This window comes from Tenebrio molitor, chromosome 6 (genome assembly GCF_963966145.1).
Source record: "Tenebrio molitor chromosome 6, icTenMoli1.1, whole genome shotgun sequence".
NCBI lineage: Eukaryota > Metazoa > Arthropoda > Insecta > Coleoptera > Tenebrionidae > Tenebrio > Tenebrio molitor.
In genome coordinates this window covers 20,662,720-20,734,808 of record NC_091051.1, presented here as the reverse complement: position 1 = coordinate 20,734,808, position 72,089 = coordinate 20,662,720, and the positions used below count along the sequence as shown (strand labels likewise).

Here is a 72,089-nt window from a genome sequence, read left to right as displayed (position 1 = left end):
ATACTGTGGTAAGACTGTCTAGATCATAGGTCTAGATCTATTCAAATTTCAGCGACGCGTGATACTAGAGACGTGCTAACGTAAGTTGCATATTCTTCAACTACTGCAATTAAATGTACAGTGAGGATTTTATTTCGCTGAACATCAACACTATTAACCCTATGTTCAGTTAAAAAAAAAAACATGTCAATACATACAAGCAATTACAACATATCCAAGCAACCTCTCATAAAACAATTGCCATTAAATGTCATTAAAAATCTTAAAGATTTTACAATCGTTTGGCATATTGCTGGGAAGAATAGGTGGTCACTTTGAATATTTGTTGAAATAATTTAATTAAAAGTTTCTCTTTAAACTTGTTATTTGAATGTAATAATACTTTACTTCCGTCTTAATAATAAAAAAAAGTTGCAAGTTTGGTTGCCTACCTAGCTACAATGTTTGGGCCGTCTAATGCACTGAGGCGCGTGGTCGCAAATGAGTTCCTCCACGCGGTCAAATTTTTGCAAGTCTACCTTTTTGATCCTTACCGGCAAACGAATTCCTCCAAGTACCTGTAATCGGATTAGAGACTGGCGGCGGCGGTCCATCCGGACTGGCCATTAACCACCAGTTAAAACTCAGTAGAATGTTTAATTTTTTCCAAGATTTTCAATAAGGTAGGTACCCCTACCCACCCCACTTAAAATTAAGGATAAATATACAACACTTAGTATCAATTTTTCTGGTGACAAGTTAACATTCTGTCTCTGCGTACAATAAATGATCAAAAAGTTATTTACAGTGAAAAAGGAAAACCCCTTTAGTGGTTATTAATTTTGCATTTTTTTTAAAGCTAGTGTGATGAAAGATGGAAAAACACGCTAGGTATGTGAAAGCAGTTTCGTATTATAATAAAATTTAATTTGTATATTCAATAAACATATTTGAACATTTTGTGTTTAATTTTGAGAAAGAATAAAAATACTTTGAAGAGTACTTGCTTTGCCGTGTCATTTTCGTGTAATTAGCCCATCCCTGATAATCCTCTACATTTCGCTACCTGACTTGACATCCACCTTGGTACCTGCATTTGGAGGAACTCATTTGCGCCGACGCGCGTATTGAAAAAATGAACATAGGGAAACCCATGTTCAGCGAAATAAAATCGTCACTGTATAATTAGTTGCAAACAGAGATATTTTTTATTTTTATTTATCTATTTTTAATATTATGGTTTTATTTGTAAAAAAAAAAACAAAGAAACAATTATCCAAACATTATTTTATTCCATTATTTCTAGAATTTTTTATCATTTAATTTTGAAATTCTGGAAGAGCTTATATTAATAACATAATTACATTTTTGTTTTATAATACAAAAATTTCCGATAATATTGCGGAATCTGGAAAAGTGCCCCGAATACTTCCACGTTGAATGGCTTATCAAGATCCATGTAAGTAAAATATTTACGTTGACAGCGGGAAATTTTATTTATTCAAAAAATCAATTTTTTTTTGTTTGAAAAATCTATTGTCAATAAATTGCTAATAAATTTCGTTATAATCATTGACAATTCCACTCAGAAAATTTCAACCAATCAGCTTGTAGTATTTTGAATCATTGGACCAATTAGGAACGAATTACACCGATAATTTAGCATGGTCCTAAAATTATCGAAAAATTATCGCTGTAATCATCTCCACCTTCCTAAAATTATCATTAGTAATAATACAACGAGAGGGTACGAAATTGCCGGAAATTTTCGATCTCATTATACGAGTATTTGTTTCGACGACAATTGACAATTAAAAAAATTGTGTAAAATTTGAAAATGAAATTTTCCTTCGTGGAATTGTCATGACGAATACAACTCGATGGTACGAAATTGCGGGAAATTTTTCTCCTCATTTTACTCGTATTTGTTTCTTAGACAATTTCCACTCGTTCGCTACGCTCACTTGTGGAAATTGTCGTCGAAACAAATACTCGTATAATGAGATCGAAAATTTCCGGCAATTTCGTACCCTCTCGTTGTATTACTAATGATAATACCACAAGTAGTTCAAATTATGTCGATTATTTTTCAAACTAGTCACGAATTATCAATTGTGCTTGGGAATGAATCAACACAAAAAAGACACGTGAGTCCATTTGGAAGCAATTCTCAAGGCTGCATTTATTTGTTAAAAATTATCGCTGGGATCACTAGTCGTATTACCGATACAATTTCCACGAGTGGGAATATTCGGTCCAATTTTTTGAAACCATGGTAACAAATGTGTAAAATTGTGTTTTTATTGGTCCATTTTTAACAAATGACAGGTGAATGGAATAGTCACATATTATACAACTAGAGGATTGAAAATTCTCGATTATACGAGACGTGTTGTCCGGAAACACCACGAGATCGTAGATCGAGTGGTGTTTTCGGCAACACGTCGAGTAATCGAGAATTTTCCATCCTCGAGTTGTATACGGGTAAACTATATCATGAATAAAATAAATAAATAAATAAACAGGTTCCCGAAACCGACTGGGCGCATTCAGTAGCAGAGCGATTTATTGTGACGTTAATGTAAGTTAAGGCGGCGAGCGAAAATACAAAGGTTGGTATATTCGAATATACAAAGGTTCGTATATTCGAAATCACCCTGGTTACTACAATAACCGCTGTAATACATGGTAACTAAAGAAAATCAAAGATTCTTATTGGTTTATAAAGTAACGAATGAGGAATGATATAGTCAAAATTATAAAATAATCCAAAATTAGGTACTTTCGTATTTATCCCGAGCCTCTTCTACCTGCGATGTCGAAGCCTGACTAATTTGTTTGAATAGTTTTTGGCCAAAAAGTTTCGTATTCGGTAAGTGATAGATACTTTCGAGAAAAAAAGCAATTACAAAAAAAATTATTTTCAGAATTGATCATCTATTTGAAAATGAGAAAAATTAAATACAAATTCGTTGTAAAATACTTATGGATCAATGTATAAGATTGGTGCCCAAAACAAACAATTTTTTCATTTTCCAAAATCGGCTGAAAAAAGGTGGATAGAGGTTTTAGATACTTCTGGAATACTTCCTTCAAAATTACAAAATGCACTCATTTGTCAAGACAACTTTTCATAAAATTATTTTACAAGTTCTCAAAAAATTAAATTTCATAGATGTGCCGTCCCCATCAGTTGTTCGTTCCAAATTCGCAGTGTCATAAACAAATCGAAGATTTAATGACTATGGAAACTACAGAACTAGTTGTGATTCCTGCTCGTGAAGTTGTCCCAGAACGTGCACATGTATCTTGATAAGCGAAAAACAATTTCAAAGTTGAAAACTTGATAAAAAATTATAGAAATAATGGAATAAAATGTTTGGATAATTGTTTGTTTCTTTGTTTTTTTTACAAATAAAACCATAATATTAATCATTAAAAATTTAAATAAAGGAGAATTTTATAAATATTTAGGTATTAATCAATCAAATCATATTCAACATTCAATTATAAAAGAAAATTTAGAGAAACAATATTATTTAAGAATTAAATCTATTTTAAAATCAAAATTAAACGGTAATAATTTAATTAAAGCAGTTAATACATATGCTGTTCCATTGTTGACCTATTCTCTTTCGTCTCCGGCAAATTCCTCGAATGCAGTTGCTCGAAATCAAATGCTCGAAATCAATTGCTCGAAAATGAAATTGCTCGATTGTAACTTTTCTCGAAATACAAGTTCCTCGAACTGCAATTTCTCGAAAATGTTTTGCTCGAATTTATATGGTCGAAAATGTGTAATTGGAGTGTAATTAGTAATTATTAGTAATTACGGACTAGTCGTAACAATGACATTAATGCCTTCAAAATATTCCTGTAAAAAAATTTCTCGATTCTGTTATAATGCACTTACTAACCTTATATCCCAATTGTATATTGCATAAACTTATTGTTTTATAAAAAAAAAACTGTTGCGGCCTTGGAGAAAATAATGGAATCTCAAATGCCTGCACCCGAAGATCTGTAACGGCCTTACCGCCTTACCGCAATTACAAATCCCACATCATAAATGAAACCAGTCTTCACATTTTTAATATCGTTTGATTTAAAATCTAATTCATATTTTTCTTCGGTGATTTCGTTTATAAATTTTAGAAATGAATTCTCTTATCAGTGTAAAAATCAGAAGTTAAAAATTTTGTGTAAAACAGTTTTTTTTTTAAATTTATTAAATGCAATACGGATGTGGCCTTCGTAATAACAATCACCGCATTATCCTGTGTATGATAATTACTTTCGAGCAAAACATTTTCGAGAAACTGCCGTTCGAGGAACTTGCAATTCGAGCAAAGTCATATTCGAGCAATTGACTTTCGAGCAATTCGTCTTCGAGCAATTGCATTCGAGCAATTTACCTAGATTCTATTCTTTTGGTGTTATAAAATGGTCCAAAACTAATTTACAGAATATAAACATTCAAACTAGAGTTCTCTTTACAAAATTTTGTAAACATCACCCCAAATCTGCCATTGAAAGATTTAATTTACCACGCGAAAATGGTGATATGGGTTTTACAAATCTAGAAATTCTACAACACAATCAAATTGCTTCACTAAAAAATTATTTTCTCAATAGAGCTCGTGATAACACTTTTTTTAATGCTTTGGTTTCAGCGGATAAAGGTTACACACCTTTAAATTTAAGTGATAATATAATTTCAGATATTGTTGAGCCAAATATATCTGAGACTATAGCAAATATAAAACAGAAGTCTTTACATGGGAGATATTTTAAAGAACTGGAACAACCAGAAATTAATATTCAGGCTTCTCATGCATGGCTTAAGAAATCAAATATTCACCCTGAGACTGAGGGTTTTATATTTGCAATACAACATCGTGTTATCAATACAAGAAATTATAAAAAACACATATGCGGTTTACAATCGATCATCGATAAATGTAGGATTTGCGGAACTGAAGGGGAAACCATTGAACACATCATTTCTTCTTGCACCGTTTTGGCTCAAAGCGAATATAAGAAACGTCATGATATATTCGCTAAAATTATACACATGAATTTAGCAGTTAAATTCAACTTATTAAAGGATACACAACCACATTATATTTATAAACCAGAAAGTTGTTTGGAAAATGACAATTACAAATTATATTTTGATCGTACAGTTTTAACTGACATTCACATTCAGCATAACAGACCAGACATTATTATTTTAAATAAACAACAAAAGCAAGCATATCTTTTAGATATAGCTGTTCCAAATTCACACAATATAACACAGATATATAATACAAAAATTTACAAATATTTAGAACTCTCCGTTGCTATCAGAAATCTTTGGTGTTTAGAAAAAATTTCGATTTTACCATTTATAATTTCAGCAACAGGAATAGTACCTCAATCTCTTTTTAAAAATTTAAAAATTTTGGACTTAGAGAACACATTGGTGGTTGATATTCAAAAAGGTATATTATTATACTCATGTCATATCGTGAGGAAATTCCTTAACATTGACACAGAACATAAAACACAAAAAAGTCAAAATGTGGAAGCGAGACGCCGGTAGTTATGTTGATAAGCACTGCACTATTACTTGATAGTATTATCCGTAATAGTGTATGTACTCCGGCAAAATTGCCGTGCCGCCGGGTGGAGGTGGGATACGAAAAATAGATAAATCAAAATAAAAAATATCACCGTATGCAACTAATTATACATTTAACTGCAGTAGTTGAAGAATACGCACCTTATTATACATCTAGTTCGGCCTCACGTTAGCGCGTCGCTAGTATCGCGTGTCGCTGAAATTTGAACAGATCTACGATAGACAGTCTTACTCAAGGAAGTCTTACTATGTTTAATAGACTTTTACAAATAAGAATGTTCTTTGTCGCACAGTGACGTCATTGCGCGCCTTCTATGAGACAACAAAGATGGTGATAGCAACTGGATATTGAAATTCAGTATCCAGTCGCTATCACCATCTTTGTTGTCTCACAGTGACGTCACTGTGCGACAAAGAAGATCCTTACTTGTAAAGGTCTATTGTATGTGCATTGAGGTCGTCGGTTTCGAGAATTCTTTATTTGTGACGCCATGAGGAATTTTCCTTGCAAATTAAACACTTCCAGCCTCCATGTCTTTTCAGTCCAAGAAGGTCCTCACCTTTATTAGCTAACATTGTAGCTGAACTTCGAGGAAACAAACGAGTGACTCCTAGTCCTAGCGTTGTCTGGATTTCTCAGAAATTAGAGCTGAACGCACCCCACATTCAAGTTTCTTCTGCATCTACTTCGTTTTTGGAATCACTATTATCACTCATTTTATTGCTTCTTTTTCAACACGACTGGCGATATTTGCCACAAATCACATATCCTTAGATAGGAAACTTAAATGGAAATATCACATATAAAAATTGTGTGATACTTGACTAGAAGTTGCCCCCGCAGTCGTGGGAGGGCGGTGTACAGCAAGAGTTAGTAACACTTGTCGTTGATTATACCGACTGAAAATCATTTGTTTTGTGATTCCCAGAATCAAGAATCGTGCGCAGCAAAACGTCACAGCGCATCATGAACAAGAACATTTTCTAAGTTCGATGTTGTTCAAATCTTCAGTTATTTTCGTTTTGTTCCGTTTAGGGCAAGGTAGAACGTGTGGTTCTGTGATTCAGTGTTTGTTGGTTTCATTTTCGAGTCATTAATAGTAGGTATTGTGCAAGTTGAATCTTGAGATGGAAGTGAAAGAGATAAAATACAAAAATAAGTGTTGCATTCCAAGCAAAAGACATCGTTTTCCCAAAAAACCCGATTTATGTCAACGATGAATTGAGAACATTAAGTCAGCTCCTCTTCAATGTTTGACAGCAGCCATGGGGGTGTTACTAGTATAGCAAAACGGCAAATACATTTAAACTATCATTAGTAGTTTACCACCCGACCACTGTCGCTGTAGTCGATAGGTTTAGCTAACCTTAACACTACTTCAATACACAACTTTAGTCACTCGGTATTTATCTTGTATACACCTACAATTCAATTTATACGCAAAAAGAACTTTACTTCATTGTAACTTACTCAAAATATGTTCTGCACATAAACACCATCAATACGTTTTAAAGTCGCTTAATTATGATTACCTACCGGAAATTCGGCAACATGTTCATTTTGATAGGTCCGCATGTCAGGCACTTTAGTGACAGCAGAGATGACAGACATCAAACATGTATCCAACGTTAAAAAATGAAATCATAGCCTCCCCTTATGCCAAAACATCGTGAATGGTGTATTTTTTTATATGCATGGGTGTTCAGAAGCTTAAACTTCGATGTAGGGTTGAATTATGTGGAGAAAACGGCGGAGAGTTAATATAATAATTTTACATTCAATTATCGTTTGATTTTTTCAAAAAAAAAAAATATTTTTTCTGCATTTTCTTTCATTTATTGTTATGTCTTTCTCTGTGTTGAAGAAGACTTTTTAATAACAGAAACGGGGGTTTCAAATGAAACAAAAAATGTTATTCCTCTGAAGTTTTCGCGTAAAATCAAAAATAAAAATATGTTTCCTCTTTTGAACTCAATCCGGGGACATACGGTAGAACAAAAAGTACATCTTTAGAGTCCTAAAACAAAATCATCATTTTACTATCTATTTATTTTCTTATTTTGCTAAAGTACAAGAAACAAGTGATGTTGAATCGCTGAAAGTTAAGGACATCACGTTACAACCAAAGAAACTAGAGACAATCTCATCAAAAATTAGAGAATATCAACAGGTTAGCCAAGAGCCTTGTGCAAGCACATCAAAAGCTAAATGTCTATATGAAGAAGCATTGTTGCCAGCATCAGTATGTGCAGTGATGGAAACGGCAGTGAAACAAAAAGAAGTCAAAATTGATGCAGTAATAGGTTTTGTTTTTAAATACTAATTACATTTACCCGACACCGCCAGGTGGGTACCAGAACCTTTTTAGTACCTCTTGCATCATCTTTATTTCTGTTTTAGCTAAATCAAAAAGACGAGGTATCCTGCAAAAGGCGAATCTAAGTCGTCAGCAGGATCTTACTCCACGTTGTAAGAAATTTTACAAGTTGATTGGCGAATGGGGTCGAAGGACTGCTACCCTTCAACATTCAATTCGAAGTCTTAGATGTAGGTTGCGAAATGCAGAAAAGGTAGCAACATGCAGTAGTTTCAACACACTCATGGACTCTGCGAATGAAACTACCTACAATTTTATTTTGCAACAAGTCAGGATGCAGAAGCAAAATCCATATGCTCGTCGTTTTACTCTGAACGATAAACTCTCAAGGAGGACACTATCTATTTTGTTAAATAGAATTCCATACGGTCCTGGAATAAACATAAAAATTTTGGAGAGTTTAAATGCCACCGTTAACAACATCAAGGTTGCAAATGACCGTCTTTGTGCGGTGGTTTTTGATGAGGTGTCAATTAGGCCCTTGTTATCCTATAATAAAAGAACTCATTATATTGAGGGTGTGGAGGACTATGGGCATAACAATCGAACAACTGCAATTGTTGAGTATGCGAATGTTTTTATGCTGAAAGGAATTCATCGGCAGTCGAAACAAGCAATCAGTTTTATGTTTAGTGATGGCCCAATAAAGACTCTCAAACTAAAATCGTTATTAGTGGAAGTTATAAAAAAAAAAAACAGAATGTGTCGTAAAGACGCACGATAGAAGTGAAACTTGTGTATTACAGGGAAACATTGTAATTATTCATCAATCAACGATAACATTAAACAATATCGAAATGCCTAACTCATTGTTCATTTTTAAGCCTCCAAATTAAAGAGAGGACATTATCGATAAATGCCGTGAGTGTGACAAAGACAGAAGTATCCACAATTTTAAGGGATGTTTGTATCGTGTCAAACAGATTAACTTACATTTAAGTGAGATGGAAATATTGGCGCAACCGTTGTGTGAGACACTGCTCCTACTCGACCCGATAGTGTTTACCCCCACCACTTTTCGTCACACAAAAAGGTTGCCGATCAGAATTTCAAGACCCTCCCATAAAAAGTTTCACTTCAAAAAGGCTCAAGAAATAGGCTTAGAAGTGGTAGCGACGATTTATGATCAGGGAGGGTCAAATCCATAAAGGTACCGATGAAAAATGCAGAAGAAATTTGACAGAAACCATTTACAGGGGGTTTGAAATAAATGGGATGTGCCACATCTATTTAAAGGCACACGCAATAATCTTTTGACCAAAAATCTACACTTCAAACAAAATGGGCAAAAGAAAGTTGCCCATCGAAAAACTGTAACTTTGAGATTCGATGGAAGTCATCAGACTATGCCCAAAGTTAACAGATGCTCATATATATTTGAACAAAATGAATAAAATGAAAGTGAAACTGATGACCCAACCGTTGGTTGTTTGATGAAGCGTCTTTGCAAATGGGGTTAGCATTTTTCTTGTTATACTAATGTTTATGTTATAATTTGTGTATAATTTTAGATACAAAAACTGAATACAACCTGTCAGAAGAGGCTGAACATACGGCTGACTTCATTATATCGTGTGTTCCAATAAAAACTCACTCGCAGTAAGCCATGACTATAGAGATAGATAGACTGGTCATGTCGATTTTAGGATCATTGGATGTAGTTCATTTGTTACTTACAAATTTTCATCATATTGTGAGTTGTGACAGATAACCTATAAATTTACTTTAGTAGTTCATTTCACATCTGGTATAGTTTGTCCAGCGAGAGATTGGTTGACATAAAAATCACTAAATTCTACGCAGAGAAAGTAGTACCCAGCGCGCGTAAAATTTGAAATATATCCTTCAAGCAGTAACATTTTGTGCTCTGAAATTATGCTCTAATTAATGAAGTACCTTAACGAATAAGAGATAAAATGAATGAAAATATTACAGTTGCAGTATTTTACACGAAGACGTGTACACCTCAACCAACAAGATCGTTTATAATTAATTTTGCTGGTCGTGAAATGTCTACAAAATTGTTGTGTTCAAAATAGCGGAAGATCAGTTCGTGAAGCAAAATATGGGGAACTTCTCAGGGGGCTAGGAGTTAAAATAAAACAATTCCTTGGGTTGAAGGACGCCTGTATTTAATTTTTCAAATAAAATCAAATACGTTCTTGTTTTCACCTGCAGTAACTGGTTAATTTCTAATTAAATTTCTGACTTACACAAAATTATGGACAGTGCTGCTCGAGTGTCCTTAAGACATAATACGTAGGTAATATAAACATAAAACAAAAATGAACAAAAAAAACGAGATCGTCAAGGTTAAATTAAATCCTGAGACTTCCTGCAGACGTTTGTCTGAATGACCGACTATCGTGCGCCAGTGCGAATTCAATTTGTCTTATTAAAATATATTTTAGAATATTAACTTTACTTATTGAATAAACATCAGAAGAGCCTGTGGCGGTAGAAGACTGAAAATTTAAAAAAGAAATATTTCATTAAAAAAAAAAAAAATAGATTTACAGTACACAACCCTTGTCTTACTGCTCTGCACCATATCATTGAGTTGAGTACAAGATGAACTTCTTGCTTAATATTGCAATGCAAGTCTGCTGTAACTCTTCTGGGACGCTGCCTAATCAACTTTCTTGATGATGTTTTAGTTGGACCACCTTCACACTTTGACACTGTGTTTTTGCTAACTGGTTAGCATCTCGCAGTGACCTTTAAGAAAAATACTTTTAACCCTTGACTAATCTGACCTAATCAATGATGATGTCAATAAAATTATGATATACTCGTAATACTATTTTGTGTTAAGTATAAGGTATGAAAAGCAACCTCCAGTGGACTTTCAGTTGTAAGTTTTTTTCATTTATGAAAAATGAATAAGCACTTACATCATCCTATGGGCTGCTGGGTTGCCAGCTACAGTCAAATAGCTTCAGGTTGCCTACAAAATAGTTTTAAAGCAATATAATTAAATTAAAAATATTATCTTCATACCTTTACATCAGTCTAGACTCTAGATATTGTTCGTGATATCACTAAAGGGATTCATGTTTATAAATAGAAATGTCACTTAAAAAAGGCACTCGAAGGTAAACAATAGAGAACTTATAGAACAGAAACAAACTAAAACAACAAACTAACTAATCTTAAAAACTTAGACAGTTTAAACACCACAAAAAAAATAGTTAAGCAAGAAATAACGAACACAACACACATTACTCGGAGGTTAACAATACAGAACTTAGTCAATGCAAACCAACAAACTAACTTATTCCAGATAATTAAGAAGTTTTAAATTCAACAAAATACCTCACTTGAAGACGAAAGAGCAAATAAACTACACACGGTGTTGACGATTCAAAATGACAGCGGCAACGTCAACAGCTGAAATTTGACAATTTGCTGTGACAGCATAAATTGGCGTAGGATTACAATGCCCGCGAAATTATTTCAAAGGTACCACCACAATAATTTATTTTATTAAATTTTTTTGTATTGTATTCTAGTGCATTTTGTGGTGTTGGGTTACAAGCCTACAATTTAAACTCTCCCAATCTCTCGCTGGACGGAGTTTACTAAGACATACTTCACTTTTGTCATGGCTTGCTGCGAGTGAGTTTTTTGTGGAACACACGATATTTATGGATGAATTATTTGAGTCTGAATGGGAATACAAAATTACCACAAGGCAAACCCCTGAAAGGCGGGATGTCGCAAAATTCAGAACATGAAACTTTTTGGAGGTCAGCTATAATAGTTTTAAATACCGTGTGTTATTACAACAGTAACAAGAAGAAATTTATCAAAATTCCATGCATCGTCAATTTAATTAAAACCTTGCAAGCAGTGGCGGCTCCTGGCATCTGGTGTTGGGTAGGCGACTGGGTACTCAGCAAAGTAAAAACAAAATAGGTTAGAATGGCGAGTCGCTGACAGCGGGGGAGGGGGGTTCGGGGGGCGGCAGCCCTCCGAGTAACGCGCCGCAAGCAAAATTTTTGTAGAATTATTTATTAAAATGATCGCCCCAATGTTACTGTTAGCTCTTTATTTAAAACCTTTATTTTTTAGGGGGTCATTACGCAAATGACCTCATGGACCAGCCGTCCCTGTTAGGTTTTATATATCAAAATGATTCGCCTGTCTTTTTCATCATGCCCTCGAAAAGCAAGCTCCTGTTTCGCCAAAGTAACTGTGACGTCAATTAAATACGATAATAAAATTCGGTTTTTCCGAACTTCTTCATTGTATAATTTAATCGACAGAGCACTATGTTCAGTGAGAGCATCTTTAATTGTTGTTGTATTATTTTCCAAACGTTTGAGACTTAAAATATTCGTCAAATGTTCTTTCGATGATTCATGGTTTTTTACGCTCGTTGACAGATTTTTTAAATCAGAATACCCCTTACAAACCCAAACATTTTGTTTTACGGTAGATAAAAGTAAACACGGCCAGCAAAATAAAGCTTTTTTAAATAAACTCCACACAACCAATTATGATTTTCATACCAACTTACTTTAAATGACCGAGAAAATACCTGACCTTGTTTTTTATCCGAAGACAGAATATTAATATTCGGTGTGGGGCGATTCATGCTAAGAATTTCCCTCGTTCTTGTTCATTTCGCCGTGAAAACGGCGTTTCTATCAAACTGCATATAATGTCGTTATACACATCCATTTTATTAAATAAGAATGGGAGAAAGTATTAATTAGCTCTCCAAATAATCAAAAATACTGTAAGGTAATATTAAAAGATCGACCTGATTTAGTTTAGGCGCCAACGCCGAAAAGCCAACGGTCAACCTGTTATTGTCTTTTATTATAAACTTAGGGACAGTACCTACTTATTATACCAACCTGACCTGACCTGAACAAAACCTGCCAAAGCAATTCAACACCTGAAAAACACCTGAGGACCTCTGAGGAATCACCTAAATCTCCTGTTTTAACTACTACCGCTAAACACTGAAACAACCTTGACTAAAGCAAACTTGCCATAAAATTGAAATTAGCCGAGCACGATACATTTTTCACGTGTGCTCACGAAAAGCGGCGGAGGCGAACGAAGAAATCGCCTGAAATCCTCTATTTTGTTGTGAATTTTAACACGTCAACCATTGCTTTCGCGCAAGATCGCTTAGCTTTTCGCTTTGTAATTATTGTCGTAGTCGAAAATAAATCAGTCAAATCTTAAAACTTCCAGATTGTCGCCGACCCGCTAAAGCCTGAGCAGAGCAGTGAGATGGATAGCTATGGCGCACGACTTATTTCGCACTTCATTATAAAAGTTACAAAAAGATCCGATGAAAATGAGAATTAAAATTAATAGAATATACGTAACAGTATGTATTAAAATAAAAAATTTATTTTTCTAAATTTCGAAGGTTAGGCGGTGCCTACCTTGCCTACCCTGACCAGCCGCCACTGCTTGCAAGGCTTTATTCATCTAAAGCAGAAGCTCATAGGAAGAGTACAGTACATATTGCCTTGCGCTGTTAACCAGGATTGCCTGGAGAATTTTTTCTCTAGCATTAGAAGGCATGGACGGCATAACAGATCTCCAGATGTCGCAACTTTCACATAGTCATTCAAGAAGCTATTGGTTAACAATTTTTTTGCACGTCACTTGCCTGGTGCCAATTGTAAACCAGATGAAGATGAGTCATTAGGAGTGTTGGATGCACTCAGATGTGACGGGTGAAGAAATTGCGGGAATATTTGCCATTGAGTCTGAAGCCAGCACCCCCACCATTGACTTTTCAACGTTGCAACTGCATCACCTAAAATCGCGTGTTGCAAAAGCCACCTTGGTCTATATTGCTGGCTTCATTGGCAGATCGCTTTTGAATAAGTAGAGAGGTTGCAACATGTGCAGAGAAGTGCTACTCAAGGTTGATGGGACTGTGCTGCTGGAAGTCATTAAAGCCAGAAGATACAGACATTCCAGTCTTGTAAAACCAAACACCTTTTTATTTTGGGCCACATCTGAGGCAACTTCACGGCTCATGTATGCAATACCCCGACTTTGTTGGAAAAGCAATTTACCTCTATTATTAGAGAATGTTTTATCAACTTATATAAATTTTTCTGTTTTCAACTGCAAAGACCATCCATCTTTAGGCAGTAAAGTGTTATCTTTAATCGTAAAAACATTGCTCTATGCGTTGATCACACAAGTTAATTAAGGCCCGGTTTCTTCACCTTCAACTAACTAATTTGAAAGGTAATTACCATGGATCTACCAATAGCAGATTCCAAATCATAGCAACCACTGGCCAGATAAATTTACTTGAAGGTAAATAAACCGGGCCTTAGTGTTGAATGGTAAAGACATGGCCAACTTCATCTAGCTTCCGCTGCGCTCCATACGGCCGTCCCAATACGGGTCTAAAGTTGATTCAGCTAACCTAAAAAAATCGTTTGGTAACTAACCCCATCTGTTGTAAAAATTTTAAAATAAATATTTTTGGGTTGATGTGGAAACCGTGGTTTTTTGTCAGTTTGGCAGCAAAATATTTAAAACATAATAGTTATTTATTATACAAGACGATAAAATTTTATTTTATCTTCGAGAGCGGTTTAAGCCTCGAGGCGTAAGCCGAGAGGCTAATACGCTCGAGAAGATAATGGTGAATTTTATCGTCGTGTACAATACAAAATTTTATTCCATCCTCCATTACTTCGATTGAATTACTGAATTATTTTGATTATGACAATTATAAACGTCAAAAAAATTCAACAATCAAAAAAACGTCAAAAACAGAAAAACAACAATGGATGTTAAACATTAGAAACTCAAAGCGGGGGCTGTTGGCATGGGAGTCGGTTACCGAGATAATTTGTTTATCAACAAAGTTAAAAGCAGTTTCGTGAAAGCGTCGTGAAAGTGTTTCATTTTTGAGGAAATAATGGCCCAATCTTTCCTTAATGAAGATGAATTGTATGTTCCTGAAGATATTATTAAAGAAGCCAGATCTGTTATTGAAAATTTATTGCCGCGAAAATCTGTATCGTTGTATGAAAAAGAATACAATATTTTCTGTGCCTGGAGGAAAAGCAGAAACATAAAAGGTGTATCAGAAGAAGTCCTGCTATCGTACTTCGCAGAAAAGGTAAAAAAGTATAAGGCTTCAACATTGTGGAGTTGTTATTCAAAGTTGAAGAGTACCTTACTGATCAAGGAACAAGTAGACATATCAAAGTAAGAAGAATGATTATTTTGAATATTATAATTAAAACGTTTATTTTTTTAGATTTTTGAGTCTGAAGACTTTCCTTAAGCGAGAATACTCAACCTACACACCGATTAAATCAAATGTGTTAGAGAGGGAACATTTTAACAAATTTTTGGAGGATGCACCTGATAAGATTTACTTGTTGATAAAGGTAAGTGTTTTTATTATGGTAGTTTCACTCAATATTAAGTAAATTATCTAAAGGTTGCCTTGGTCATGGGAATCGGCGGAGGATGCAGAATGGATGAATTACACAAAATGAAAATTGACGATATCGAAGATCGAGATAATATTCTGATAATACAAGTTCCCGAAACAAATACGAATAAGAAGCGTATGTTTACTATTGTGGATAATACGAAAATAGGAGTTAGCAAGTTGGCTTTATACAAAAAATATAGTGATTTAAGACCTGCAAATACACCAACCAAGAGTTTCTTTTTGGGTTATCGCAATGAAAAATGTACAAAGCAAGTGGTGGGAATTAACACATTTTACAAGATGCCCCGAATGATAGGGGAATTTTTAAAGCTGCCATTACCTGAATCTTACACTGGTCATTGCTTTAGGAGATCAAGTGCTACTCTTTTGGCGAATACTGGAGCTAACACGCTTATGATGAAGAGACATGGTGGCTGGAAATCGAATTCGGTTGTAGAAGGCTACATTGATGAATCAGTTGAAAATAAGAAGGAAATTTGTAACAGAATTTTGATGGGAACAAGCAGCACAAAGAATTGTCAAGGATTTTCAAACGAATTACCTGGTTGCAGTGGCGCTAACCTCATCAAAAGTGAGGATGTCGTTAACTTCATCAAAAGCAAAGATGTCGCTAACGAGAATACTGTCAAATGTGGTGGAAAAGTGTTTAAAAAGTGCACATTTAATTTTTATTAACAATGTTATTTCCGGTTATTTCAATTCAGACGTTTGTAATTTTGATTAAAAAAGAATAAAGAAACTTGTGAAAATGTAATTATTTTATTTTTCTAGACGATAAAACTTCATTTTACCATGAACAAACCGTAGATAAAATACCATTTTATCGTTTAGGATGGAATAAATACATATAATCTGTTTCAAAATAAAAAATCTACCACCTGTTGAATTATGTTGGCAGAAACAAAGAAATCTCTAGAATAAATTTCATTTTTTTGGGTTGGCTCAACATCCCGTCAAAATTTGACATGGAACTGTTGAGTTTATTATGTAACAGAAAATAATTATTATGTACAAAAAGGTGGTAGCTATCATATCATACCTTTTGAGTGAAATAATAAAATTGAGAATAAAAAAACACAATAAACTACGACCAAAACGACTGTCAACAGTTTTCTTTCATAACCCCACTTTTTCCGACACTTGCAAACACACTAAAAACAAAAGTTGGCGCCGTTGTCGGTTGTCTTTTCGAGGTAGAATGCAATGTTGGTGGATTTTTGATTTTGAAACAAATTTTACAGTGCCTTTTTTTAACGCTGGCCATAGGGATTTACATGCTAAAAAGTTTAGTCGGAATTTTTAAGTGAAATTTGGCAGAATTTTAGATTAGTATTTTATAAATCAATTTCAGTTTGGCCCATCCTACAAAATAAAATAATCACGGAATTAGAGCAAAAATAGGTTTATTAAATTTATCACGTGGCTTGCCAAGTAGGCTGATATAATGTAAACTCAACAAACGTCAAAGAGTAATCATTTTCAATAGACACCTTCTCAGATAAAAAAATGATTGAATGGGATAAACTTTGAAAAATGTGCAGTTTTATTTCATAAACATAAAACATGGAAATCATAATTATGTACATCAAAATAAATAAAATGCTACAACAATATTAAACTACTAATTATTTTTCAATTTTCATTACATAAATTGTTCAAACTGTCTTCCATAGGTTGCAAGACAGTAACCAAGACGATCATAAAAATTTCGTCGAACATTTTGTAACTGCCTAACGGTTATAAAACGGCAGGCTTCAGTTATTCTGTTTTTCAGTTCCTCCAGGGTTTCAGGCTTATTTCTAACATTATCAAAAATTTTTTGTGCTATGTATGCCCACAAATAAAAATCCAATGGCGTTAAATCGGGGCTTCTAGGTGGCCACTTGAAAGTCCCGTACCTGCCTATCCAACCGCGCGGGAAATTTTGGTTTAAAAAATGTGCTATTTTTCTCGTTGAATGGGGAGGAGCTCCATCTTGTTGGAAGATTATTTGATGTAACGGTCTAATATCCTCCAACGCTGGTAAAACATGCTCTCTTAGCAAATCCAAATATTTTTGCCCATTTAAAGGTCCATCGATGAAAAATGGACCAATTAAATGATTGCTTATTACCCCCAACCACACATTTAATTTTTGGGGCCATTGGGTGTGTACCTCATCTATCACATATGGATTTTCTCTTGCCCATATTCTGCAATTCTGTCTGTTCTGGAAAAGTATGAACTTTTCCGTCTAATGTAAACATTTTTTCGTCGGTAAAAAACAAATAATTTTTAATATTTGGATTTTCATTAATTTTGTCTATCCACAGTTCGCAAAACTCCATTCGAGGTAAGTAGTCGCGTTCGAGTAATTTTTTCTAATTTTGTAGCTTCTAAATTATATTAAGGTGCGCCGGCACACGGTAAAGATCGCAAGCGGCATGCCTGAGTGCAAAAAGTGTAAAAGAGTGACCAACAATGGTCTAAAGTGCATAATTTGTAATTCAGTTTATCACATAGGTTGTGCTAAACTCATTAAACGAATTAAAACTATAAATGAAAACCAAATCAATTGTTGTGAAGATGGTGAAGTTATGGATGCAGCATCCGAAGTTAATGATACAGAACCTCTCGGTTCTGAAGATGATATCAACCTATTACGTGGTGAGATCAGGTATTTAAAATCTCTCATGGAACATAAAGATGTCATAATCCAGCAAAAGGACATTATTATTCACACACAACAAGAAGAAATTGAGTTGCTAAAAGATAACTTGAAGCTAAAAAACATCATAGATAAAATGCAAGAAAAAGTTGTTTTCAACGATTCCACCTGCACCACCAACCGAGGTGACAAAGAAAACAATGAAATAGCGTCGACCAATAAAACCAATAAGATAACTACGCAATTAATTACCGAAAAAATTTCTAAAGAAGACAATACAGGCGGTAACAGTCAGAACAAAGTTCAAGTCCCTAAGGAATTGAAAGATGATGATTTTATATTAGTCGAGAGGAAGAAATCAAAAAAACCTCCAACCATTCCCTCAAATCCAATCGAAAAAAATAAAATGCGTAGTAAACCGTTAATTGGTTCCTCAACAGCTACTAGCACCTTATCGAGTATTCCGAAAAACGTCCATTTACATGTCTCCAGATTGTCACCTGACACTGAAGCTGAGAAACTACAAGCATATCTACGACCTTTTGTAATATCTATTTCTTCCTGCGAAAAATTGAAGTCTAAAAGACCAGAAGTATACTCATCATTCAGGATCTCACTCCCCGCTTCCGAATTGGAAAAAGTTATGGATCCGCAAATTTGGCCCCAAGGCATATCAATTAATAGATATTTTTTCCCGAAGAGGAACTCGGATCGTCTGGCAACATAATAAAAAATGATCAAAATTTTAAAATCATTTTCTACAACATTCAGTGTCTCAGAAATAAAATGAACTTATTAGAAGCTTCTCTCAATCATAAAAACGTGGACTGCATATGTCTTTGCGAACATTGGTTGACTGTTGATCAGATGAACACTACTCGTCTACCTGGTTTCAATACTATCTCCTCTTTTACAAGAATCAATCATATCCATGGTGGTGTACTTCAGATGGTGAAGAACAATGTGGATTGCAGATCCCTGACCTGGATTGCTAACCTGTCTATAGAAAAAGATTGTGAGTTATCTGGAATTTACTTCCCTACACTCAATCTAGTTGTTATTATGATATATCGTTCACCTTCAGGGGATTTCAGTACATTTTTGCAAATTTTAAACAATCTTTTAGATAAGTTACAAAATAACAATTACAACATTGTTGTTGGTGGTGATTTCAATGTTCATTTTAATAACGACAATGCTGATAATAACACGTGTCTCTTAAATGACTTGTTGAATAGTTATGGATTGCGTTCACTTGTTACTTTCCCCACTAGAGTCGAAACAACATTAGATAATGTTTTTACTAACATCCAGTCTGATTACTCTTTAGCCGTTCAACCACTAGACCTTGCTATATCAGATCATATAGGGATCTTGTTGAATTGGTCAATTAACATACCAGATAGTAATCCAACTTTGAAAACTATACGTCCGATTACAAATTATGGTAGATTCTTATTTTATCACTTGATCTCGAACACCAATTGGGACTTTATTGACTCAGACATTGATCCTGATGACAAGTTTACAATGTTTTTGAATAATATAGTTTTTAACTACCATACAGCTTTCCCGGAACGACAGCATGTGCACTGTAGCAAGGCGGTCTCAAGTTACAGGCCAGGACACTGGCTGTGTTGCCACATTCCCTGGTAGGCCATTCCATGACCTACGGTGTTCCAAAAATTTTGAAACGAATTCGACATTTAAAATAGTCCTTGGTCAAATTCGTCAAACTGAATTAAAAATGTCATTTAAGTGTTGCGTACCAAATTGCAACTCAAATTATGCGTCTTCTTCTTCAAATTACGTAGGTAGCTAAATACTTTTATTTAAGTTTCCATCAAATGAGGAAATGAAGCCAATTTGGAAAGAGATTTTAAAAATCGAAGAGTGAAGAATTCGCAAAAGTAGCCATGCTTGTGCTAAAGATTCTAACGGGACAGTTATCAATGGGGACAAAATGAAGCGACTTGTGCCAAACGCGGTGCCAATAACTTCTAATTACGAAGAAATTACACTTTGGAAAGAAATAATCAAAATTAGTAATGACGACACAATCACTGGAGAAAATCTTTTTGTTTTAAAAACGAATATTGAAATGAGACTGGGAAGCAAGTTACAAGAAATGGGATGGGATTTAGGCAATGGGGAGAACAAATTGTTATAATTATGTATTTAAGTTGGAAATGCCCACCTCGCGTTAGTTAATAACCAAACAGTTTCAATAGTCTGGAACACAGCAGAGCATCTGAAATATTATCAGTAATGAGCACCGTTATTTTTCTGTCCCTAAGGTGGTTTTAAACTATATGTTACAATGCGATTACGCATTTTTGAACTGTCGTAAAATTAGATCACTCATATTTGACAAATGTAAATACAATGACAGGTTTAGTGGATTTCGATTTTTTTCACAAAATGTTGGTGAAGCAATGTTGTCAGACTATGGTAGGCCATTCCATAGCACACTGCCTTTGGTCAGTGTCATGGCCTGGTAAATGTAGATCGCCTTGACTGTAGCAATAGACCAACATTTTCTGTAAACTGGTTTACTCCTGAATTACAAGGCATGAAAGAAACCGTTCACTTCTTAAAAGATGCTTATAACTTACATAAAACACCTCAACTTAAAAGAATGTTTTGTACTTACAGGAACAAATACAGTAGCGCCGTAAAAAATGCCAAAATAAAAGCAACGAGCTGTACATACAAAAAAATCATAAGAACTCTCGTGCTATGTGGCAGGTAATTAATCAATACAGACCTAGTTCTTCTAATGATACTCCTTCTTTATCCCGAAATCAATTAAATTATTATTTTGCAAACATCGCTGAAAACTTGATCCAGTCATTACCAACCTGCTCCCTAGATCCGATAAAGATTATGAATAATGATTTGAAGGCAGTCAACAAACTATTCAATTTTAGGGAAGTTACGTTCAACGAGGTGAGAACTTGTATTGACAACTTGAAATCTTCCACTACCAAAGATATATATGGAATGAATCACGAATTATTAAAACAAATTAAGGAAGTAATAATTTCCCCCTTCACTAAATTAATGAATTATTGCATCCGGACAGATATTTTCCCAAACTGTTTGAAAAGATCTATTGTAATACCGATTTTTAAAAAAGGTGATAGAAATGATTGCAAAAACTATCGTCCTATTTCCTTGCTGCCAGTGTTTTCAAAAATTTTCGAAAAACTCTTACTTCTACAAATCGTAAATTTTTTCAATAAAAACAATTTATTTTCCAATGCTCAATTTGGTTTTAGAAGAGGTCTTTCTACATCCAGTGCAGTGCTTTCTTTTATTAATAATATTGTCAGATCTTTTGAAAAGAACAACCATTATAAAGCAATATTTTTGGACTTAAGTAAAGCGTTTGACACGGTGTCCCACGATATTTTAATTAAAAAACTTGGATACTATAAGTTCTCTTCTAGTAGCATTTCCATGATAACTTCGTACCTTAGTAATAGAACTCAAAAAGTAAAAGTAAATGTTGTTTTTTCAAAAAAATCTAGAACAATTCACGGTGTTCCGCAAGGATCCATCCTCGGTCCCGTTCTTTTTTTGATATATATTAACGACTTACCATGTTATATTCCACAGGCTGATACAGTTCTTTATGCAGATGATACTACTCTCGGTCTGTCAGAGGCATCAGCTGTCAGACTAAATTCAGAATTAAATAGCATTCTTTCCAAAGTACGAGACTGGTTATTGTCAAATAAATTGCATTTGAATAACGAAAAAACAGTTAACGTAAGTTTTACCTTGAAAAAAACAGAAATCTCAAATGACGAAACTGAAAGTGCCAAATTTCTTGGTATTTTCGTAGACTCACATTTACTTTGGCATAAACATATTGATTTCCTGGCAAGCAAAATTTGTAAAAATATTTTTCTTTTGAGGAATCTGTCAAATTGTGTTTCACAAAAGACGCTAAGAAGTGCATATTTTGCTTTAATACAGTCTCAGTTACAATACTGCATCACCTTGTGGGGCCATTCTCCCGCTTCAATACGTTTGTTTAAGCTCCAACGTAGAGCAATAAGAATAATGGCAAATACATATAGGATATCGCACAGATTGTCGCCTATATTTTAATAAATTAAAAATTCTTACACTCCCTTGTTTATACATATTAAGATGTCTGCAATATGTCAAACAAACAATCCTGATCAATATAAAAAGTTAAAATCCTTTCATAACTATTCCACAAGGAAAAGCGACTACAGTTTCGACGTTTTCAGATTGAACAGATCGAGACACGGTCTTAATTTTTATTCAATAAAATTTTATAATGTGTTGCCTCATGTATTCAGAAAGATGTCTCCAGACCTGTTTAAGATGAAAATTGAAAAATACTTACTTGCGAAATCATTTTACTCGGTGGAGGAATACTGAATGATAACTTTTCCGACGTTATAACTGTGTGTAATTGTTAGTATAATCAGCAACATAATACATTTAATGTCTCTGGTAGTATTAGTGTCATTTATTTATATCATTTTCTTTTCTGACGACTGTAAATACTGCTGTATAGGAACAGGAATAAAATATTTATTTATTTATTTATTTATTTAAAAATTTTTCTTTCTTCAAACCTTTGTAGCACGTTGATGTTGAGACATTCAGACGACGTGCTATTTGGCTCAAACTGCAAGATCGATCTTCTTCTACAGCCAAACAAACGTTTGTAGTTTCGTCTTCAGTCAAAACCGTACATCTTCTTTGTCTTTTATTGTGTTCGCAGTTAACGCAACCATTGGTTACAAAATCGTTGTAAACTTTCAAAATTGTTGATTTACTAGGAATCGGCCGATTCGGAAATTCGACCGCGAAATTGTCACGTATTTCTCTACTTGAGCAACCCTGGAGGAAAGATGTAACAAATTTTACTTTTTCTTCCGCTGTGTAAACCGACATTTCATCATAAAACAACAGCAGTGAATCATTTGACGTTTGCAAATAATGTTTTGACACTCGGTCATGGACTCATCGCCTTCTGGGCAAGAAATAATGTAATACATTTAATGTACTTTTTTTTTAATTAATTCTATAGTATAAAATAAACTGAAATTGATTTATAAAATACGAATCTAATATTCTGCCCAATTTCACTTAAAAATTCCTGCTATAAAGCTTATTAACAGGATCCAAAGTTTTTATCATGTAAATCCCTATGGCCAGCCTTAAAAAAAAAGGCACTGTATGTATTATAAATGGGCAAAAAGTGTTTTATTTGTGGAGCAAAGGAAATTTTTTTTGAAATTCCGAGTAACATTCAACTGCGCGAAAAATGGATTGAAGCAATTTATAAAGTTTGTGGTAATTATGTTGTCATATAGAGGGTGGTCCCGATATAACCTGCCAGAAGAAATCCAGTAATAGGTGACGATGAGTAGAACTCATACACAAAAAATGTTTCTAATAAAAGTCTTTTCGTTTTCGAGATAAAAATAATTGAAAATTTGGTCAAAATTTGCTGTACGCTAATGAGTTAATCGGTTTTAAAAAGGTAATTCTGGTTACTTGGCGGCAATTTCTTTAGCAACGGTACCTGTAACACCTATGACATTTGTCAAGTTTAATTTTAAATTTGCGAATCCTTCAAAAAGTTATGAAATTCACAAAACAAGAATATGCCGATTTGCATTTACTCTATGGCAAAACACGCAGTAATTCAAGACCGGCAAGGGAACCATACGGCGAGCGTTGTCCTGAAGGAGTCCTTCCGTCCCGTTGTACTTTTGTGGAGCTACATCTGCACTTATGTGAGGTTGATTCTGACTGATTCCAATACGATGGCGTCCCCGATCCTCCATTTAACCCCTCTGGATTTTAATTTTTGGAGCCACACGTAAGATTTGGTCTACGAAGTTGAAATAAATACAAAAGGCCAATTCCAGAAACGCGTAACAGACCCCTCGAACCAGATTCGTAAAAACCGAGAAATGGTGAATTCTGTTTATGCAATTTGGTACCGGTGTACTCAAATGCGCTTAAATGCCAACGGAAGGCACACAGAACATTTATTATAAAATAATTTTTCTAGTCTAGTTTACCTTTCATTAGTTAATAGATATTCTCAGTTAGAGTTGAAAGTACGAATATGTAAAGTGTAAATAAATTTATTAAAAAAAAAGAGTGCCATGCGTCTGTCAACATCATTTGATAATTCTCTTGAAGAAAGTAATAGTTATCTTGAGTTTAAATATCCTCAAGACACAAGATTTCGTCTACGAACAACAGATTGGAAAATAAGTGATCAAGATTTAACTGATGCAGGCCCTTCGAACGCTAATCTTGAACATAAATTCGGAAACGTCAAAAAGTGTCATAAAATTTCTGGAGAAAAATTAGTTTTTCGATGTGAAGACTGCAACAGAGATTTCAAAAAGGAAAAGGGCCTTAAAATTCATAGATCAAGGATTCATGGACTAATGAGCCAATCGTTTTCGTCAAAATCATTTTCTTCAGAAATTAATAAAACAAGAAGGAAAACTGAAGAAATTAATAACACTTCATTTAATTGCACGGATTATGAGAAGCAATTCGGATCTCAAGATAATCATTCTAGTGGACAACAAAGATTAAATTGTAATTTGTGTCCTGGAAAATCTTTTAAGGATAATACCAGATTGAAAATTCACGTAGATAAGTATCATACAAATAGTAACCTACCAACTTCTTCTAATTTCTCTTCAACGGTTTCTATCACAAAATTGCTTATTAATTTAAAACAGCAGCTACCAACTATTAGAAGATTGCCTAAAGCTTGTAGACATTTAGCTGCTGATAAATTAAGTTCAATTATTAATAATTGTCTTTCGACAAAATCAATCTCTTCATTTGAGGATCTTTTGCTATTCTCTTATAGAGCTTTCAATGTAGCCGAGAAATCTGATAAATCATTGAATAAGCATATAAAAGAAAATCTTTCTAATTTTGAAGTACCTCAAATACGAACATCTTCTAACAGACGAACACATTTATCACTAGCTAAGAAAGTGGAAGCAAAAGTAGCCGATTTTGATATCAAAGGAGCTGTTAAATTATTGTCCTCGGATGACTCATTAGCTTCATTCAATGAAGATGTTGCTGAAGAATTAAAAAAAAGCATCCTTCACCATCTCGCGAACTTTTTGTTCCAGACGCTTTCAAAACGGGAGACTTTTCTTTAATAGTTAATGAGCAAAACGTTCGAGAAGCTATCAATTCCTTTCCTGCCGGTTCTTCACCAGGTTTAGATGGCATGAGACCACAATATTTAAAAGATATTATATCTTTATCAGCGGGCGAAGCAGGTCAGCGGGCACTAAGAGCTTTAACAAAACTATGCAATTTTTTATTGTCTGGCCAACTTCCTTCAGAAATTTGTCATTTATTATATGGTGCGTCTTTATGCGCCCTTCATAAGAAAGATGGAGGAATTAGACCGATCGCTATAGGAAACTGTTTACGAAGATTGACTTCAAAGCTTGCTTGTTTTCAAAGTCGTAATATTGTAAATTCGTATTTATCTCCACACCAACTTGGAGTGGCAACTAAGCTAGGATGCGAAGCAGCAATTCATACTACACGTACCTTTGTGAATAACGACCTAAACCGTAGCAAAGTTGTTCTTAAATTAGATTTCAAAAACGCATTTAACTCAGTCGAACGAGATTGTATTCTGAAAGAAGTCCAATGTCATACCCCACTTCTTTACCCTTATCTTTATCAATGCTATAGGAATCCTTCAACTTTATTTTTTGGTGATCATTTAATTTCTTCTTCTGTTGGAGCTCAACAAGGAGATCCTTGTGGTCCTATGATTTTTAGTCTTGCCGTTCAACCAATTATTTTATCTTTGAATTCTGAACTGAATATTTGGTATTTAGATGATGGAACCCTAGCTGATTACCCAGAAGTAGTTTTGTCCGACTTTAAGAAAGTTATCAATTTATCCAGAAAAATTGGTCTTGAATTAAACTTTAACAAATGCGAGATCTTTAGCTGTTCTGGAGACACAGATTTAAAAGTCATAACGGAATTTCAAAATTTAGCACCAGGTATTAAAATTTGTGACCGAGGAAGTTTATCTCTTTTAGGCTCTCCAATCTTTGACCAAGGCTTCAAAAACACTGTCGAAAAAACTATTATTACAGTTGAAAATCTTTTAAATAAAGCTGAATTTCTTAGCAGACACGTGGCTTATACCTTAATCAAGAACTGTCTTTTCATACCAAAATTTAATTTTTTATTAAGAACAACTCTTTTTGGAAATTTTCTAATTACGTTAATTCCATTGATTCTTCTTTAAAGTCTTCTTTAGAAAAAATACTTAATTTACGTTTAACTGATTTACAATGGTGTCAGTCCACTTTACCGATTAGATTTGGTGGACTGGGAATTCGCCGCATTTCCGATATTTGCCTCCCTGCTTTCCTATCTTCAGTTCATGGTGTTAAAAAGCTTGTTTCTCAATTACTAAATTCAAAGGATAATGAGCTTATTATTCACCATTATGATGAAGCTTTAGCAGTCTGGGATGTAGAAAATGAGAACGAAAGACCAACAATTCCACAATTTCAGAAGAATTGGGATAATATCAATATCAAAAGAATAATTGACAATGACTTAATCTTTAATTCATCTAGGGACTTGGCTCGTTTTAAGGCTTTGCAATGCAGAGAATCAGGATCTTGGTTACATGCAATACCTTCTCCTAATATTGGTACTCTTTTAGATAACACTTCCTTCCAAGTTTGTATTGGTTTAAGATTGGGTTGTAATCTTTGTACACCTCATATTTGCAAATGCAATGCGAAAGTTGATGAAATTGGTATTCACGGTCTAAGTTGTTCCAAAAGCAGTGGTAGATTTTCAAGACACACTGAAATTAATTCTATTATCAACCGGTCTTTGACTTCTATTCATGTTAATTCAACTTTAGAACCAAACGGACTATCTCGTGATGACGCAAAACGCCCTGATGAGATGACTTTAATACCGTGGAATAAAGGTCAACCTTTGGTTTGGGACGTTACTGTCGTAGATACACTTGCAGACAGTTACGTATTGAAAACATCTGAAGTCTCAGGTTTTGCCGCTGAAATGGCTTGCAAACGCAAACATAACAAATATCGTTCAATTATTTCGTCAAACTACATATTTAAAGGTTTAGCCTTTGAAACCTTAGGCCCTTGGTGCAAAGAAACAATAGATTTTATTAATGTCATCGGAGACCGACTTATCGCGGAATCAGGGGATTCAAAATCTAAGAAATTCCTTTTTCAGAGGATTTCCCTTGCTATTCAACGTGGAAACGCTGCAAGCATTCGGGGCACTTTTCCAGATTCCGCATTATTATCGGAAATTTTCGCATTGTAAATTAAAAATGTTATTTTATGTTAAATTTTAATAAATCTTGAAATAAATTTATTCAATACATTATTTTGGCTATTTAACCACAATTAAGACGATACTCTTATTACACAGTTCTGCCACAATTTTGCACACACTACCTCTACATTTATTACACATTGAGGAACACCACTTTATTTATTACTCATTCATCTCAGTCTACAAAATCAGCTTTTGTACCTAAATAAGCTGGTGAATTAACGCACACAGTGTACAGCGTTTTCAATAAATGTCATTAATTTGATTTAGTTTGTCAGATTTGAGATTTGTCATAAACGATTCAGGTACCTATGTTGCTTAGATACTGTCATCCTTACAAACACCAACAATTAATTCCTGAGTAGGTACGTATTTTTGTGGTCAGCAGCGTCGAAAGGGTGTGGATAGGGGTTCATTTATCCCCATTATTTTGAACCTAATAAAAAGGGGTTTTTTGGACTTGTTAGATCCTTCTAATGACCCAGAATTTTTTTGGCAGGTTATATCGGGACCACCCTGTATTTAACGATAAAAACGTTAATTAGGGATTAAAGTAATGTAAATCCTTTCCTGCTAATTTGAATGATTCAAAATACAAGGATTAATTCTAAAAAAATGAAATCTTTAAGTTCGTTTTAATCCCTTATTAAAAACTTAATTCTGATCTCAGCTAATTTTATACGTTTACTTTACTAGACATCACGAAACTTCAAGACAGCAGTGTAATTTGCCAAAAACATTTCGACGAGAACTGCATCAATACTTATGGTAAAAGAAATCGATTAACTAAACGAGCAGTACCTTCTAAATTTGTACGTAAAATACGTTTCATTGACTATCTATTTAATTAAGATTTTCCTGGTTCTAATACTTCTAATAACACTCTACATATTTAGCGTGTCCAGAAAGTTCTGAGCGTTTTTGTGGTATTCTGTTTCTCGATATAAAATAAATGTAAAATCAATTGGTAATTTTTGTATTTTTTTTTAAATATGAAGTACACTTGTCCATAAACAATTTGACGTGTCTCAGTTAAATACTTTTTTATTGGTTACATTCTGGTAATTGATTGTTTACATAGAAAAAGAACGAAATCGTAATTTAATGTTATATGAATTTAAATGTAGGCATTCGGCGGCAGCAGCCACAAAAAACATATGCAGAATTGAAGGTGCGGGGACGGTAAAAAAGTCTTCTTGTCGGCGATAGTTTGCGAAATTTCTGAATGGGGAAGAAAGTCTTAAAGATAAGAGTCGTTCGGGACGAAAGAGCCCATCTTCTATCGTTGTGGAATTGAACTTTTGGGACAAAAATGGTTGGAAGTCATTGACAATAACGGCGAATATTTAGTTTAATTGTTGTTTACTTTTTTAAGTAATAGATATTTATTTTTTTTATCTATTTTTTTAAAAACGCTCAGAACTTTCTAGACACCCTAATATTTGGAGGTAACACTGTCGATGTAGAAAATAATTCAAAATTTATACAAGTTGATTTAATTAACAAAAAAGAATTAGATGATCTGAAATATCATCATAAAGTTTTGAATTTAAAGTTAAAAAGAATTACGGAGAAATATACAAACTGCTTGGCCAAATTAAAAGATCTCGAGGTTGAAGAAAAAAAAATTATAAAAATTTGAAATTATTAAGTAACATTTTCCAAGATGCAGAAAATAATGATGAAAAGGCTGTATTTCTTTTGGACATTATCAAAAATTATAGGTTGAAAGTTCCTCGCTGGTCAGAAAAATCTGTGCGTTTGTGTACCGTTTGGAGATTTTGTTCTGCGAAAGGTTACGAATTTTGCAGAAGACACTTAGTAAAATTACCATCAAAAACGACAATATCACGATACTTGGGGCCTTTCAATGGTAGGGACGAACGATTAATGGGTGAAATTTCAATCTTAAAAAATCCAATTGAAAGAATTTGTTCTTTAATAATTGATGACATGGCTATAAGAGAAAAAATGTTTAATAGCCGATCCGAGGATTGTATATGCGGTTTAAGCACTACTGAAACCCATATTGTGGGTGAAAAACCTAATATAGCAAATAAAATGCTATGTTATGTAATTCATGGGTTAAGTACCAAATATACTATCCCCGCAGGCTATTTCTTTCATGGGACTTTATCTTCAGATACTTATTTCAAAATTACTATGAATATTTTGGAACTTCTTACTTCTTGTGGGTTTATTGTACTAAGAATCGTAACCGATAATTTTTCAGCAAATGTTAAACTTTTCAAAATTCTTTGTAATGGTTCTCTCACAAATTCCATTCCTCATCCTTTTTTGGCTCCAATGCCCTTATTTTTGAGTTTCGATTTTTGTCATGCTTTGAAAAATGCACGAAATTTATTTTTGGATCGTGAAATGAACTCTAGTGTAGGAATTATTTCTTCAGACTACCTAAAAAAATTGTATATATTTCAAGAAAATTTACCCATAAAACGAGTGAGAAATTTAACAAGGCAACATTTATTTCCGACAAATTTTGAAAAAATGAATGTTTTACGCGCAATTCAAGTATTTTCACCAGCTGTTAGTCCCCCATTAAAATTTTTACAAGAAAATAATGATGCTAGACTTCAAGGTGTTGACGCTACCGTTAAATATATTGAAACCATGTACAATTTCTTTCAGATAATGTAAGCAATAAAAATTACTATATTAGATCATTAGAGAGTGCTGTTGCCCCATATGTGGATATTTCTGATGAACGATTACATTGGTTAAACATTACATTTCCAAATTATATAGAAGATATTCAAAATTCATCGTTATCAATTGGTTTACAAGGCTTAACAAATGAAACTGCTCATGCTCTAATTTTCACTGCGAGAAGTACATATCTCTGCATCGAATTTCTTCTGCAGCAATCAGGCTTTTATTATGTTTTAACAAGGTCCTTTAGTTCTGATGCTGTAGAAGGAATGTTTTCTCACGTCAGACTCAAAGCAGGATCAAACGATGCAACAGATGCTAGAACAGCGGAATATGCGTTAAGACAAATATTGCGTTGTGGTATTGTGAAATCCTCAGAATCATCCAACACAGCAGAAAACGTTAATTATGTTAGTTCTGCAAAACTTAGAAAATTTAAAAGCAGTAATCTAAATTCACTGTTCGATTTATGTGAACCGGACTTGATACTACCCTTTCAACTGTTAGAGAAAATTCGAAATTTAAGTAAACCAATTATTGTTAATCCCAAAAATACCATATATGCAGCTTCTGTTGCTTTCATAGCAGGGTATATTGTAAAAAAATTTAATGAAAAATTCCACTGCGATAGTTGTCTCTCTCCAATATTATGTTTTTCAACCCCTGGTCCTCTTTTACGTTTAATTAATCTTCAAAATCGTGGTGGTTTGACTTATTCAAATTATCAGTTTGTAAGTCTTTTAAAAGAATTGGCAGATATTGCCACAGAAATTTTACCATATTTGGCCCAAGAAAATATTTGCAAACAACTCGTAACAATTTTACATCCACATTTAATTCGTAATTCCCTCTTTATCTGTAATACACATAAAGACACAATTTGTAAAGTTATTATTGAATTATTGATGAGACCACTTTTAAATAATTGTTGTTCACAAAAAACTGATTCCATAAAACGAAAATCAATTGCCAATAAACCCATAAGTAGAAAGGTTTTAAAATTATAATACTACGGACCGACCAAAGAAGTAACTACCTATCCACCCATTTATGTTCTTTAGTTGTGTTATTTAAAATTAAGTTCCTTTCGAGTTTTGTTCCTTTTCCATTTTTTTAATGTAAATAATGTATTAAATATAGTTATATATTTTTCAGTTCTACAAGACTATTATTTTCGTTTGATTTTCATATCTTTTTGAAACTTCTGGAAACTTTTGAAATTATACGTCAATCATTGTTATTAACAGTTTTCTCCGCTAGTTGGAGCTAGTTACCAAACGATTTTTGAGGTTAGTAAAATCAATTTCAACAATCCAAATTGGCGTATTGGGACGGCCGTATGGAGCGCAGCGGAAGCTAGATGAAGTTGGCCATGGTAAAGATAGTAGTAAGTTTCAAATATTTTTAAAAACAAACCCTGATCCACGATTAGCTGACCCTGTTAAATTACTTAAATTGCACGCAAACAATATGTATTTTATCGTATAATTAACGATTATGATCACTTTGTGTTACACATTTACTGATAATTATGAAGTCCATAATATTCGAATAACTCAGCCATATGGATGGCACGTTTTATAATTTGGAGTTTGTTTATATCCCGGGGAAATGCGGAGCTACAGAGACGAGGGAAATTGTCGAAAAACGCTTGGAAGAATTTGGTCGGAGTTTTGAACAACACATAGTAGCTGTGACAAGTGATGGGCCTAACGTCATGGTGAAGTTCGGACGCGAAAGCCCGACTGAAATGGTCTTGTGTTGAATCACGCTATTCACCTATCTGTGGTGGCCACATTCTGCAACAAAAACGAAACCAATAGTAGTAGCTCTGGTGTATCAACGACGCAACATCAAGCTTCACAATCAGAAGGAATTATTTCTGATGACGATTCTAGATACTGATAACAGCGAGTCGGAATCTGAGTCCACGACCAATGTGCAATATACTCAAAATATTAACATAGCTTTAAAAGAAACACCGTCTTTGGTGACACTGTTTCGAAAGAGTCCTCTGAAAAATATCACGCTGTAAAATCATGTGAAAGAAGAGTTTAGCCACGAGTTGAATTTGTTATTAGACGTGCGTCCAAGATGGAATTCGATGATGCAAATGGTTGAACGATTTCTAAAACTCAAAAACGCTATCAAAAAGGCATTGATTGATTTGAATATTCCCTCAATGTGGAGTGATGGTATTGATAGTAATACCGGCGTTCTAGAATCTTTATTAGACGTCTTATATCCAGTAAAGTTGTCTGTTGAAGCTTTATCGAGAAAAGATGCTACGATTCTGACGTCAGAGGCAATTATAGACGTGTTGATTAATAAATTGCAATCGATGGAAAACGATTTAGCCATACAATTTTTGGAATATCTCAAGAACAAGATTAATGACTAGAGCTCGGATTCTATGCAAATTGCATATTTGTTTCTATGGCGTATATAGACAAAATTTTGGATTTTCTGAGGATATTAACAAATTTTGAATGAAATTACGTCATTTCAAAAATGCATATTTTGCATATTTGAAGCACCTTGAGCATATTTTGGCAAAAAATGCATATTAGTGCATATTTCTGCAATTTTCCAGATCTTTCTTTGTTCATTTATTGAACCCTTGCAAGTCAACATGGTGCAGATCGAGGGACATCAGAAAATCGGTATAGGACGATTGCGCCGGTATTACCTGAGTTGTTTTAAGCCGATGGTACGATTGCGCCGAGGCGACCCAAGTGGTTGTTAATACCTGGGCACGATTGCGCCGCACCCCTGATTCTGTAAGCCCCTCAATAAAATACAGGCAGTAGGGAATGGTGGGCCCCAACGATGTTTAAAAGCAATGATGAAAACCAAATAATATAAAAGATTCTCAACAAACCATTTATTTACAAAAAATATAAACAAACTACATACGTATACCTATTTCGGAATTTAAAATTTTCGAAAATTACAAGAATCTGCCACGTTTACTAAGCATCTTCTCCATTGCAGCGTTTATTCCAGCGATCACTTGAATATTGTTGGACGAAACTAATAATTTTAGTAAAAGGCTGTCCGAATATTCCCAACTACCCCTACTTTATTTGCAAACAGGTACAGGTACCTTTCTCATTACCCCTCCCGTTAAGGGAATAAATTTAGTACCGGCGCAATCGTACCTGTGGATTACAGGTAGTTTGGGAAACCCCGGATTATGGCAGGTCATATCGGCGCAATCGTCCCCTGCCCCAGAAAATATCCGCTTGCTTTGAAAATATAGGACTTCTTGGTAAAGCGTAATTTCAGAGAAATAAGACCATAAATTTAACAATGGAATGAACAGATCTCCTGTTCCTAAAACTTCCTGCTAACGATGTCGACCCTTTCTTTCCAAGAATTTTAATCGCTATACGTGAATTTGCATTTTGCAACATTCAATCACAAACGGTCTGCTAGTCCTAGTCGTAACGAAAAGTGCCTTTAAAAACAATATGCCGACAATATCTGAATCAATTTTTGCTTGGATGTAACAATATCCGGAATTATTATTGGAAGAATGTTCAGGGAAAGTGTTTTGCAAGGCCTTGCAGCAAGCACTTGAGTATTTGAGTGTGAATACATACAGGGTGCATCTGAAATACGTGTGTTACTTTTAACCAGTGAAAGAACTCGCCAATTTATAAAACTTGTCTCCATAACATTTTGCAAAATTCGCAAAAGTATTCAAAGATGAAAATTTAAATTTTAATTATATAATTATTTATATATTTTTTTCCATAACAATGTAACTTTTTAACAAGGCTCCATTTCTAGCACAACAGAAAATTTTCGCCCTTACCCATAGACGAGTATACACTTTGATGGCTAATTTATTCCCAGTTTTAAATCAATTTGTAAAACTTTTTCGTAAAAATGTTATAGAGAAAAGTTTCATGAATTGGCGAGTTCTTCCAATGGTTAAAATCAACACACGTATTTCAGAAAGACCCTGTATTAATTAATTTGCGAAAAAAAAATGTTACTTTGCTACTAAGTAATACTTATTCTATATTCAACGATAAGGATTTGAAGTTATTTTGTTTAATTTACCTCCAATAAAACATTCATTTTTTAATATCGGGTGTTTTTTTTAATTTCACCTCGTAGTAGGCGTTGAAGAGTCGATTGTGAATGCACCACTCGTATAAAACGTACAGTTGGTTGCAAAAAAAAAATGGAAATTGCCAGAATAAAATTGACAAATTTTTACAATTTTTTCATAGTGTGAAACTTTCTTACGATAGATAGGTTAGAATTGTGGTCAAAATTCAATGACATTTTTGATAGGCATCGTCAAGTAGACAATTAATTGACAAATGGTTAACACCAAATTTACTTTAGAAAAATTTAACAGATAATCCGTGATCCGTAAGCTGAAGCTGTATAGTGCGTTCACAATCGACACTTCAACACCTACTATGAGGTGAAATTTAAAAAAAACACCCGATATAATTCCTATAAGGTTGTATTGACTACTGTATAATTTAAAATATATATTTTCAGTTTTGTTTTTATATTAATAAATTTTGAATAAATAGATTAATTCTGCGAAATTTGTCTTTTTTGTAAAAGTGATAAAGCATATTATAGTAGAAATTTTTAATAGTTTTGTTCGATTAATAACATAATTACATAAACATTTTTGTTTTATAATACAAAAATTTCCGATAATATTGCGGAATCTGGAAAAGTGCCCCGAATGCTTTCAGCGTTTCCACGTTGAATGGCAAGGGAAATCCTCTCGAAAAGGAATTTCTTTGATTTTGAATCGCCTGATTCCGCGATAAGTCGGTTTCCGATGACATTAATGAAATCGATGGCTTCTTTGCACCAAGGGCCTAAGGTTTCAAATGCTAAACCTTTAAACACGTAGTTTGACGAAATGATTGAACTATATTTGCTATGTTTGCGTTTGCAAGCCATTTCAGCGGCAGAACCTGAGACTTCAGATGATTTCAATACGTAACTGTCTGCAAGTGTATCTACAACAGTGACGTCCCAAACCAAAGGTTGACCTTTAATCCACGGTACTAAAGTCATCCCATCTGGGCGTTTTCCGTCATCCCGAGACAGTCCGTTTGGTTCTAAAGTTGAATTCACATGAATAGAAGTTAAAGACCGGTTGATAATGGAATTAATTTCAGTGTGTCTTGAAAATCTACCACTGCTTTTGAAACAGCTTAGACCGTGGGTGCCAATTTCGTCAACTTTCGCATTGCATTTGCAAATATGAGGTGTACAAAGATTACAACCCAATCTTAAACCAATACAAACTTGGAAGGAAGTGTTATCTAAAAGAGTACCAATATTAGGGGAAGGTATTGCATGTAACCAAGATCCTGATTCTCTGCATTGCAAAGCTTTAAAACGAGCCAAGTCTCTAGGTGAATTAAAGATTAAGTCATTGGCAATTATTCCTTTGATATTAATATTATCCCAATTCTTCTGAAATTGTGGAATTGTTGGTATTTCGTTCTGATTTGCTACACCCCAGACTGCTAAAGCTTCATCATAATGGTGAATATTAAGCTCATTATCCTTTGAGTTTAGTAATAAAGAAACAAGCTTTTTAACCCCATTAATTGAAGACAGGAAAGCAGGGAGGCAAATATAAATATAGTAGATATATTTATGCATATTTTGTGCATATTTGTGCATATTCCAGTGCATTTTTAGCTAAAAAGTGTGCATATATATGCGCATATTTTCTTCATTTTTCAGCGCATATAATCCGAGCTTTATTAATGACAGGCGAAATGTGAACTTGATTTCCTTAATCAGTTACCTTCACAATCCAACGACTTTTAACAATGACACAAATAGAGTCAATCGACCCAATTGCAGCAAAACAGCTTTAATCAAATTTACGGAAGAAGTCTATAATAGATTATTTCCCAGCCCTTCAAATACTTTGGAAGCAATGAACATGACCCTAACACTGCAAATTTTAGGTTACAACTAATAAAAATGGCTATCGAGCCAGAAATATAACAAAAATTATCAAAACGTGAATAGCAAACGATTACAATTTATAGCTGTTTACATTTCAACAGTGAGTGAACGGCATAAGGCGTAAGCCTGTCGGACTAAGGGTGTTCAGGTCAGAGACCTACATACCCTGATCGAAACAAATGTGCTACATGGTGGCAATACACTGTTCGGACCGTAGTCAATTATGTTCCACACACAATTACCGTAGAGATCGGCATACAGTTGGAAGATCTACCTACAGGGGACTGCGAGCATGGGGTATCGTTGCTGTACAATGTCGTTCGGGACTGATTACAGACAACGATAGGATTGGTTGTGATTTTTGTCGACAGTGCCTAGCGTGGCTGATTCGACAGATAATCTGGGATTACATAAGGGCTATGTAACGAATATTCTAATACTACCACTAACAAATGTATGTGAGTGCGATATTTTTGTGATTAGCCTTGGCAATTTAAGAGAAGGATTACCTGCATTTCAGAGGTTTAATTGAGCGTTTAACGTAACGGGTACACAGTCGCTTTTTGAGCTGTTGCATTGTATAACGCTGTTTACTGTTGGTTTTTGTTTGGGTGGGACACTTACCTGTTGCGGTGGTGCTTCTAGCATTTCTTGGATGGCGGTCTGGAGCGTCTGAAACTGGTGCTCGAGCTGAGAAAAACTCCTCTCGAGCTCGTAGTTCAGGCTTACCGTCATTTGTCTGCCGAGTTCATTTAATTGATCTACGGTGAGGGTCCCCATCGTCGTGGGAATTTTTCTCCGTTGAAGCAGAGACGGGTGAAAAAATGTCTGGGAAAAGCCGACTAGTCGGACCAAATCCAGCAAAAGCCGGACTCGGGCGAAAAAGCCGGACTTCGATGCGAAACCGGCCACAAGCCGGTCTCCGCCCAGGAGAGAATCCAGTCGTCAAATGTGCGGGCGCTGGACACTGCACTGTTTGTATTTACGTGAGCGGCGCTGACCGGGGACCGAACGCTGAAGCAGCGTGATGTGTTGTGTTACCACCGGCCCTCTGGAGAGGTCGAGCTGTCGAATCCATATTCGGGGCCGGTTTCGAGATGAGGGGACCGATGTCGCTTCCACGCCGGCGGCTGGAGGATGTGCCGATTGGGTCCCATCTCATGAAGTGCATGTCTCGAAGAAGAGCATCGTCTTTCTGCCCAGCTCGCTTTTTCGGAGCCGCAGTCTTTTTTTTTTTTGGTTGAGGGAGAGGAGAGGAGAAACAAACGCTCAAGTCAGAAGCTTAAACGAAAGTGACCGAGTTATAATGGAATAACATGTCTGACTTTTTACGGGGTCGAGTCCTAGACTCTTATTTCCCCAATCTGACTGGCAGTCACCTACTCATGTAATGTGTAGGGCTGTGACAGACTTGTCAAGTATCGAGTCACCGTAAACTCTAGCTGATCGGCCTTCAGTTGCGAATCCAGCAGGTCGAGTTTACGGTGTGGGGGTGGGGTTGTGGAAGACACAAATCGCGAGAAAATGGGGACTGCAGAGAACCTAGATCGTCGACGGAATGCTCCCGCTTTTGCGTGACGAGGGCAAAAAACTGCAGAAAAAAACCCTCGTCGGAGCCGAAGAAGAATGGGGGAACGCTCGGAAAACAAATGTAGAAACTACGCAACAATGGAACATCGAAACCTAATCGCTACAAATATTTACCGGTTTGGATTCCGTTTACCTGGTCCTCGGAACTGAAGTCGGCCCTGGTGCGGAATCTGGAACACACTTATTGGTGATGCATTAAATTCTGTTCCAGTACTTGCGTTGCTCTGGAACAAAATCTGGGGAAAAATTTGTCGGAGGACTGGAGGTGTTGGAGCCTCAGTCCTGTCGGAGAAGCAGACATTTTGGCCGCTTGTGCCGCTGAGGGGCATTCTCGTCGTAATTGACGGATTCGCGCACGAGTGGGTTCGGGTGTCCGCTTTCGCATAGAATTTCCGTGCACCATCCTGCAGGAATTCTTTGATGGTGGGGAGGTTCGCTTCTCGATGGAGTTGAGTGTTCCTGATGAACCACGGGGCATTAAAAGTCGCTCGGAGGAATTTGTTCTGCACGACCTGCAGCTTCTGGAGTTGCGTGCGAGACACGGTCCCCCAGATCGCAGAGCCGTACATCATGAACGGTCGGATCATTGTTCGATAAATTGTGAGTTTGTTCTTGATGGACATCTTACTTCGACGATTGACCAGCGAATTAAGCTGCCCTCGAACCATCTGACTGCGAGTTTTCGCGTGCTCGACTTGATTGTTGAACCGGAGGTGGTTATCGAATGAAATGCCGAGGTACCGGACCTCGTTTTTCCACGGGATGGGTAGGTCGAACATGACGATTTCGCCAACCGGACGGTGAAGACGCCGATGGGTGAAAAGAATCGCACTGCTTTTGTCTGGATTCACATCGATTCGCCAGAGGCGAAACCATGTCTCCAGACTCTCTACAGCCCTCTGAAACCGCTCCGTAATTGCTACGGGCGACCAGGAGCGCGTGAGAATTGCAGTGTCGTCTGCATACAGCGCGATCTTTGTTTGATCGGGCTTCGGAATGCCGGCAGTGAAGATTGCGTACAGAGTCGGTGAGAGCACCGAGCCCTGTGGGACGCTTGCCTTGATGTCGCGTTCCGCTGAGAAAAAATTCCCGATTTTCGCGTGAAAGTTTCGATTTTTGAGGAATGAATTGATCAATTTGACCATCGCCAGTGGCACGCCGGCAACGTGGAGCTTGTAAACAAGCCCGCCATGCCAGACTGTGTCAAAGGCTTTGGCCACATCGAGAAAAATCGCGCCGGTCAAATGCCGTTGACCGTTGCTTTTTGCAATGAATTCGGTAACGTGAAGGATTTGATCCGACGTCGAATGTTGGGGGCGAAATCCAAATTCTTCGTCAGGTAAGATTTGATTCTCGTTAGTCACTCTGACCAGACGGGTCAGAGTGACTTTTTCGAGAACTTATCCTATTGAAGATAGGAGACTGATCGGCCGATGATTGAGGGGAAATTTCGAATCTTTCCCGGGCTTCGGAATGAAAATGACGTTGGCCTTCTTCCATCGAGAAGGAAAGTGGCAGAGTCGCAGGCTGGCGTTGATTATTGTGGTCAAAGCGACGACAACTTTGTCCGGCAATAACTTCAACGCTTTGTTCGGAATGTTATCTGGTCCGGGTGTTTTTTTCACCTTGAGAGATCCGATAATTTTTCGGACCTCCGCCGGCGAAGTTGGTGTAGTGCTTGTTTCGGTTTGTCTCGACAGAATGTCTTTGACCTGGCGCTCGATTTGCTCGATGTGATCGACGTCGGCGTCCTCGATGTTCGGCCTGCATTGCAGTTCCAAACTGTCGGCTTTCTCCTCATTCGAAAAAACGAGTCCTCACGTACGGTGAATCGGTGGGAGTGGCTTTTTGTTTGAGCGGCGCGCTTTCGCCATTCCCCAGATCGAGTTGTCCTCTGCAGTGAGAGATTCGAGTTTTCTTTCCCATTGATCATTGCGATGATCAATGAGCGTGTACTTGACTTCATTGCTGAGACGATTCGCCACCCTCCTGTCGACGGCGTCGCCAGTCCGGTGAGCTAGGGGCCTCGCAAGATTTTTCGCACGAATGAGGTCAACGATCCATTGCGGTACATTGTTTTTGTTTTTGTGTCGCGGCTCGACCCGAATTCGAGTTGAGTGAGTGATCGCTATTGTGATTTTACGCTCCAGCGTGCCAGCTGCACGCTCGAGGTCGTCGACCGTCCGGATGCGGGGACCAGGTCCGTACTCGAGATTTTTTAATTCCGTAAAACGCGGCCAATTAATGTTTTGAACGTGTGCGTTGGGGTTTCTGTCGTTTGCCTCGTCACCGATATGCATCAGGACAGGCACGTGGTCTGAATCGAGCGCCTGAGAAGCGTGTGGTCGTAATTGAAACGGAACATTTTTGACGAGGTCTCGATTCTCACCGCAGTGGCTTCCAAGTTCTGGAGCACGGGAAGCGCGATCTGATAGTGTGGGAGTGTGCGGCGCACGTAAATGGCTGTTCCTCCTTCAGGACCGTGGGGACGGTCGCTGCGATACAATACATAACCCCGAATTTTGGGGTCCGCAATCTCGGCGTAAGGTTGGTCTCGCTGACCAACAAAGCGTCGAGTTTGTGATCGTCTGCGAAAATCTCCAGCTCGTTGCGAGAGTTTCGCAGACCGCGTGCATTATGAAATGCGATCTGCAGCGACCTCACTCTCCTCTCTTGTGCTGGCATTTAGCAACCAGAGAGGAGATTGGGGAGGAGAGCGAGCACTTCCCCAAGAATTTCATCCTTGGTGCTCGAGGACTGGATCGCGAGCAGAATGTCCATGAGGGCATTTCCGTTCGCGGCGGGTTTTTTGGCGTTCGCCGGGCGGGGGGTTGGGGGCACGGGCGCGGACGCGGGCTTTTTGGACGCCGTTGCGACCGCAAAGCTTTTTCCCGTGTTGGGCTTGTTCCCTGCATTCGGAGCTGGGGCTGATTGCCTGGCAGCTGCAGGGGGTTGTTGCCTTGAAGAGGCCTGACTGGAAGCGGGGGCGCGGTTTGAATTTTGACCCGGCTGGGGTTTGTTTCCCAGGTACCCACGTGGGAACCTGGGGCAGCCTCGGTAACTGGCAGTGTGGCCGCCGCCGCAATTGGCGCACCTCGCGGGGATTTCTTTGAACTTTTTGCAGTCCTTTGATTCATGTCCCTCGCCGCACTTCACGCACTTCGCGAGTGCGTGACAGTTCTTCTGGGAGTGGTGGAATTTTTGGCACCGATGACATTGTGCCGTTGACCCCTTCTTGTGGGGCCGCTCCACCGAGATTCTGAGGTGGCAAACCGTCCTCCAATCGAAGATTTGTCCCTTGTCCTTTGGCACTTCGACAAGTACCAACGGAAGGGGCAATTTTGACCTGCCTGAGATCATTCTGGTCACCTTGATTGATGCCAGAACTTGATCCACCAGGTCTGACTTGATGTCGTCGAGGCTGATCTCGACGGGGACCGTCCTCAGCACGGCTCTGAGGGTTTTCGCCTCGGGGAGAGCGAACGAGTGAAACGACACTCGTCTCTCCTCAAGGAGTCGCGTCAATGCGCGGAAGTCATCGACCGTGACCGGATTCACCCGGATGCCGTCGACACACGTTTCGGCCTTGCTGAAATTGATGCGCCGATGCGTAATCGCTTGAGCAAGACCGCTCCACTTTGACGCGTCCCGAACGATGATCGGCGGAATCTTGTTTGCGGCGGGCGGTTGGTTTCCCGCCACTTTTGGCGCTGGCTGCGAGTCCTGAGGGGTCTGGGCCATTTTGGTCTTTTTGACCTTTCGGGGGACCTCTGATGGAGGTTCCCTGTCGGGTCCTGAAGATTGGGGTTCGGGGAGAGGTGAGGGGTGGCGCTTTCTGTACCTGACCTCGACAAATGGAGCTCCGTTTGCAGGCTCGACTGTCTCCTTCACCGAGGTGGAAGGTTCGGCCTGGTCGGACTCTGGGGTTGGGGGTGTTGACGGTGAGACGTCAATTTCGGGATCGTCGTTATCGTCGTCCTCGGTGATGTGAGGGCGAACGTCAGATTTGGCGAGAAGTGTCAGGGTGTCGTCTCTCTCCTTGCGAAGAGTCACGACCAACTCCCTCAGCACCTGCAGCTCCTCCATCATCTGCTTCACGTCCCCCGGCGTGAGGTTCAGGTGGGGTGCCATCGTCCAGGTGACACTACACAAGGTTTAATTGTCTTTGTTTTGCAGAATTTGCTCAGAACTTCGGCCGACAAACGGCTTGGGTAACTGAGACTTCGCTCAGAGAACATTTATTATTAAATTTTGAAGCGTTCGGAGAAACACGTCTGGCTCGTACCAATACACAAGCGAGACCTTCGACCGGCCGGCGTCGACTATTTATCGGAAAGTTGGACCAAAAGCACGACGCAAACGGAGGACTCTCATTGGTCGGCCAATGGGAGAGCAGAGACGTGTCGAACAAAACCGGACGCGAACAGCGCCCGGTAACACTCTCCCAACTTCCGGAGGCCCAACTTCCGTAATCGTCGAAGCCGGCTTCAGCCGCTATCTCTTTATTTGCACACACAACATAATAAAGATAACAGGCACGAAACAAGAACAAAAACAAAAAGAAATGAACAAAACCTAAAACTAATGAACAACTTAAAACTAAAACAAACAATGAACGAACTTACAGCTAACTTACAACTAACACAACAACGGAACAACACTCACGCACACACAACACAGACGCGATGTTATCGTCCGGCCCGTTGGCGCCCCTGATATTCTTCGGCGTCGCGGCGTGTCGTCCTCGATCTTGTGGGGCCTGTCGCGGGCTGCAGGTTGTCCGACTTCGCGACGGGCCTCTGTAGGTCCCGGGAGCCGGAGCTGGACCTGGTGGACAACCTCCTCGATGGGGTTGGGCGACGATGCGGGAAGCGCAGCGACAGGGTTCCTCGTGATCGGGCCCCCCGATCGTCGTCTCGGTGCTTTTGTCGAGAGGCTGTCGCTGTGCCCGGACGGCACGTGAAAACCGCCACGAACCGCGACTCGCGCACAAACTGGGCACCCACCTGTCTCTGTCACGTCGAAGTCGATGTCCGTGGGCGCTCTGGTCCCAACCGTTGGCTCCTTCGGGCGGACGTGGAATCCGGTGACGCTGTGGGGGTTCGGGGACTCAGCCGCCCCGGAGACGTCCTTGTGGGGATGACCGACGGCTGGGGGACGGTAGCGTCCTCATGGATCCTCCCTCGACGTGCAGGCTGGGGGTTGAGGGAGCCAGGCGTCTCGACGGTGGTCCGGCAACTCACCAACTCCGAGATGGGGATGTGTGGGCTGGCTGTCGGGACGAACGGCGACCGGAGACAGCGATGGAAGCTGCCTGGACTCCTGCTGGTGCTGGTGCGGCGGTGATGCCGATGTTGTGGTGCTGGGGCTCCTCTCCCTCTAGGGGACTGGTTCGGCTCCGTCCTGGAGCTGGGCATGTTGGGCAGCTGGGGCAACAGCTGACCCGCAGCGTCTTCGAAGAAGAGGTCAATTCTTCGAGCGACGGGAACGGCTCCTGGTGCCATCCGGGACGTGGACACCGGTCGAAGAAATGAGCTCTCCGGGCACAATGCCGGAAGGGCCCCACGTTGGGCGCCATTATGTTACCACAATGGGAGAGCAGAGACGTGTCGAACAAAATCGGACGCGAACAGCCCGGTAACAGTTGGTACCCCCGTGAGGGCGGAGTCTCCGTTAATACTCGCGACACCGCTGAGCGGGCAGCGCTTAAGTGAGGACCCAACAAACGGATAAAAGCAACCAACGGCGGTCGTACTGGCTTGGCGGATGAGTTCCGATCTTGCCTTTGTGAGAGACGGTCGTGATTTGTCGAGTGCACGTCAAGGCGATTGTTTGGTGTTAGTTGTGCTGTGCAGCGTTCCTGTGCCGAGACCGGTGTTCAGTCCTCGGTCCGCACGGTTTACGCTTATATGTGCAGTGCTGCGCTCGAGCCCGGTCATTCGACCAAATAATTCCTCGAGTGAGGACCTCATTGGCGGAAGTGTCGTTCTTCGGCATTTTCGCCAATTATGCACAACGACGCCGTGCTTTTGCACAGACATTTCCCCACAATTTTTTAGGCGCCTGAAATGGCAACAGAGGTCCCAACCTTTGTCCAGCTTTCGCAGGAGGACCTGCAGAAGCTGCTCGACGAGGTGGCGGCGCTGAGACAGGAGGTACTCATTTTCCGCCTAGAGAAGGAAGAGCACCACCAGTACCTCGGATACGAGAATCCACGTTCTCGAGGTGGGACAGAAGGTGACCGATGTCTCCCCCCCCCCCCCCCCCCCCGAACTCACCACCCCCAGCAAACCCGGAGCAGGCCGAACCTTCCATCGAGATGGAGGAGGTAGTCGAGTCTGCACCGGAGCCCCCCTTCAAAGAAGTCAGAGGTAGGTACAGAAAGCGCCGTACCTCTCCTTCCACCCCCCAGGTCCAGACGGTCAAGCCTGGTTCCAGCAGGGAGCCTCCATCAGCGGAGGCACCCAAGAAGGCCAAAAACGGCAATCCCCCGGCCCCTCAGGCCCAGCCTCCCCGGTCCGCGCCCGCCAAACCAGTAGCGCAGCAAAAGCCCCCGGCGGAGAGCAAAATTCCGCCAATCATCATTCGAGACGCGTCAAAGTGGCCGTCAATTTCCAGCGGCATGCAAGCCAGACGCATCGCCTTCACGAAGGCGAAACCTTGCGTGGACGGTATCCGGGTGAATCCGGGTACCTCCGATGATTTCCGGGCCCTGACCCTCCTGCTCGAGGAGAGGAACGTCCCCTTCCACTCTTTCGCTCTCCCCGAGGCGAAAACGCTCAGAGCCGTTCTGAGGGAAAATCACGAAACGTGAAGTGAACATGAAATTCTCGTATCCAGAGAAAATTTATTAATTTTAAAATTAACAATAAACGAAAAAAAAAGACCAAGATTTCCGTCAGCTGTGTCATAAACGGAGACCGGCGGAAACAAATTCTCGCCTCCCACCACTTTAGTGTAGCGGCTTGGCAGCAATGAGTTCGCCAAATCAATTGTTTGAGCGAAATGTGAAAATTTTGTTTGTGGAAAACAGCAAAAAATAAAATAATACCTATTTGTGTATTAAGATCGCAAAGTGGCGGCTGGTCAGGGTAGGCAAGGTAGGCACCACCGCCTAACGTTCGAAATTTAGAAAGATATTTTTTTTATTTTAATACTGTCACGTAGGTATACTGTATTAATTTTAATTCTCATTTTCATCGGATCTTTTTGTAACTTTTCTAATGAAGTGCGAAATAAGTTGTGTTTTATTTTCCACTACGACAATTACAAAGTAAAAAGCTAAGCGATCTTACGCGAAATCAATGATTGACGTGTTGATATTCACAACAAAATAGGATTTCAGGCGATTTCTTCGTTCGCCTCCGCCGCTTTTCGTGAGCACACGTGAAAAACGTATCGTGCTCGGCTAATTTCAACTTTATGGCAAGTTTGCTTTAGTCAAGGTTGTTTACCTTACAGTATTTTTGATTTTTTGGAGACCTAATTAATACTTTGTATATAACGACGTTATATGCAGTTCGATAGAAATGAACAAGAACGCAGGGAAATTCTTAGCATGAATCGCTCCACACCGAATATTAATATTCTGTCTTGGCCCATGTTTACTTTTATCTACCGCAAAACAAAATGTTCGGATTTGTCAGGGGTATTCTGATTTAAAAAAATTTGTCAACGAGCGTAAAAAAGCATGAATCATCGGAAAAACATTTGACGAATATTTTAAGTCTCAAACGTTTGGAAAATAATGCAACAACAATTAAAGATGCTCTCACTGAACATAGTGCTCTGTCGATTAAATTGTACAATGAAGAAGTTCGGAAAAACCGAATTTTATTATCGTATTTAATTGACGTCACAGTTACTTTGGCGAAACAGGAGCTCGCTTTTCGAGGGCATGATGAAAAAGACAGACGAATCAATTTGATATATAAAACCTAACAGGAACGGCTGGTCCATGAGGTCATTTGGGTAATGACCCCCTAAAAAATAAAGGTTTTAAATAAAAAAAATTTTGCTTGCGCCGATTTGCGATCTACAATCGCAACTATCACTGCTACATATTATGTTATTTCAACCAAATCAGAAACTAATTATTCACTTAAAAGTACAATAATTACTTACAGTTTTTGAAAAGTAAGTGCAATGTTTTTTGTAAAAACACAAACAACACCGTCACAAACTGACACAACAATTCTTTTTATATTGTCAAATGCATCGAATGAAGGAAAACGAATTTTTGTTTTTTCTCAACACAAAATTGAATAATGTTTCTTGTTCGCTCGTCGAATAAAAAAATTATTTTCTCGAAAAGTATACGGGCTACCGACTTAATTCTTTTTTTAAAAACTTTTCCAATAGTTACATTTGAATTTATTAATATGTAATTTTTTTCAAAACTATCGAGCCTTTCTTTGAAAAATTTTCAATTCACAATTCACTGTTGGAAGCGCTGTACTTTTTAGTATAAATACGTATACGAAAAATTAAAATAATAGTTGAATTAACACATCGTTAAATGTTACGAGAAACATAGTTGTTCAATCTTTACCTCCCTCTACCCCGACTTAGTGGTGCCGGACCCTTTCGGCTACCTGCACTTGTACAAAACCGAAATATTTGTAGAATTTAGACACTTGTAAATAGAGATTCGTAGAAGCCACACGTCTTTTATTCAGTCCATTGATTCGTTCTCTGTTTATCAGTCACTTGTTCAAAAACGCTTGAACATATTTTTTGGTCCTTCGAGCCGGATGTAACGTCGCGCAATTGGATTAATCCATCGACGTATTATCCGTGTGCAATTTGCAACATCGCAAATATCGGCGCCATCAAGTGCATATCAGTGTCGCCTCAAGACATCAACATCGAGTGTCATCATCTCCAGACCAGGACGACAACTCCAATCAACATTGTAGTCTCCACATCAGGACGACAACTCCAATCAACACCGCAGTCTCCACATCAGGACGACAACTTCATCAGCATTGTCAACAAAGGTCAGTCCTTCTTTCTTATATCCTTCCATACCAGTATAAAGCTAGTGCAAGGTCAAAGGATCACAAAATTTGACAATCATTCAATTTACTAGTTACGTAATACATATTCAAAATGGTAGCAGACTTGAAATCTCTAAAAGCAAGGCGCGGTAACATCAAGGGTCGTCTCACACGATTTTCGAATTTTTTCAAAGATCAAGAAAACACGAACAAATTTAGTGAAATTAAACGTCGGTTGCAAAGCGTAACTTCATGTTTAACCGAATTCGAGGAAGTGCATTCACAAATTCAAGAGTTAGATGCGACCCAAGCTACGGAAGTCGAGTTAATAGATTTTGAAAATGAATATTACAAGGTAATTAGTGAGGCCGATACCATAATCAATGATCACCAGGCCGCATTTCATTCGTCCCAGGTAAAACTCCCAGATATTCAGTTGCCATTGTTTTCGGGGTTATTTACGGAATGGGTTACGTTCAAAGACACATTTTTAAATCTGATACATAACAACAACTCATTATCAGGTGTACAGAAATTTCATTATTTGCAATCTAGTCTGACAGGCGAAGCACGACAAAACATTGAACATCTAACAATTTCCAACGAAAATTACGCCACAGCTTGGCAAATTTTATCAAATCGTTACGAAAATAACAGATTAATCATTCATCACCACATACGGGCAATTTTCAATCTTTCAGCGATTAGTAAAGATCCGAAATCGCTACGACAATTATTGCAAACGGCCACAATGCATTTGAAAGTTCTTAATTCATTAAACCGTCCTACAAATCATTGGGACGATTTATTGGTTCACATCATTACATCCAAATTTGATCAAATCACAATTCTTGCTTGGGAATCTTCATTAACAAATGAAATTCCTACATATCAACAACTTGAAGATTTCATGACGCAACGGTGTCAAACATTAGAATCATTGCAAGTAACGAGTTTAGATTTAAACGCACAAAAATCAGATTCCAAATCAAAACATTTTTCAAATCCTCCTACGAAAACGATCGTTGCTACAACGTGCTGCTTTTGTAAAAAATCTCATAATTTATATCACTGCAAAGATTTCCTATCATTGACAATTCCACAAAGAATCAGTGAAATTAGGAAACTAAAACTATGCACAAATTGCTTGCGAGAGTCTCATAAAGTCGAATCATGTACATCAAGCACCTGCCGCAAATGCTCAAGAAAACACAACACACTTCTACATATTGAGACAAATGACAGCGACAGAAATCAAATTTCACCTTCCGTTTCTAGTACATCCAGTCATTGTTCGTATCTAAAGGCACAGGACGTCATCTTGTCTACGGCCTTAGTGAAAGTTTTTGATTGCAACGGCAAACCCTTACAATTAAGAGCGTTACTGGATTCCGGATCACAGTCGAGCTTCATAACGGAATCTATTGCTGACAAATTAAAACTTTCGTTCACTCATATAAATGTGCCAGTAACGGGAATAAATGAAAGCATCAGCACAGCGAAAAAATTGGTAGAACTCAAAATCCATTCAAACATAACAACATTTTCCGCAACACTAACATGTTTAGTTTCAAAAAAAATAACAGAAAGACTACCAATTGTATCAATAAATTTGTCTAACTTCACGGTACCTCCCAACATCAAATTGGCCGATCCAAAATTCAATGTGTCTTCCGAAATTGACTTGCTCATTGGCAGCGACCTATTTTGGTCATTATTATCAGTTGGGCAAATTGCAGCCAATCGCAAGGGTCCAATATTTCAGAAGACACAATTGGGTTGGATAGTTGGAGGTCACAATTATAGTTGGAAAAACCCAACGGCGGTTTGCACGTTTTCCCAAGTCGAAAACGACATTCAGAAATTTTGGCAAATTGAACAATTTGACACGGGTTCAGGTGTAATAAAATCTGCCGACAATATTTGCTGCGAGCAACAATACCGGGAGTCTGTCTGTCGCCAACCAAATGGTCGTTTTATGGTTAAATTACCCTTAACTCAGAAAAGGCCGGTCCTGGGTGAAAGCCGACAGGCAGCAATAAAACGACTTAAGGCGGTAGAGCACAAATTTTCAAAAGATCCCAAATTGAAAGCGGATTATACCGCCTTCATGAACGAATACCTGAAATTGTCGCACATGCAGATCATAAACGACAGGTTGGAGCCGGACAATTGTTACTATCTGCCGCACCATCCGGTATACAAACGTAACGACAATCAATCGGCAATTCGGGTGGTTTTCGACGGTTCTGCGAAAAGCACCAACGGTCTGTCATTAAACGATAACTTGCTCACGGGAGAAATGCTTCAGGAGGAATTATTCGCGATATTGACCAGATTTCGTACACACCAGTATGTTCTAACTGCAGACATCGCGAAAATGTACCGAATGATTGACATTCACCCGGAACATCGCGATTATCAAAGGATCGTGTGGAAGTTCAGTCCAGAGGAACCAATCAAAACGTATCAATTAAATACGGTTACCTACGGGATGACGTCATCACCATTCCTTGCAATTCGGACGTTACAAGAATTAGCGCGAAGCGAAGCCAAAAATTTTCCTAACTCGTATAAAATGATTTTGCGGGACTTCTATGTCGATGATTTACTAACCGGGTCGTCAACAGTAGAAGAATTACACAAAATTCGCGATGATGTCACTGAAATTTTACGTAGGGGTGGTTTTGAGCTACGCAAATTTCGAACAAATGAACCACAACGGAATAAATCAGAAAAACAAGAATTATTATCTCTTGCACCCCAAACAAACAAAAAAACATTAGGGTTATTGTGGGACAATCAACATGATGTCATTACCTTTGCATACAATGACATGTCGATAAGTCGTAAAATAACCAAACGCACTGTGCTCAGCACTATTTCCCATTTATTTGATCCCATCGGATTAATTACCCCAGTAACGGTCACAGCCAAAATTATTTTACAAAGAATTTGGTCACTCAAGTTAGATTGGGATGAATCTCTCCCTCTCGATCTGCATACCACATGGGTTGCATTTCTAAGGGATTTCCAATTTATTAATCAGGTCCAAATACCGAGGAAAATCATCAGTGATCGGTATCCTGTCAACATGCAGATTCACGGGTTTAGCGATGCCAGTCAATTGTCATACGGGGCATGTGTCTATCTTCGATGCACCATGGTTGACGGTACACACAGTTCGAATTTAATTTGTTCAAAAAACAGAGTGGCGCCGTTACGTCCAACAACGATACCACGATTGGAATTATGTGCAGCCGTTTTGTTGATACAATTAATATCAAAATTAAAGATAACATTAAATTTGCCCATCTCCAAATATTCTTACTGGACAGATTCTCAAATTGTGATTGCATGGATAAAAACTGAACCACACAAATTAAAAACATTCATTGCTAATCGCACATCAAAAATTCAGGAATCAAGCGACATGTCAGATTGGTCATATACCGGGACATTTTTTTAACTCTGAACATAGTCCATACATATTCCCTATGTTCAATTTTAAAAAACACAGATCAATGCATTGTGAGTTGCTATGGAACCAACTATACCGAACACCAGAGATTTTGAAATAATGTTAAAAATTGTTCCGATTGATGAAATTGGTCTATCATGTGTTGCATTGGAAATGTCACGCACATTTCTAATGCTCTGATTGGCATAGAATAACTGCATTATGTGTATTTCTTCTTCAAACAACTTGACCATTTTGTTAAACTGTCAAGTACTTTTTTTCGTTACCTTGGTTACGTGATTACATACATGCATTGACCTGTGTTTTTTAAAACTGAACATAGGGAATAAGTATGGGCTATGTTCAATGTTAAAAAAATGTCCCGGTATAAACACGAAACAAAATCCTGCAGACATACTGTCGCGTGGGATGTCGCCAAAAGGTTTACATGAATCACATTTGTGGTGGAATGGACCCAAGTTTTTAAGTGAGCATGAGTTACAATGGCCAACTAAAGAAAGTACATCAATTCAAAATTTACCAGAAGTAAAGCCAATTTGTTGCGTAAACAACTTAGCAAAATTTGAATTACTAACCAAGTTTTCTTCATTCACAAAATTGATTAGGGTTTTCGCATATTGTCTACGTTTCATACACAACAGCCGCAAAGAAAATTGTGACAAATTCACAGGCTATTTGTCGTGTAGTGAGTTACAGCATTCGCATGACTTAATAGTAAAATTCACTCAACAAGAAGCATTTCATTCAGACATGCACAATCTTCGAAAATCGAGTAGGTTATCTCAGGACAGTAAATTAATATCTCTAAATCCATTTATTGATAAAAAGGGCCTATTGCGCGTGGGGGGAAGGTTACGTCACGCACCCATCACCTACGAACAAAAACATCCGCTAATTTTACCAAAAAATCATCACATAACACAGTTAGTCATCAATTACGTTCATCTTTCAAATTTACATGCTGGTTGTCAAGCCACCTTAGCCGCAGTTCGAAACAAGTACTGGCCAATATCAGGTAGAGACTCTGTGCGTATGTCAATTCACAAATGCATAACGTGCTACAGGGTTAAACCGATCACTTATCAACAATTGATGGGAGATTTACCTGGAACGCGCGTCCGACCTGTACGTCCCTTTAATTGTAGCGCAGTCGATTATGCTGGGCCTTTTATACTGAAAAATGGTCACGGCCAAACCAACAGAAAAATCAAGGGTTATATTGTTGTTTTTGTGTGTTGCGCCACAAAAGCGGTTCACCTAGATTTGGTTTGTGATTGCACTACAACCTCATTTTTAAACGCTTTAAAAAGGTTCATTGCACGACGTGGTAAGGTAGCAACCATCATTTCAGATAATGCAAAAAACTTTGTCGGTGCTGACCGAGAATTAAAAGATTTTCAGAATTTAATAAAATCACAACATTTTCAAAATCAAGTCATTAATGTGTTAGCAAACGACAATATCACATGGAAATTTTTACCACCGCGAGCTCCTCATTTTGGAGGTTTACATGAGGCTGCAGTCAAGTCAATGAAGTACCATTTGAAACGTATCACAAAAAATGTCACTTTCAATTTCGAGGAAATGTACACTCTTTTGACCATGATCGAAGCGTGCCTCAATTCCCGTCCTTTGTCACCTCTGTCCAGTGATCCGTCAGATTTACAAGCCTTAACCCCTGGACACTTCCTTATTGGTGAACCTCTGACCGCACCAGCAGAGCCAGACATTTTAGACATCAAATCAACACGATTGTCCAAGTACCAACACCTGGAACAAATGAGACAACACTTTTGGAAGCGATGGTCCGCTGAGTACAGGACTCAGCTCCAGCCTCGGACTAAATGGTGTTCGACCAGCAGCAACACTCCTCAATTAGGAACACTAGTCCTCATCAAGGAGGATAATGCACCGCCACTCCAGTGGCCGATGGGCCGCATCATGGAACTTCACCCAGGAGCCGACGGATTGGTTCGTGTAGTGACAGTGAAAACTATGCGTGGTGTGTTAAAAAGGCCTCTCACGAAAATTTGCGCGTTACCAATCGAGTGCTAGTGTTCGGTTCATTCATCCACACAAACTGAATTGTTCCAATAATTATGTAATCATTTCATTTTTTGTCATTTCTCAGCTTGTTATTGTTATTTTGTTTACATATCTCACATTTGTTTCCTTTTACATCGATGCATGTATTGTATAATATGTACCTACTTTTTTATTGTACTTAATTCATTCATTTATTTAAGGACTATGCCTTAACGGGGGGAGCAATGTTCAATCTTTATCTCCCTCTACCCCGACTTAGTGGTGCCGGACCCTTTCGGCTACCTGCACTTGTACAAAACCGAAATATTTGTAGAATTTAGACACTTGTAAATAGAGATTCGTAGAAGCCACGCGTCTTTTATTCAGTCCATTGATTCGTTCTCTGTTTATCAGTCACTTGTTCAAAAACGCTTGAACAATAGTTTTTTGGATTACACAGCAAAATCTTGGAATTTCAGTCCGATATTACTCCATTGAGTCTTTGGACTCACAAATAAATACCTCGAAAAGCCGACAAACATCTGTCTAGAACTTTTCTAGTAACCAGAGGGTATCGTAAACGACCCGTGTTTACACCTCTTTCGTGAAAGTGACCGACCGCCGGCGCCGCTCGATTTCGTCATAAATCTCAGCTAAATTTTACACTTCAACGTCAAATTCCATTTGATCTTGTGTAGTGCACATTTTATTACGGGTTATTGAAATAAAAATTGTGTGGTAAGTACGAGATGGTGAGATAAAAAACAAAACAAAAAAATTGCATCTTGCCATCCAAGTCCCGATTCAAGCATTCCGTCGACGTCTAAGCCGGTCTGCAGTTGCACCCTCTCTCTCTTTCACGCGATTTGTGTTTCCAACAAACCCCCCACGGGTACGGTGACACGATAATTGACAAGTCTGTCATACAGCCCTACCATTTAAAACCTTTATTCTCTTCGTTTTAAAAATAGTTTCGCATGGTTTTTCTCTCTTCTCGTTTTACAATGGTCCAGTGACTAATAAATGAGTGTTGTGTTATGAGTTTGTTCGAGCTCAAAAAAACGTGGTTCGAAATTGTTTAACGTTTAACGAATGGTAAGTTATTCTAGTTTTTATGTTGGTCTTAACGTGTTAGGGGCTAAGAATACAACATTGTCTGTCCATTATAACATACAACTGATATGTTGAATTCAGATCTCTAATTAATTAAAAACCAAAAAAATAAAGCAGCAGTCAAAGTGGCATGTACGCGTAACCTAATATATTTTTTTTGACATTAAAAGATCGCCGTCTTCCTCGTCGCACTTACGACATTTGCATATGTTATCTTTGTTAAACTCACGGAAGGAATATAATGAACTTGGTTTTCCCGAACGGTCGGTCACCCGTCCAAGTGCTGACCGCTGCCCGCGTGGCTTACCTTCGGTGATCGAACGACAACCATTACCGTTTGACGAGTTTTTATTCTGCAATTGTTTACAATAAATCGACAAAAAAAATTGTTTGTTTTCTTAATTATCTAGTACTTAAAGCTATGAATTTACATGATACGGGTCTGTGCATGTTTCCGGATACCTGCACGAAAAACAAATCTGTTTGGTCGTTGCTATGGATTTCAAAAAAAAAAAAAACAAAAAGTGTTGGGGGGCAACGGCACGCGGTGTTCCCAAGCGGTCACCCATCCAAGTACTGACCGCGCCCGACGTTGCTTAACTTCGGTGATCGGACGAATATAGAATAGAATAGAAAGAGGCTTTATTTGTCTTAATATGCATTACAAAAATACAGCGATTTATGTGTAATTATTTATCTTCCAGGCTCCTGCCAATTGGCTTATCCTAGGATCGTGAACGATATTGCTCACATGAGCGTTTCAATGTTGTGAGGACGCAGCCTCGTTCTTCTTTCAAATTTACCTGTTTGGTTGCAAAGGAAAAGCTAACCTTTTATTTTTCATTTTGAACTAACCTAACCTACCCTATGCACTATCCTACTTAGCCTAGTAATTTACACTATGTACATGGGCGGGGCTTTGACGGGAAGAAGGAGGGGGGGTGGGGGAACATGTTGGGCGGTGCCCTTTATTTATTGGTTGTTTACTTTGAGTGAGTGGGCAGAGTCAGAGGCTCGCCATTTTCTATTTACAGTTGTTGTCATTTTGTTCTCATTGGAATTTACGGCCTGTGAATCTCATGATTCCTTTGCATGACGCGGTCATAGCGCAGGTGGGGGGGACCTATTTGCTGTTTTTAATGTGGGTGTTTGATCAGAGGATGTGCTGGTGAATTAATTTATGTTTGGTCCTGTTTATATTGAGTTTGTTTAATTCATTGTCATTCGGGGTTTTGATTAGTTGTATGGAATTTTTGTGAAAGAATTTTTCTGCCTGGGCTAGGATGAAGTTTTTGATAGTGGGTAATTCGGAGATGTCTCTAAGATATTGCGTATTGGTGTACCGGGGCGCGTTGTGTATTAATCTTAGACATTTATTTTGAAATACTTCAAGCGGTTGAAGAGCATAATCGGAGAGGTGTGACCACACGGGGGCAGCGTATGTTACGATAGGTCTTAATAATGCTTTGTAAATTATTATTTTGTTTTTCACATTTAACTTACTGTTTCTTTTGATTAATGGGTAGATTTTTCTGATTGCGTTGTTTGCTTTCACTAGTTTGGTTTTGACGTTCTCTTTAAAATTTAGTCTGGCGTCAAGTGTGATGCCAAGGTAATTGACTTTTGTTGTTGGATTGATTTTGTGTTTATTTATTTTAAGAGGGGTAAAAATCTTAATGTTCGTTTTCTTTCTAGTGAAGATTATCAGTTCCGTTTTGGGTTCGTTTAGTTTCAGCTTCCAATCCTCAAAGTATTGGGACAGTAAGTTGATGTGCAGCTGGTTTTGCAGAAGCGCGGCTTGGGCGTAATAAGAATGAGCATATATTGCCGTGTCGTCAGCATAGAGGGCAAGATTTGTTTTGAAGAATTCGGGGGTATCGTGTATGTAAAAATTAAATAGGGATGGGCCAAGTACAGAGCTTTGGGGCACTCCTGCTTCTATTAATTTTTCAGATGATAGTTCATTATTAATTTTTACTTTTATTCTTCGGTTAGTTAGGTATGAATTTAGTAACTTAATGAAGTTGGGGTTGATCCCAGCTACGTGCATTTTGTACAAAAGACCTTTGATCCACACACGATCAAAGGCCTTTTCCAGATCTAGCAAGGTGAGGACAGTGTTCTTATCTTTGTTGAAGTTGATTAGCACGTCATTGCAAATTCTGGCGAGTTGATGGGTCGTACTGTGGTAGGTTTTGAATCCAAATTGGCACTCTTGGTCGATGTTATGGTCAGCTAGTTGGTCCTTTAGTCTTCTGTGAATTATTTTTTCAAGGATTTTTGATATCGAGTTTAGAAGACTAATGGGCCTGTAGCTTTCGACTTTTTTGGGATTTTTGCCTGTTTTGGGGATCGGAATTACTATCGCAGTTTTGTACTGTTTGGGGAAATAATTTAACTTCAGTGCTCCGTTTATGAGATAAGTTAGCTGCACCTTCGCTTTCCTTGACATTCTTTTAATTACTACGTTGTCTACGGAGTCTTCGCCTGTAGCCTTGTTGTTTTTCAATTTATGTAAGATGCCACCGACCTCGCGTGGGTTCGTAATGACGTTTTTAATGTATTCATGATTGAGGCTAGTTTGTCGGTTTATTGTTTTATTTATTATTGCTTTGATTTTCAGTTGTTTGGGGTTGCTTGCAGTACTGTTGTTGTGAACACCCTGAAAGTAGCTTGCGAGGCACTCGGTTTTTTGCTCGTCGCTGATGGCTTCTATATTGTTGCTGTCGGTGATCGGGGGGATTTCACTTCGTTTTTTCGTGCGGGAGCTTGCCAATTTCCACAAGGTGTTATCGTTGGTTTTCGCGTTTCTTAGCAATTTATCCCATTGGGCGTTTTTATGATTGGCAAGCTCCGTTTTGATTACGCGATTGAGGTTCTGGAATTGGTATTTATAATTGTTGTTTCCGGTTCTTTGATACTTTTTTCTCGCTTTGTTGCGGTCTTTGATTATTTCAATTATTTCACTTGGGATGTCACTTTTGTCCGGATTGGCTTTGAGTGTCTTTGCGTGCTTGTCGCGGGCGCGTAACACTGCCGTTGTGAATTTAACTATTTCGGCGTCCAGTTCCTCAATTGTTTTTATATTTGGATTGGTCTCTATTAGTGAATCTAGTGTTTCTCGGAAGCTCTTCCAGTTGGTGTTCTTATAGCTTGTTATAAATTTGTCGAGATTTTGTCTCGGTACGTCTTTTATTAGCATTTCCACTGGGTAGTGGTCCGATGGCAGGTCATGTATTGTTGTCGCAGCAGTGTAGTTTGTTATGTTTTTCACTAAGAAAAAGTCTATTGTCGAGGGGTTTGAGTTGTTGCTTGGGTGGTGGGTGTGGTCAGTCGGGTAATTGATATCGATGTTGTTGCTGTCAATGAAATTTTTCAGCGTGGTACCGTTCATGTTGTTATAATTGTTTCCCCAATCAGTGTGCTTTGAGTTAAGGTCCCCGGCTATAATTAAATTGTTGTGTGCACTGTAAATTTTGCCTAAACTGTTCCGTTTGAATTTATTTACCGGACGGTTATAAACAGCTACAACCGTTATATTATTAGAAAGTTTTATGGCAGTGCATTCAACTTCGTTTGCAGGTAGCTGGGCTTTGCTGTAGGGGATGCCGCGCTTTACAAAAATCGCTACACCGCCTCCCCGCGTGTCAGTGTTTCGTTCCTTCCGCATTATGCTATACCCTTTTATCAATAACTTGTCAGATTTTAGGAGTTTTGTTTCAGTAATGGCCATTATGTCCACGTCATGCAGTTTGAGGAATACTTTGAGTTCATTGAGTTTACCTAAAATTCCGTTGGCGTTCCAGGTGACGATTTTCAACTTTTTCTGCTTGCTTACTTGAGGAAGGCCGGCTGATCCAGGGATAGTAGCACCTTCATGATTTCTACGGTGCTGGTGTTTTCGGTTATTGCTTCATTCAGGGTCCTCAGTGATTGCAACAGCTTGCCGAGGTCAATTTTTTCCTTCAGTTTCTTTACTTCGTCGCATATTTGGATAAATATGTTGACGTCTCCCATCAGCCCTGGATCTGTTGCGTTATTTGCGGTGGCGGACTGGGCCGCGACTTCCTCGGCGTGTCTTGCTCTGATGGTTAGCATGTGGGCGGCGGCGGGGTTGCGGTTCCCTTCGTCTCCATTTCTTTGTGTCGTCCATGCGTTTTTTGTTGGTACTGGCGCCGGCACGTATTTATTGCTTTGTCGTGTTGTTTTTTGGACGAGGTCTGTTTTGTTTTTCACCATTAATTTTTTCCTGGCAATGTATATTTCGCATTCGGTGCTATTTGCCAAGTGCCCTTGACCGCAGTTTGAGCATTTGATTTTCTTTTGGTCCTCGGTGTCATCCTTCTTCAAGGAGCACTCGCTCGTCAGGTGGTAACCTGCGCATTTGAGGCACTTTGTAGCTGCGAAACAATTTGTTGCGGCGTGCCCCCATGTCTGGCAGTTGTGACACTGGACAATTTCTCTTTTGTTGATGAGCTTCTTCCATCGGACTACTATGTACTCGATCGTTTTAACATTCGATTCCAGGTCTCGCAGTGTGGTCTTGTTGTCAGTTATAACGACATATAAAGGCGAATTAGTCTTTTTCATTTTATAAACGTTTCGGCAGTTTATTCCCTTTTCTTCCAGCACTTTTTTGACGTCGTTCTCATCGGGGTTGTTGTCTAGTCCGTATGCTACGAACCCGTGCGTTTTCTCTTTCTTTGTCGCGTATGTGTGCCACTCTGCTTTTTTGCTGTTTTTCAGCGCTTCTTTTAATCCGTCGAAGTCCTTGATCGTCTGGCTGTAGATAATTGTGTTCGCTCGAGTGAATTTTAAACTCACCCCGTGCTCTGTACTTTGCTGGCTGAGTTCTAGCAGTTTCTTGTAATCGTACTTTCCATGTAGAACAATCGGGGGCGGTTTTTCATTTTTTTCTTCCTCGGGGGTAGTCTCTTCCTCTTCTTCCATTGGCTCGTTCTCTTCATCCTGGAGATCTGTGTCTTCATGGTCCGACAGGGGTGCGAACCTGCTTCCTGTCGGAACATTTGTCACCTCCTCCGGCTCCGCCGTGGACGGCTTCTTCCTTGTAGGTGTCTTCTTTTTCATCCTACCTTCTTGTTCGCTGTCCGTGTCGTCGCTGGGCCTTCTACGGACCAATTTTTGTGGTTTTTCTTTGTTCACTATTTTACTAGTTCTTAACAGCTCGCTTTTAGGTTATTAATATGCTAATCGATTTGACTTGCGTGACTGTGCAACGAAAGTTAGCGCGTATGCACGTCTCGACCGCTCGGACGAGACTGGTGATCGGACGAGAACCATTTACCATTTAACACTGTCTTTATTTAGTTTGTAATTACATGATTTTACAAATCAGATTTGTTTTGTTATTATTATTACAGCTTACAAATTGAGGTTTATGCCCCTTCAGAGGCTTTGCCATCCTTATATACACTGACCGGCAAAAAAAGTGGGACATTAAAAAATTCATTTATATTTAAGTATGTAGGTTATTTTTTTTATCCCAAAAGTTTATTTTTGTTTTATTTCCTATTCTCCACAATTTTCTTTTGATTTACTGGGTTTTACCGTTCAATTGTTGAGTTTTTCTTAAATCTATTAAAATCTCAGATGGCGTTTATTTTCTTTCGTCCTAAAAAAAAGCATTTCTGACATTGTTGTCATGGAATTTTCACAAATTTGTTATTCAAGTTGTCATTTTGTCATTGAAATGCCATTATCGCAAGAAGATTCTGCAAGAGCAATAGCTCTAGTCCACGTGGGCTTCAGCGTTCGTGAAGCTGCGAATTCTCTCGGTTTTGCACGATCCAGTGTCCATAGAGCCGTACTTCGTTTTCGTCAGACTGGAGGGTACACCAGAAGACCTGGATCAGGACGTAGAAGAAGTACAAGCGCTCGTGATAATCGATACATTACGATGCTTAGTTTGAGAAATCGGCATATGACGGCAGTTAAGATAAGAAATCAACTGGAAAGGGTACGAGAGGTCAACGTGAATGAAAGGACCGTAAGAAGAAGACTTGGCGAAGCAAATTTAGGGGCCTATCGACCAGCAACTGGACCAGAACTTCTCAGAGGTCATCGGGTTTCCAGATTACTTTTTACACAGGAGCACTTAAATTGGAATTTAGAGCAATGGAAGTCGGTACTTTTGAGCGATGAGATTTGCTCTCCGATCTCCAGATGGACGGGCGAGAGTTTGGAGAAGACCAGGAGAACGCTATGCACCTTGCAATTTTTCTGAAAGGCTCAGTTTTAATGGAGGATCAATTATGGTATGGGAAGGTTTTTCTTGGGAAGCCTGTACACAGTTGGTTTTTATTGAAAGAGGCACATTAACAGCCCATAGGTATTACGATTTAAATTTCGCGGTAAATCGTGGAGGCGAGAACGTTCTAGAACATTCCAGAGCGGGCTCTCGGACCCCGACTTCCGGTACCGGCCGCGTCAGTTCGGCGAGAGGAGGGGGAAATATATAAAGGTGGAGCAGACGCCATGTCTGGGGTTCTCGATCAGGTTCTCGACTGGTTCAGGTCAGAGGTTGCGACCGATCCGTGTGTGAGTGTTGTGTTCGGGGGGGGGAGATTGGGGGGTGTTTTAGTGTGCAACAGGTGCTGGTGAACCCGTGGAGGAAGACCGATTCGGCTGGGAAACCGTCCTAGAAGGGTTCCAACCGAAACGTCGCGGCGGATGGGGGCTTCCTTCACGAGGGTCATCGACCCTGCGCTTCAGCGGATTGGTTTCGCCACCCTGTTGGGCCGACGTCATCCCCCAGGACCCCACCGGAGAGCAGGACCTCACACCGGACTGTCCCTGGCCGAGGAACCCGAGTCCAGGAGCAACTCATTTCTGGTAAGGTCCTTCAGCGTCTTTCTTTTGCGGTCCGCCATCTTGGCTCATTTCTTTTACGTTGATTCACGTTATCGGACCTGGAGTGACCTCGCCAGAAACGACGCGCTCGCTGGCTCTCGGAAGTTTTTTAAAATTATATTTATCACTTTACTTTATCGTTTTCCATTTTTTTACACCGAGGCTAACATTGACTAATTTACGCCTTTTTCTAGGAAGGGTCGAGGGGAGGAAGGACCCGAGGACTTTCCGAGGATACGGACGGCGTGATAGACCAGCGGCGGAAGAAGGACTCGGAGGACCTTCCTCCGGCTCGCTCTCCCAAGGACTCTTATTGGATTTCAAGCCCCAGGCCCGGTGTAAGGGAAGTTTGGTTTAATTTTCATGAATTGGTCATTTGTATAGTTTGAGATTTAGCCTGGTAGTACCGGCACTGTTTGTGAATTCAACTAGTTTTTAAGCGCCTTCAGCGTGTTATTTTGAGATCCTTCAGTTCACTCCTAACCTCGCTTTTATATTGTTAATTTTGGTTATTTTAAATTAGTCTCAAGGCTCAAAACTTTAATTTGTTCAATTTAGGGAATACCACTTGGTTTGTATCCTAGTGTCTCTTTACATAGACAACTGTGTTTCGCCCGCAGCGGCATCTAAGTTGGAGTTAAATTGTTACGTGTCGATTGTAAAGCTAGGAAACAAAAATTAAACACCATTACTATTACATCTGTGTTTCTGTCCAACACCTGGTATAACACCGTGTTTGTGAAGCATCATTTCTACTTCAACAGCCTCGCTCTCGAGACGTAAGTGTGTTTAGGTGCCGGACCCGGAACCAATCAGTCTCAGAAAGCGTTATTTAAATTTCCCCCGGTGAAGTTGGGAGATTTAAGTTTTCTCTTGTTGGTGTAGTAGTTAAGGAGAAAATAATAACGTAACAGTATATAGAGGAGGTCCTACAAGACCATGTCGTGGGTTTTGCCCAGTTAGCAGGCGATGGTTTCATGTTCATGCAAGACAATGCTCGCCCACATACTGTTCGAATTGTAACAGATTATCTTCATGATGTAGGAATTGATACAATGAACTGGCCAGCACGTAGTCCCGACTTAAATCCCATTGAGCATATATGGGACGTTGTCGGTAAACAGGTTAGAGCGCGGCGTGGTGAGCTGGTGTCTCTTCAAGAGCTTCGAAGTTTCGTGCAAGAAGCATGGGATAATACGCCTCAAGAAGAAATTCAGCACTTAATCGAGTCAATGCCACGAAGGCTAGAAGCTGTAATAAGGGCAAGAGGCGGGAATACCAAATATTGAATTAAGTAGAGGCGTTCATGTTCCTTGTTTATTTATTTTTTATAATTGTATTTTTCTTTTCTGTTGTTAATGTGTTAATTGAAGCCTTTCAAATGACATCTTTGTTAGGTGGTATATTTTTAAGAACAGAATACAAGTAATGACATCATTTTTACTTAATTTTGTAATAATGATTTTAGTATAATATTATTTTTCTTGGTGTCCCACTTTTTTTGCCGGTCAGTGCATATGTACATAACTTTGTTTTAAAATAATTTACAAAATTTTTACATTCAGGTGCCTATAGTTATTTGTTATTTTTTCAGGTCTAATTGCAGGGCGGAGGTGCTCACGGACCAGCGACCGCCAGCAGTCGTCCCGCGTGCTTCCTCCGGTGACTCCGGGTTCAGAGATGCCTTCCCCGGTTAGCGTGTTGGCTTTGGTTTGATTATTTAACGTACTTGTTTGACCTGTAATTGTTGGTGTCATTTGTTTTAGTCAGTGTCAGCAGTTCAAATTTAGTGATGTGTACGGCAGTTTATGCTTCAGTCTGGAACAGAGTAGATTGTGTGTCTTTATTACCTGTCTAGTGAGGGGGTTGTGTCCGAGTCTATTTAGGTAAAAGCTGGTGGATAGTCTGTCGACGTGGTCCCTCAGCATCTCTATGTTGGCGATACCGTGAAGATCTTTGATTTTAATGTAACGTCCCGAGTTCGTGGCTAGTCGAAGACACTTGTTCTGGAATCTTTGCGGCTTGATCATCGTGGTATTCGTCATGCTGCACCAGACCGGCGCTGCATACGTCAGTACCGGGCGTACGATCGTCTTGTACAACTTTAACTTATTACCCGAAGTGAGTTTGCTATGTTTACTAAAAAGTGGATACAGGGCGTGTAGGGTTGCTTTCGCCCTAGTCAAGGTCTTATCAATATGGGTATGGTACGTAAGACGGGTGTCCAGATGTACGCCCAGGTACTTAACCGAAGACTGAGTCAATACTTTCCGGTTTTTGACTTTAAGTGGGGCAATAATTTTTGTGTTCGTGAATTTTTTCGCGAAAAGTATTGCCTCAGTCTTGGCCGCGTTGATCTGGATTAGCCACTTGTCGAAATATTTTTCCAACAGGTTCACCTGGATTTGGACTTGTCTTGTTGCCACCTCGGCGTTGAAGGAATGAGCGTAAATTGCCGTGTCGTCGGCGTAGAGTGCAAGGCTGGTCTACGCGAAGGCCGGGACATCATTGATGAATATTGAGAAGAGTTTCGGCCCGAGAATGGAGCCTTGCGGGACCCTTGCCTTAATTGGCCTTTTTTTCGGACAGCGTCCGATTTACTTTTACCTGTAGTGTCCTGCCGGTCAGATAGGAATACAATAGCTTGACAAAATTAGCCGGAATTTTGTTTTCAATCATTCTGAAGACCAGTCCCTGCACCCAAACACGGTCAAACGCCTTCTGGATATCCAGTAGCGCCATTGCTGTTACCTTGTCTTTATTGTAATTAATCGCGATGTCCGTCACAATTCTCACTACCTGCTGGCTGGTGTCGTGACGCGGCCGGAAACCGAACTGCTCGTCCCTTGTCAGTTTTAATTGTTTGTCCAGTCTCGTCAGTCGCCTGAGCAGTATTTTCTCTGTCAACTTACCTAGGGTGTTCAGGAGGCTGATGGGTCTAAAATTTCCCGGGTCGGATTTCTTGCCCGCTTTGGGTATCGGGATAACTATGGCGTTTTTCCAGGCCTGAGGAAAATATTGCAGCTCCACCACAGCGTTAATTATGTAGTGGAGCTGCACTATTGCTTTATTTGAAAAGTTTTTGATTGTAATGTTTCGGATCTCATCTTCCTCGGGCGCTTTGTTGTTTGGCAGCTTTTTTATTGCCTCCTTCAGCTCGCTGGGGCTAGTCCTGAACTCCCTTAGGTATGTCCCGTCACAAGTGATGTCCGTCCTGTCAAACGCCTGGACCGTGTCTATTACGTGTTCGGACAGTTGTATGTCGTTAATGTGTAAGTCGTGTACATTTGCGTAATAGTCCGCTAGCATCGTCGCTTTGTCCGCGTCCGTCATCGCAGTTCGATTTCCGTCTACGATCTCCCCCAGTGGAGCGCGTTTCTTTCGCAATAGCTTCGGTATTTTGTAGAGCGTATTGTCGCCTTCTTGGATTTTGTTTAATTTTGCGTCCCAGGTGGTGTTTCTGTGGGCTCTAATTTCGTTCCTTATTTTGTGGTTTAGGCGCCTAACCTGATCTTTCAGGCCAGGATACGCCGTACGCTGCCAAATTTTCTTTAGTTTGTTCCGATTCCGGATGTGCTCCTTGATCTGTGGGGTGACAGACTCATTGTTGTTGGATTTGTCGATAATTATTTTTCGCGTGCTTTTTGCCACAGCGCTATCTACACTTTCAATGAATCTTGTTACCTCACGGTCGAGAGCGTTTTTGTCCGGAATGTCGCGACTGATTTTTACGTTTTTGTCTAGCGTGCGGCGAAAACTGACTCAATTGATTTTATTGATTCTAATTACGTTTGGCCCGCGGTCCTCTTTGAATTGATTTTTTAACATCGCTACCACCGGGTTATGATCCGACTCCAGCTCAGGTAGTGAGATCGGTTTAGTCAGACCGCTCAGGTTTTTTGTGATTATCAGATCGATTGTCGTCGGTGTCATGCCATTAGCAGGATAATGCGTCGGGTCGTCCGTATTATGTATTTGTAAGTCATTGTCGTCCGCGAAATCTTTGAGCAGAGTGCCATTGGGGTTGCTGCGGTTACAGTTCCATGTTGGATGTTTGCAACAGAAACATAAGATAAGTTACAAGGTCCCTGTAAAGGAAAGCTTTCTTAATAAGACCCGAATAAGTGTTAATTGATAAGGTCATTAATGTGAACTGATTCTGCAATTTCTTTTTTTATCAAATCATTTAGAGGAACCGTTTTTCGATTCTATGAACCAGCGCACAACACCAGTAGAGCATCTCGTACTGTTGGTGCAAAGATCAGAATAAACCAAGTTATTTAATTCCCACGGAATTAGATCTTTTATTTTTCTTGCTTCCGACGTTTAAAGAAATCTGAGCACTTGTCCCGGCAGCTGGACAAGTCTAAACCAGCTCAAAAGAAAGTTGCCTGGCGCCCATTTTTTTATTTTTTGAACCCACACCCTATGCCCCGAAAACCCCCTGAGAGCCCGGTGCAGTCACTGGCCAACTTTTGGTCATAACAGCTCACCGCGTTCGCGACGCCCGACGGGGCAACGTATCAGTACCGAGTAATGCCATTCGGACTGAAAAAAGCGCCAGCTACGTTCCAAAAACTCATGACACGGGTGTTGGCAGGACTTCTGGGGAAGTGCGTTCATGTGTACCTGGACGACATCATCGTGTACTCTAGGACGCATGAGGAGCATGTCTCACACTTGCGCCACTTACTCCACGAGTACGGACTTCGGTGCGCGATCGGGAAATGCCGGTTCGGAGTGAGCGAACTTCCATACCTAGGACACGTGATCGGGAGTAGGTGTAACCGGCCCCAGGAAGGACATTTACGACAGATACGTGATGCGCCTACACCCAGAACCAAAAAGCAGCTGCAAAGTTTCTTGGGACTGGCGAACTGGGTGCGGAAGAATGTGCCGCGGTTTGCCGACATCGCCGCTCCGCCGACAGACCTCCTTCACAAAGGTAAGAGCTTCAAGTGGACCACCGCCGCTGGGAAAGCCTTCCTGAACTTGGCCATGGATCAACCACTCGTGCTACACCGTCCAGATCCGGACATGAGTTTCACCCTTCAGACGGACGCAAGTGGCGTGGGTATCGCCGCCGTTCTGTTCCAAGACCACGGAGACCAGCGACGCATCGTGTCTTATGCCAGCGCCCGCCTGAACGAGACCCAGCGACGGTACCACCTCAACGAGCAGGATCTGGATGGCCAACCGGTCGGAATCAGAGGTTGAACATAGACGACCAATCCGGTGTCAGGACGGGGTCGATCGCAAAGGACAAATCCAGTTTCGTGCTCTCGGTAGGACCGCCCCTAAGTCAGTCGACCAATCAGGGCGCGAATCAAGGCTCACTCGTTCTCACCCCACGATGCATATAAGCGAGCACCCTCGCTGCATCGGGCACTCTCGTCTCGACCATCTTGAGACAGGCGTGTCGTTTCATTAACCTTACCGTGCTCTTTTCAGAACCATCTCAAATCTCTGAGGCAGAAAGCTCTGCCCCAAAGGCAAAAAAGGGAAATCTTCCCCGGCGACCTAGCTGCCCAGGGCGACTGGCGTCCTGGTCCCCCAGCTCCAACGTCCCGGAGAAGAATCGCTGTCGAGCCCAGATTTTGTTTAGGTTAGGTTAGATTAAGTTTGATAAGTTAGGCTAAGTTTGTAAATATAGTTAAGTTCTTTTCATTGTGAGCCAACTAGGAACGATGTGCTGTCGACGGGGGTGCGTCCTATAGTGAGCGCACGCGGCTGTTCCGCGGCCGGCCAATCACGACCGCCCTTTGGCGCCTCGGCGCTCAGCCGGGCGCACATAAATATGGGGGAATTTTTGTAAGCGTTACTCCCGTACCGGTCGTGAAGACGGACGGAGTCATTAAAGACATTGCTCTCCATCGAGACTTCACCACACTCTGCTCTGGCACGATCGACCAGACACCCCTCACACCGTCATCAACGCTCCACCGAGCGGTCCCTGCGCTGACGACTTCGACCAGCAACCCCTCGCACCATCCGCCGTCCACCAAAAGGTCCCTGCGCTGGCGGAATCGACCAGCCACCCCTCGGCCGACTGCACCACCGAAACCGTCACCGTAGTCGCCAACGGCACTCGGTTGCACCCCATCAACGAGGACTCCGTCGTCCGTGGTGCTCCGCCCCGGCGACGCCCCGCGTCCCCGACGTTCGACCGTCCCTCGTTAACAAGCGCGGTCGAAACACAGTCTGCACTAGTCACGACAAACACATCCGTCTTTCACCGCAGCAAAATTCAGACATCATTATGACCTGAGTGAACGGTTATCTTGCGTTATTTTTTAATTTTGACATCATGGCATCTGACATCCCATCCACGCTGTGGCCACGCCCACAACGCCACAACGGGCGACTCGTCTTTAATCACAGTCGAATCGTTTAAATTAATATTGGATAATAATTTTGTTATTTCGCTTTTTTAGAGGCTTTTCTTTAATAGGGATAATTTAATTATTACATATTTGGCGCAATTGATAATTGTAATTGATAAATAAATCGTGACAAACATTTCTAATGGCCTTACATTTGACCCAGTCGAGCCGCCTGTGGGACACTCCTAGGACTTGAAGTACACTTCTATTCGCTGAAAAATCATACACTTACATTTTGCTTGCGTAAATCAGATTTACGAGTACCTGATGTCACTGTCATTGTTAGTGGCAGATAATTGAAATAATTCGATTCCAGTCGAAGTAAAACTGTTCTTGAGGCAATGAAATATTACTCTTTATTTTCAAGGTTTATTGTGGGTTCTTTAAGTCTGGTATAATCAAAATTCGTTTGAAAATTCTTACCTGATAACTTAATATGGGTAAACATGGAAACAAATATCAAGTAAATTTACACAGCCAAAAAATTGCAAAAAATCTCTCCCAAGACTTGTATGCTTTTTCCGTGAACAGAAGAGTTCTTCTACTCCGCTCAGAAAAAAAAGACAGTTTAACCGTCTCTATGGAGATACACAAAGGCGCGATTTTCGACCGCTTGAAGATAATATTAGTATATTATGCTATGAGGAGCAAAAATGAAGTTTTTTGTGCTGCGGCTGGTAGATTGGCTGCCGAACGCAGTGAGGCAGACAAACCAACCAAAGCACATAAAACCATTTTTACTACGCATAACATATTCTATTCTTTCTTCAAACCTTCATAACAAATTATTTAAGACATGTTAAGAAACCAGGTAGGAATGTCAAATGATTTAGCTAGTTTACTTTACTGCCGCTCATCAGCGGAGATAATAACTTCACGGAAGCCCTCAGCGGAGATAATAACTTTATCTGCCGCTCGTCAGCTCGTTAGATGCCGTGACAATGAAGTGACACTTTAACATTATCAATGCAGCAGGATAATGTTATAATTTACGGACGTTTGAAGAAAAAATAGTTTATTAGTCACTGTACAACTGCACATCCATTCATGTTTATTATACATGTTTTTTTTTTTAAGCCTTTCCCCTTTCACCTTACTTGGCCTATCAGGTACCTTTACGGTCGGCTTGTTTTTGTCATCTTTCCTGTGGTGCGGCGGGGCTCCGGGGTACTTTCCCCGGCTACCCACGCACACCCTCTCTCTTCTCCTTTTTCTGGACGACACAACACGAATACAACAACACACAACATCCATGGGAGGCCCATCCGGCCTGGGATTCGAACCCTGCTGACCTCGCGGTGGTGTCGGAAGAGTGTCGGTCTTCCTTCCACCACCCTACCGTCAGCCCCTGATAGACATACACACACATCCATGGCCCGGCGGAGGTTCCTTCCTTCGAAAAAATCCTCCCCCTAGCGCCGGGACCGCGACCTCGGAGCACTGTCTCCGACAGCCATGCGGCCACCGAGCTACCTTACATGTTTTTGTTAAAAACTCTATTATATGTCCGTGATTTGCTTGATGAACTGAATTTTATTTCGAGATCGGCAGCAGGTCTGCCTTTCTGCTTTATTAAAACTGTTTCTTCATATGGAAGGTAGGAAATTTGCAAAATATAATGCACGGAATTTATTTCGAACATTGATCTATTTTTAAAGTTTTAACCCTCAACGGGTACCGACAAGACCAAAACAAACAAAAAAGTGCAGCAAATAACAGTAATAAAATAACATTGTGCTGCTCCCGAGTCCCTAGTAGTCCGTTAGTCCAGTCGAGACATAAAGTTTATACTTGGCAGGTATTTTCTATTAGGCATATTATTAATATTGCCAAGCTTGCGACCTTGGGGGGGTTGCCGCTCGCCCCGCCATACTGGAGAATAGAAAATGTAGAGCGTACAAGTCTCTACATTTTTTGTTCTTCATGTTTTTTTGTCAGATCAATAGTTTCGTAGTTACAGCGTGTAGAAATCGAGAATTTCTTTTATTTTTGTACTTTTTCTTCTTCTCCACACCACCACGAGGTAGAGCAGTAGGGTGCGTTTTTTTTTTACGTAGTGTCCCCGGTGGGCCTAGTCCACGATGCAGTAGAAGTTTACTGTTTTACTCTTTTTGATCTCTTTGTAACGTAGACGGACCCGAATGATCTGGATCGAACGGTATAGATGAGCTGAATTCATCAGAGTTTATGAATTCGGGAATTCCTCTTGAGAATTTTCCTCTTGTTCCTCGGGATCATCATCATCATCAGGATCATTTGGCGTTTACCTGTTACACGTTGGAGTCCGATGTGCCCATAGACGGCCGACAAACAATAAATGCTCGATTTCTACAGGCTGTAACTACGAAACTATTGATCTGACAAAAAAAAACCTAAAGAACAAAATTCAGCTCATCTATACCGTTCGATCCAGATCATTCGGGTCCGTCTACGTTACAAAGAGATCAAAAAGAGTAAAACAGTAAACTGCTACTGCATCGTGGACTATGCCCACTGGGGACACCACGTCAAAAAAAAACGCAACCTATTGCTCTACCTCTGTGGTGGTGTGGACAAAAATAAAAAACACAAAAATAATAGTTATTTATTTAACGAGTTCCTGTGTAATTTGGGCTTTTTTTTTGGCATGAGTGGGCCAGTTTAAAACTCGAGTGAAACGAGAGTATTAAATTATAATATTAAAGTAATTAACAGTTTAAGCAGTTTTTAATATAAATTCTTTGAACAAATTACAATGCAGTTCCTACCTTAGTTAATAATAAATCTGAATAATTTGCTGAATTTAAATTTCCCTTTATTTCAAATGTTATTAAAAATCCCAGCCCAGATATGAATTTTTTGAGGATACCGAGTTCTAGTAGGAATATTTGCTCCAGGGTTTTCTTGAGCCCAATATCGCGTGTTTTGAACATTTGGTTCGTTATTTAGTGTAAAAGTAGATTCCTCTGTGAAGCAAATTGTTGACAGAAAGCGACGATCATTAGCACGCTCCTGTATTTCATAACAGGTTTCACTCTTACTTTCTTCATCAACAGCAAAAATCTGTTGATGACACTGTGTCTTGTAGGGATGATATTTGCGACGGGTACTGCTAGTCAAATCTTAGATGGCCGCTAAGGATGCGCAGAAGAGGGAGTGCGATGCAAGATGTGGAACCGTGATGCGACAAGGTGAAGCGGTAAAGTGGGGTATAATTCTGAAAAGTACACTCAGATACAGAAATCGACTTGTTCTAACTCCGCGTTGTCGACGAGATTTTAATCCTGTAGCTGTAATCTACTGACGTATTGCGAGTCTTCAACGTATTTGGGATCTGCAATTTTTATTACCTAAATAATAATAAATAGGTACCTTTCCCACTAAATTTCCGACGGCATTGTAATTTTTACATTTCTCCTTTTTAGAAAATGACACCCATAAAGTTGCTCTTATTGTTAACACACGTTGTACATTTTGATAATTATGTCTCCTTAAATTTCAAAATCATAAAGCACTGTAAATTTTATTGAAGTACCTGTCCTATTTTGTCGGTGGACGAGTCGATTGGACCGTTCGCTTAAATTACAATTACAAACAGATGTTCGTTATTCGCAGCGCTTCAGCCACTTTTACATAATGCCGAAAATAATTTCCCACAATTCGAATACGGTAAGATGAGGCACAAAGAATTATTCATTATTTTAATAAACTGTTATGTTTATTAAATTTAGGCCCATATTCACCAACGCCAGTTAAAGTTAACTGTAGGTTAAAATATACGAAAATATTGTTGTAACAATAGGTAACTAAGGTAACGAAACATTTTAACCTACAGTTAACGTTAACTGGCGTTGGTGAATACGGCCGTTAATCGTTTAAATTTAAAATATTAATAACATAATTACATAACATTTTTGTTTTATATTTAATACAAAAATGTCCGATAATATTGCGGAATCTGGAAAAGTGCCCCGAATGCTTGCAGCGTTTCCACGTTGAATGGCAAGGGAAATCCTCTCGAAAAGGAATTTCTTTGATTTTGAATCGCCTGATTCCGCGATAAATAGGTTTCACTGTGCTATAGTTCTCCCAGAGCTGCAGCGGTTTTATGGCAGGGCAATAGTAATTATTACGCCTGTTGAGATGCCGATACGCGACATAAACAGACCCCTGTCAATCATCATTTTCGTTCTATACCTGTCAGTTTACAGGGTAGTACTTGGACGAATTTACGATTAGGGGTTGTACTTGCGGTTCAAGGCGAATCGGGATGAGGTTTTAGTGAGATTCTCGGTCAACAGATGGCGCGGGATTTACTTAACTGTTTTTAGCTAAACCAAGCGAAAAATTTATAATCTGAAAAGGGCAATGTCTTTAAAACATTATTGAAAATTGCGGCAACTTTTTAATTTTTTTATTTTTTCTTCCTTTAAAAAATTTTTCATTGTAATTTTTTTAAAAACAAAAAAAATCAAAAAGTGGTCAACAGCGACGATTAAGCAATATTTACTGATGCTTAATCAATTTTTATTTAATTTTTTCGTTAGAAAATAGTGTCCGAAACAGTAATATACGTTTTCTCTTTGATCGAACCGCCCGCACATGTCTGGAACTGATCAAGAGTTACAAACATGGAATTTGAGCAGCTACAAAAGTATATGTGAGACTTCTATTCACACTATTTTGGTAATGATAACTTAGAAGTTGAGGTTGCCTCCGACGATCCCAGTCGAGATCCTGTTATTAACACCATAACAGACCGATTTTTAATTGATGGTCAGCATTTTCTTAGAGAGATTAGATCTCTAGAAAACCATAACAACAAATATCTTAAAAGTTCGAAGGGGTACTTCAAATTAATATCTTGAACTACAAAACTGCATGGAATTTAAAATTTGAGTGTCCATACTGCAAAACAAAAAAAAAGTGTGTTCAGTGAGGCTGAACCAGAGCCAATCATAAATCTAGAGAAATTATCTCAAAGCAACTCAATTCCTAAATTAAATCAACTAGCAGTGGTCGATAGTGCTGTATGGGGAATTATCTCTATTGGTGGTGGACATTCCAACATGGAAGAACTGTTTTATTCGTTGTAACACTCCAATTTCCCGCTTATAACGCTCCGATGGAAGGTGTAAAATTACGTAAATTAAAACCAGGAAAGAAACAATACGTACCATTATCAAATGGATTTTGCGAAAATAAATTTCTAGGAATTTTCTCTCCCCAACAAAATGTTTTCACGAATATTCCACTTGTGTATAAAATGTCGTGAAAATCATTTTCAATAAAAGAAAAAAATTAATTAACAAAAGAGTTTGATCGATTTACAGTGAATCAAAAAGATTTTTTTGTTCGACACTGTCAGAATTTGAGAATTTTCTCCTGTGTGAACGGATTTCGATAAATATCACAACTTGTCAAAACGAAACGTCAAGTTAATTTTAATGATTTTAGGCGATTTGGAGCCTTTAAGAGGCTCGTCGAACAAAAAAACCTTGTATTCAAC

The 72,089-nt window shown here is 39.1% G+C and overlaps 2 protein-coding genes and 3 long non-coding RNA genes across 5 annotated transcripts; 4 read left to right on the top strand and 1 right to left on the bottom strand.

Moving 5' to 3' along the window:
- Positions 1-10,093: 10,093 nt before the first annotated feature.
- On the bottom strand, positions 10,094-10,760 carry LOC138133501 (uncharacterized). Its single transcript, XR_011160388.1, has 2 exons — positions 10,506-10,760; positions 10,094-10,448 (listed from the first exon to the last, which is right to left on the bottom strand). It is a non-coding gene; the product is annotated as an uncharacterized lncRNA (long non-coding RNA).
- A 3,751-nt stretch (positions 10,761-14,511) lies between these two features.
- LOC138133500 (uncharacterized) lies at positions 14,512-15,837 on the top strand. The gene is made up of 3 exons (XR_011160387.1): positions 14,512-15,192; positions 15,245-15,377; positions 15,431-15,837. It is a non-coding gene; the product is annotated as an uncharacterized lncRNA (long non-coding RNA).
- Positions 15,838-17,871: 2,034 nt separating this feature from the next.
- On the top strand, positions 17,872-18,844 carry LOC138133294 (uncharacterized). The gene has a single exon (XM_069051156.1). The coding sequence runs from the start codon at positions 17,872-17,874 to the stop codon at positions 18,820-18,822; it is 951 nt and encodes a 316-aa protein (XP_068907257.1). The 3' UTR covers positions 18,823-18,844.
- A 28,592-nt stretch (positions 18,845-47,436) lies between these two features.
- On the top strand, positions 47,437-50,991 carry LOC138133116 (uncharacterized). The gene has a single exon (XM_069050920.1). It carries the CDS (start codon positions 47,481-47,483, stop codon positions 50,196-50,198), a length of 2,718 nt encoding a protein of 905 aa, XP_068907021.1. The 5' UTR covers positions 47,437-47,480; the 3' UTR covers positions 50,199-50,991.
- Positions 50,992-69,690: 18,699 nt separating this feature from the next.
- LOC138133718 (uncharacterized) lies at positions 69,691-70,091 on the top strand. The gene is made up of 2 exons (XR_011160500.1): positions 69,691-69,948; positions 70,006-70,091. It is a non-coding gene; the product is annotated as an uncharacterized lncRNA (long non-coding RNA).
- Positions 70,092-72,089: the final 1,998 nt, after the last annotated feature.

Excerpts from the sequence above, each read along its gene's own strand:
- LOC138133294 (XM_069051156.1), top strand. The coding sequence starts at position 17,872 with ATGCCTGAGTGCAAAAAGTGTAAAAGAGTGACCAACAATGGTCTAAAG.
- LOC138133116 (XM_069050920.1), top strand. The coding sequence starts at position 47,481 with ATGCATTTGAAAGTTCTTAATTCATTAAACCGTCCTACAAATCATTGG.